At 43.6% G+C, this 72,089-nt stretch overlaps 5 protein-coding genes across 7 annotated transcripts in view; 1 reads left to right on the forward strand and 4 right to left on the reverse strand.

Moving 5' to 3' along the window:
• Positions 1–1,188, reverse strand: part of whrnb (whirlin b) — a gene marked incomplete at both ends in the record, with an annotated part of 30,670 nt that extends 29,482 nt beyond the window's left edge. The window contains one exon of the mRNA XM_083673268.1: positions 439–1,188. Coding sequence (XP_083529394.1) covers positions 439–1,188 — 750 coding nt within the window. The remainder of the gene's footprint in view (positions 1–438) is intronic.
• Positions 1,189–4,616: 3,428 nt separating this feature from the next.
• noxa1 (NADPH oxidase activator 1) lies at positions 4,617–11,663 on the reverse strand. Its single transcript, XM_083674206.1, has 16 exons — positions 11,526–11,663; positions 10,974–11,151; positions 10,741–10,823; positions 10,396–10,504; positions 9,201–9,335; positions 8,959–9,066; positions 8,637–8,696; positions 8,501–8,538; positions 8,178–8,316; positions 7,970–8,032; positions 7,466–7,553; positions 7,170–7,270; positions 6,095–6,255; positions 5,848–5,953; positions 5,586–5,709; positions 4,617–5,358 (listed from the first exon to the last, which is right to left on the reverse strand). Exons 2-16 carry the CDS (start codon positions 11,145–11,147, stop codon positions 5,267–5,269), a joined length of 1,581 nt encoding a protein of 526 aa, XP_083530332.1. The 5' UTR covers positions 11,148–11,151; positions 11,526–11,663; the 3' UTR covers positions 4,617–5,266.
• A 1,008-nt stretch (positions 11,664–12,671) lies between these two features.
• dpp7 (dipeptidyl-peptidase 7) lies at positions 12,672–19,392 on the forward strand. The gene is made up of 13 exons (XM_083673814.1): positions 12,672–12,967; positions 13,490–13,619; positions 13,730–13,869; positions 14,043–14,206; positions 14,538–14,673; positions 14,800–14,881; positions 15,137–15,303; positions 15,414–15,474; positions 15,684–15,802; positions 15,930–16,086; positions 16,265–16,329; positions 16,483–16,553; positions 17,057–19,392. The coding sequence occupies exons 1-13, from the start codon at positions 12,815–12,817 to the stop codon at positions 17,169–17,171; spliced, it is 1,560 nt and encodes a 519-aa protein (XP_083529940.1). The 5' UTR covers positions 12,672–12,814; the 3' UTR covers positions 17,172–19,392.
• Positions 17,631–26,099, reverse strand: man1b1b (mannosidase, alpha, class 1B, member 1b). 3 transcript variants are annotated; one of them, XM_083673812.1, is made up of 16 exons: positions 25,762–26,099; positions 25,539–25,635; positions 25,383–25,437; positions 24,833–24,976; positions 23,803–23,911; positions 23,583–23,713; positions 23,056–23,213; positions 22,822–22,919; positions 22,379–22,558; positions 22,123–22,271; positions 21,725–21,913; positions 21,391–21,581; positions 20,507–20,627; positions 20,124–20,318; positions 19,811–19,942; positions 17,631–19,640 (listed from the first exon to the last, which is right to left on the reverse strand). In XM_083673812.1, exons 4-16 carry the CDS (start codon positions 24,935–24,937, stop codon positions 19,434–19,436), a joined length of 1,965 nt encoding a protein of 654 aa, XP_083529938.1. In that variant the 5' UTR covers positions 24,938–24,976; positions 25,383–25,437; positions 25,539–25,635; positions 25,762–26,099; the 3' UTR covers positions 17,631–19,433. The 3 variants fall into 3 exon arrangements, with proteins under 3 accessions (XP_083529938.1, XP_083529939.1, XP_083529937.1); XM_083673813.1 differs by having other exon boundaries at positions 25,383–25,432; positions 25,539–26,099; XM_083673811.1 differs by having other exon boundaries at positions 25,539–26,099.
• A 44,843-nt stretch (positions 26,100–70,942) lies between these two features.
• The window catches only part of cacna1ba (calcium channel, voltage-dependent, N type, alpha 1B subunit, a), a gene marked incomplete at both ends in the record, with an annotated part of 76,822 nt that continues 75,675 nt past the window's right edge, over positions 70,943–72,089 (reverse strand). Inside the window, one exon of the mRNA XM_083673716.1 lies at positions 70,943–71,470. Within this exon, the coding sequence (XP_083529842.1) occupies positions 70,943–71,470 (528 nt within the window). The remainder of the gene's footprint in view (positions 71,471–72,089) is intronic.

A 72,089-nucleotide genomic window follows, 5' to 3' on the forward strand; every position in this document is an offset into this window, starting at 1 on the left:
GGTCACAGAGCCAGAGGCTTATTATACACAGAGGATTATTCATCTGTGATCCAGTGGTGCTGAATAAAACGTTGATTTTGATGTGATTAGCAAGTGCCTCAAACTGGACCTCAAGTCACTGATGCAGTACCCCGCATCAGATTTTCTGTCACTCTTTTTCAGCAGTATTATGCCACAGTGACATGTAGATCATCTTACACAGTGTTGCTTTAGACCTAATTAAGTCATTATTGTATTTTAATTGGGCATATTTTTATGCATATTTTCAAATGATTATCTCATGTCTTCTTGTGGATATGCACTAAAGATACACTAATAGAGCTTTCCACTTCATGAACACACACACACACACACACACACACACACACACACACACACACACACACATACACACACACACACACACACACACACACACACGTCACACACGCAGCCTACCTTGACTGCCTCTACATGTGTGACTCTGTCAAACACCATGTCGTTGACTGTCACTATCTGGTCCCCGACCCTCAGGCCTTCTTTTTCGGCAAAAGATCCAGGTTCCACCAAAGACACATAGATTCCCACACCGTGCTCGGACCCTCCGCGTATGCTGAACCCTAAACCCTCATGGCTTTTGCTGCGTCTCAGGGTCACTTGACGCATCTCTCCAAGAATCTCTTCCATGAAAGCGCACCCCAGCGGCGAGGCCAAAGGAGCTGTCCCATCAGCGGTGGTGCTGAAACTGTCCGGACACGCAGCTGACGATGCATGACAAGAAAGAGACTGGTCATGCGGATTCATAAAGTGTGTAGTGGGATTTGGGACATGATTAGCATTGCCTGTTTCTCCAAAGCTTTCTGAGTTGCCACTGTTCGCCAGTAGATCCGTCTTAAGATAGAGGCCCTCGGAGGTGTACTGGTCAAACAACAGCTGGTCGGAGCGTGGAATGACCAAACGCAACATGGGCAGTAGTTGACGTTTGTTTGGTGAGTTGAGGATGACTTTGAGAGTTTGAACCAAATCGAAGACGTTGCGCTTGGCGTGGTAAACATTGAGACAATGAATGAACTGCTCCCTCTCGTAGTCGTTGAGCAGCAGGTTGAGAGCGTTGTGCAGCTTCCTCACGTTGGTCGAAAGCGCGCGGCCACCCGATCCTGCCGAGTTCACCGTTGTATTGAGTGAAACGCGCTCTAAATCCGTGCTCATCCTACAACTTAGCCGAAAACACCGTAACACAGATAGGGATGGTCGGATCAGGCATTTTAAATGCTGTTGTAGAAGTCTCTCCTCTACGAAAACGCTGGACCGCAGCGTAATTCCAGGAGGAAGTCAGCTTCGAAAGTGGTCATCGTTGCGCTGTCTTTAGGAGAATCACAGCTGCTCAGCATTCTCGTTCTCATTCTCGTCGGCACCTGTCAGTCAAATTTGGAGGGCCTATGTTAGTGAGAAACAATGACTCGACTATCAAAAAGTTGGGAAAAAAAAACTGTTCGATATTTAAAAATCCATTAACAAATAGGACACATTATTGGATTTTTTTTTTTTTAATTATTCCTTGTGCGGCTGATTGAGTCTTGAGTTCACTTCACAACAGCTTCAAGTTTACACGCTTAAGATCCTGGATATATCCAAGAAGACGCACCTAATCTGACGCTTTTGCGCGTCAATCTCAAGCGTTCCAAAAAGTGTCATCTGAGCCGTTATTCCTGAAGGTTTCATTGGCAGCAAGATTATTCAGAGTAGGGCAATTAGTCCTCTATTTACCTACCTATAACCACTTATCATGGTTAGAAGAAATTCGAGTCGGTTGATCTGTTGCAAAGCAAAGTGTGAATGAACAAGGTATTTGTTTCCAGTTAGTGTACGTCTCAAATAGTTTGCCTCAATGAGGTAGTTGGATCCTCGTCTGACGGTGACGATTTCACGCTGCTCACTTGCAAGCTGCGCTGACTTGCTCGCTCAACCTGTCTCTGAATAGGAAATGACGCAGTTGTGTGTGTGTGTGTGTGTGTGTGTGTGTGTGTGTGTGTGTGTGTGTGTGTGTGTGCGTGTGTGTGTGTGCGTGTGTGTGTGTGTGTGTGTGTGTGTGTGTGTGTTGCTTAGAAACTGACAACAGCACTGCTACTGCTTCCATACATCTAGGCTTATTTCTACTACCAGTACTTTCATCAGCAAGTTCCAGTCCCTAAAATACTTGCATGAAGTATATCCAGAGAGAGCAAACTAATTTTTTCCATCTCTATACAGGTTTATGCATGGCAACATATAATTATCAAATATCTTCCTGTCAGAGTCGATGTTTACTATACTATACTATAGGTCAGAGGTTTGGCTCTTCTCCATTTCAATTAGTTGCTGGCTTTCTCTTTGTATGGAAGTACAGTACCAAGCATTAAGCGTCTGACAGCCCTTAAGCTCATAAAAGCTGCATAAGCAAACTCCCTCCTCGGTCAAGTCTACTCATCCCATCCCTTTAGCTCCACACCTTACCAGGAGCTATTTATAAACATTGCTATTTTTAGATAGTTGTCTTCACATTGACAGAAATAAGCTTCCACTTTTCTATCCGCATAATGAGTCTTCCAGATGTGCTCCTGGCTCTTAGATCTAGGGAGCCCAAAGAACCGGAATGTACTTGCCGGCAGGGACAGATTATTCAGACAAGTGAATCTAATTTGAGATTGGAGAAGCAGCCACACTGAAACCAATTAGACAACACAGTGGACATGATGCGATTACATCACATTGTTCTTCATCCCTACACAATATGCTACCTGTTGAGGAGCAAGATACATGTTCTGTCTCTCTCTCTCTCTCTCTCTCTCTCTCTCTCTCTCTCTCTCTCTCTCTCTCTCTCTCTCTCTCTCACACACACACACACACACACACACACACACACACACACACACACACACACCACACACACACACACACACACACACACACACACACACACACACACACACACACAATTTGTGTTACAGTATGTCATGTGTGATGTAATAGCATCCCAAAAACTTGAAACCAGAATATCCTGTTGAATCAGTATAACAGTGTACGCAAACAACTCCAATTAAAGATCTCATGAGATAATGTATTTCCTCCACTGAGCAGTGAAACAGGAAATAATCAATCAACTCCAGTTCGTCCAAATCCGCCATATAAATGGGTAATTAGTGAGAGAAGAAAATAGAAAAATGGATCATGGCATAACCTGGTTCCCCAGACTTCCCATCCATTGTGCAACCCTAAAGATGGCAATTGCTCGATCATATGAAAACAGCTTTACAAGACAATTGAACTTTTCTGTCTTAATAACATGGGCTTAGTGCGTGTCTGAACTAAGTTGAGTGGGTGAATTAAGCTTTATCTCCAGTGACTAGTTTAATCCTCACACTCCTCTCTTCAAAGCTAGGCAAGGATACTTCCCTTCTCCTCACCAGAGTATTAAATAACCACATCACGGCTTTGTTGTTGCTCCCACTGGTTCATTCCAAATGAAAGGCAGAGGGAGATGAGACAAAGCATTTGTGGTTATAAAACATTTCAATAAAGGGGAATGTGTCTATGTACTGGATGTGTGGGTGCACAGTATTGTTGTCAGGAATGTTGTCATGTCAATCTTTTTTTTGACCATTTCAATAAATCCCAAATGAAACGCATTGGATTGTGACAGTACATACTGGTCTTACAACATGAGCTTTATGTACATGGTCCTTCATCTCTTACGTGAGACAAAACCCTTTGAGAGGGAAGACCTGGTCACCAATGTAGAATAGACCTGGTGTTGATGAATGATAGTGCATTCAGTTGAAGAAAAATGAGTCATTCTTCGCCATGCCAACAAATCATTACAGTCATATACAGGATGAATGGACCTTTTTCAAACCGCTGACTAACTGATGCTGTTAAAACTTGGTCGGGTTAGTAAAATTGCTTTTTGAGGATCATGCCAAAATGATTAAAACGGTTTGACTGATTGTATTGGACGTAGTAATGTACAGTATGTTATCTTTGATGAGATATTGTATGATGGGTAATGCTGAGATAATCAGGTAATGCAGAACGACATAAAGGCAGATCAGGATCACACGTATTGTCGATCATACACATTTTGGAAGGCTCATCATAAAAATGATGTAATAGATTCACCACAGACAAATGAGCAACCACTTTGCTGTGTGCTATTCTGTGTCACAGGTTACATTTGTTGACTACATTATTCACTGTCAAACCATGCTCCCTGCCAGAGACAGAGGGAAGGTAGGCGTAAACTCACATAGGAAAAAGGCTGATCATTAAAGCCTTCTGTTTCGTAAGCTATCTGAATAGAGCTCTTAGCTGCTCCATTGCGTACCTCTCTTTATTTCTATCTACCATTCGTGACGACAGCAAAAAGTACCTGACATTTTCCCTCTCTGGTAATTAAAGCCCAGTCCACTGCACTTATACTGCGCAGAGAGAGAGCCAAGGTCCTCTAGCCAGCTACACTTAATTTACACCGACTTGGGCTCCTATTTGTATGCCAGTCCATAGTCCAAATGCAGTCCTGAAAAAAAAGGCCTTAAACACTATTACTTTTTGTTCAACTGGGCACTCAAGTGAAGAAGGCCTAATGGAATTAGGGAACGGTGTCATTGCATTAGTTTTATTTAATAATACAGAAGCACATTTTTTTACAAAAAGCCCTGCTTCATAGAGGTAGTGATCAGGCAGTTTATTATGTTGTACACTCACATGGATTAAAATTTGCTTACAGGATAAGTTGAAAAAAAGTGTTTACAACATGCTTGACCAGATGATAGGGAATGTGAGTGGCTGACAAACAGGTAGCAAATGCACTCAGCGTCAGATGAACACACAAACACGTAAAGCGTATACAGTATCACAATTCTTGACAGGATAAGTTGAAACAATGTTTACAACATACTTGACCAGATGCTAGCCTAGAATATGGCTAATTCCATTCTCTTTAATGATAGTTATAGGGAACGTCAGTGGCTTTGACAGGCAGGTAGCAAATACACTGTTGTATACAGACATTTCTTAACAATGATATTTGACAGATTTTGAAACACTGCACAAGACATAATCTCCATTAAAAACCAAATGGCAATGTCATTCTCTGTCAGAGACATGCAGCGGTGGTCACAAATGGTGCTATGATAACAGAATTTTCTCAGACATGAGACAATTCAGATATGAATAATTTCATTCCTCATGATGACATAGTTGAGCCTGGTTTCTCTGTCCTCTGCTAGGCTCTTATAATGTGGTGTGCTGATCAGTTTTGGGGCTCTCCGTCCTGTCCGGCGAAGCAGCTGGGGAAGATGCCGATGTTCCCAGCACAGTGTCCCTCTAGCCACTCCTCGTTAACTGGTGGTTTTTGAGAGAGAGAGAGAGAGAGAGAGAGAGAGAGAGAGAGAGAGAGAGAGAGAGAGAGAGAGAGGAAAAAAAAAGAAAGAAAGAAATAATGAAAGAGAGAGAAGTGAAGTGATGATTTATTCATTAACAAAGACAAATTAGCCAGACCAGTAGGCTATAGCAATATAATCAAGCCTGCACACTTAAAATGCACAACATTCCATAATTTCTGTTTCTACCTTCACCGAGAATGTCAATGGTGTCTCCCTCACTGAACTCCAAATCCTCGGGGCCCTCTGCTGCATAGTCATACATCGCCACCATCTGGTAGAGAATGGTCCTGTTGGCCAGGGGGTCCTCAGTCTGACACAGAGCACAGTGTTTTTTTGTGTGTGTTTTTTTACACAGTAACCCACATAACTCTCTCAAACAGACATCCAATAATAGATGAGCTCAATCTATCCATATAGTTTATGGTATAGGCGACTGTAGATTATTTACCTGACACCACAGTGTGGCTCTACCTGCCTCAGCCACCTCCGGCAGGTCCTGGAGCCCCACATCCACATCCAGAGGCCTCAGGACCTGGGAGCCATGCTGCCTGTGTCTGAGGGGGGAGGGGGGGGGGGAGGGGGAGGGGGAGGAGGGCACAACCACAGGGGGGAAGAGTGGGGATTTATTTTTAGTGGAGTAGCAGCACTTGTTAAAATCCAAGGTGACAGAAATGGGTTGTCAGGTCTGCAGTTACCTGAGGCGCAAGTGCGAGGCTGGCTGGCCCAATTTGTGTGCAATTCGTTCCTGTAGTTCATGGTATGGTGTGTCCAATGGGACACTCAGAGCCACGGTGTATCTGTAGTGTACCTTCACTATCACCGAGCCTGCTTCGTCTCCCTCTGCTGAACCAGGATCCTGGAAAAGAAACAAGGTTGGATGTGACACAGGAAACACTGTACAGTGTGTAGGTAGCACCCGAAACAGCTAGAAAAAGACATGGAAACAGTTGCTAATAGTTCTCTGATCTCAATGCAAAATGACAAGGAAACCCTCTGAAGAATGCACCCACTGTCAACTAAAATAGTAGTATTTCTGGATTGGCTGGACCTAAATGGAGAGAACTCTCCAGAATAGTCTCTCTGAAACCCTATTGCATACAGTAGTCAGTGACACAGGCGTGTCAGTAGAAAGTGGAGCAAACTTCAAGAGTCCATTAAATGTTGGCACCGGCATCAGAACAATTTACTGTAAGAACTTCTTCTTTTTTTTTTTCCCCTTACAAAAATAATTTAGGTCACTCTGACATGCTGAGCCATAAAGGCTAGTCTTAAATAGTCCAGTGCATATTTATATCTGACTAACTGACTACCACTTCCTCCCCTGGGCTTTGCAATGACTTAATCAGGCCAAATCAGCATTATTCCTTCACATGCAATACTGTGAACATGAGTCTTAATAACGCATTTTAGATTATACCCAACTCCATTATTGAACACTGACAAATGCTTCTGCTGAAACATTTGTTTACCTATCCTTGAATGAAATAAAAAAAAATAAAAAAAATAAAAATCTGCCTTAAATCTCTTTGAGTGTGGGCCAACTACATCATTTTGGAGTTCTATTACATTTCGGTCGACACACCTGTTCTAAGCCAAGGAGTTACACAAACATTCATAATACCCAATTCCATGTTGCAACTCAATGTACATACAACCAGCCAGATAAAGGAAGACAAATATATTTCATCAACATATTAAATGATTAATCTCACTGAAACTAATTTGTCATTGTCAGGAGCACCAACACACAGGCCAGGCCCTTAAAGGTACCTGTTCAGTGAGGCTCTCTGGCGTAAGTGAGTATTGGGGTGGCGTCATGGCTGGCTGGATGGCAGTGAAATAGGACGGTGGTCCCTCTGCAACTGGGAGTACTGCAGAGAAAATACAACAATAAACAGACTGAGTCACAAAGAAAATGTTTACATGACAATAAAAAAAAAAAACAGATGATATCCTGTTTCAAAGCATTTATTGGAATGACGATTTTATTAGGAGGACGCTCTGAATGTGTGCTGGCACCATCCCTTCCCTCCTCAGCCAGGGGGTTTTAGAGGAGGTGAGCCTACCTTGGGGAGGTGCTATACGGCTGGGATGGGTCTGTGGGCGAGTGGGCGGCCTCAGGCCCGGTGGGAGGGGGATCCCACTGGGGATACTCTGCGGAGGAACACAGCCATGGTAGTCAAGGAAACAAGCTATTCTCTGTACAATACATTTCATTACAGGAGTGAAGGATCCAAAGACACAAGAATAATCACGTCTATTCCCCTGGTGGTAACAATGTATCCTGTCATTTAATTCCAAGGGTATTGAACAACCTTGTCATTGTCCAGTTCATTCTAGAAGCTCTAAGCAGGTTGGAACTTGTTTCTCAGTTTTTTTCCATCTGCAACTTCTTCCCTGACACATCACTTTTATTATCCTAAGACCCAAGGGGCGCAATGCAAATAATGCACCGTTCAGCAAATCTAACCCTGATTAAAATGTGAAACTGCTCCTAAATATAGTCTGTTACCTTTATGAACGTAGGGTCAAGTATCATATGGGGGCAGATCATATAGAAACATAATTACATTCTTCATTTTGTTTTTGGTGACATCGACTGGTTCCAGCAGTGTCATCGGGACCAGACCTTTCTAAAGGAGGAAAGATACAGAAGAGAGACAGATGAGTGGCAAAGGGAGCGGTAAAAAATTTTTTTTTTAAATTAAAAAGAAGCAAATCAACTCAATACAAATCCAACAGGGGACATGAAGAGAAGAAGGAGAAGGTTCTTCTCACCTGTCCATCGTGTATGACCGTGGCCATACCATCTCGGTCCACATCACTGAAGATGAACACCCGTGCGTCACCTGGCACGGTCAGCTGACCAGGGCCCCGGGCCATATAGGGGCTTGTCACACGCATGTAGCGAGAGTCCCTGCCAAAGAGACCATGTCCCAAAAACTCACACTCACAAATAACATCCGAAAAGCACTACGCAATTGTGATGGATTCAGACATCAGGTCTGAGCGTTGTCAACCATGACGGAGTGAAAATGAGATTTTTTTCCCCGCTCCAAGATTCAATACAATTGAAAATCAGTGTAACTAACGCGACTTACTGGGCTTCGTTCACTTTTGGCTCATAGTATCCAGGTTTCTGTTAAAAGAGGACAGAGTCACAGTCAGGGGGAGATGGACAGGGTAATATTGTGTGTAATGTCAATGCTACAGTATCCAAACACCGATGAGCCTCACCTGCATCCGGAGAGGTTCAAAGCCACCAAAGTCATCATTGGGGATCAAAGAGGTAATAACCTGAAAGTACAGGAAAGAACTCTTCAGTTCATGTCCACCTGACAGTGTGTACACCAGGAGAGGCAGAAATCAGATGAAAGGCTTAATGTCATGCACGGAACGGAATTAGGAACGGTATCAAATACGTTCCTCATTCCACTCCATGCATTACAATGAGCACGTCCTCCAATTTCTACCTCCACCAGCCTCCCCTGGTGTGCACATACAGTATGCAGTCAGTCTGTCTACATTAGTGTGGTGCAGTGTTACTGCGCTGCTGTACCTTGGCTTTGCCCAGGAAGTCTCTCTCTTTGAGCTGCTCTATGTCCTGTTTCCTGGGGCGGAACACCTCTCCCTCAGGCACCAGAAGGGGGGCTAGAACCTCTCCCCTCTGGACAGGATGGAGGACAGAGAAACCAGCTCAGTCAGCAACACAGTCAACATGGAGGACAGGACACCAAGCGTTTACCAAAGTCATAATGTTGTTACAGAGAATCTAGTGATGATTTCTAGTGTTAAACTTACAGAGACACTGTCTAAGGCAACGTCCACGTGCCCCGCACGGCCCGCTCCCTTCTCCAGGGAGGCCGACACCAGAATGTCCCTGGCCTGGTCCCACTGGCCCATCCTACAGTGGACAGCTGCTGCATTATACAGGACCTGCCCAACAAGAGAGAAAGGGACACACCTCATCAAGTCTCTCCATATGCTCACACAGAGAAAAAAATACTCAGCAACTGCCAGCCTGAGTCATACTTTGATCGAAAACTCTTGACAAAACGTAATTCTAAACAGAAACACACACACAGGCCCCCAAACGTTGGGGGCTGTGATCCAAAAGTAATCCAGCTTTAAGAAATCAAGATGGCCAGCACTCACACAAAGTATAGTTATGTTCTAAAGTTTTCATCCATAACAAAAAGTCCCACAGGATGGGCTTCGGTCACAAAGCCTTCCTTTGTGATTAAAAGAATATACAACAATAGAAACAACCATGTGTGAGAGCTAATTATTTTGCTGTGTATTTTTTTTACAGACTAATTCACTTCTCTCCCCCTTTGAGATATTAAAAGAGAGACTTGAAGGGACTGTCTCTCTTTTCATCTGTTTTCTATCTCAAATATCTAGTTTATATTCTAACTGAATACATTTGTCTACAGCAAGCATTTCTTTGGTCAAAATTCATTCCTATGCATGTCCAGAGAGCATGCGGCACAACACAGGATTTCACAGGTGTTTGCCCTGGATGTGGCCCTGAGTCGATACTCAGGAGACAAACACAGGTGTAGAGAAGGTTACATATGCCAGGAATGTCTTATCTTCACAACAAGAGGTATTTCATGTTGCATAACCTCAGAAACCGTTTTTCTGAAAGAGGCTTTGTTAGAGGTACCTTCCCAAGAGTATCTGGCTTGTGAACTCCACTATGGGGGTGTTGACACAAATAGAGCTGGAGATAAACTCAGTCAGGGGAGGCTGGTGGAGGTACAAATCGGAGGACAGGCTCATTGTAATGCCTGGAACGGAATTAGGAATGGCTTTCCTCATTCTGTTCCATGCATTACAATCAGCCCATCCACTGATTTCTACCTCCACCAGCCTCCCCTGAACTCAGTAGTTCATCATCTCTAACACCATTGGATTTATTTGACATTTTGAATCTTGCTTTATTCAATTCTGGTGTATGGTGAGAGATATCAGACCATGGCTTCACTCTGACCTGCCAGCTGTAGAGTTTGAAGCGTAGGCCCAGCTGTCTGTAGTCAATGACCAGGTTTCCTCTCATGTGTTTCTGAGCCCAGATACAATCCGTCAGAGCCTCCTCCAGCCTGCAGCCGGGGAGAGAGAGAAAGTAGATGGGTGGAAGAGATAGCAGGGAGAGGAGGAAGGGGTTAGCTGTCTCATATCATCCAAACACATCAAGAATAGGTAGAACCACTTATCTTCCAAGGGTGAAACAGAATCCAGATGCACACAATTCCACCTGCCCAACCGCATTCAATGGAAGAGAAACGTAACATTGTTAGACAGAGAAGTAATTGTGTGGTCTCTTCTCATCTCTTACCTGTCGGCCAACATGTGCGCTCCGGCCCTCTGGAAAAAGCCAACGGCAAGTCTCTCATCCTTTGCTATGGTCCAGTCCAGAGCCTAGACACGACAAGGGGACACCACATATCGCTTAGGATATCTGTGACCCTCACACACACACGCATGCGCACACGCACACACACACACTCTGTTTTCTTTATTTCTTCCACTTTTTTTTATACTAACTACGCTTGGAGAGTGGAGATTTACCTTGATGGCGGGTTCCAGCTGGCCCAAGGTGAGGTGGGCAGCGGCAGTGATGAACAGTGTGCGTGAGGTGGGCTCTGTGATCTGGTCCAGTATAGAGAGAGCCCCCTGCCAGTCTCTGGCGTCCACTGCCTTCACCGCCTCATCCCACAACCGCAGTAACTCTGTGTACAACATGCTCCTGGGGTTGGATGACAGGTGAATTACATCCACAATGTCAATTTGACCTTACCTAACCTTACCTAACGTCAAGTCACAGTGCAATGAAGAATAGAACTTAATTACACTAAGAGTATACACAGAAAAGAAAAAAAGAGAAATTCACAGTGAAGAAGGGACATGGTTTATATTGTTATGAAAGAACAAGAACAACCTGTTTTTGCACACACAGAAAAGGCACTACAGGATTTAACATAACTTTACAGACACTTCACATGATAATCAACTATCAAACTGGAATGACTTCCTTAAGCACATCCAACACCTACCTTTAAATGATGTACACTTAAAATACACATGATTAGAAAAACTAAAAACACACTTGCACCCACACACCTGAAATAAGAGAATGAGAAGTTTGCTGTTTGATCGGAACACAGTAAGACTCCAGAATCAAAGGTCCCAGGTAGTCCTGCACACCTTCACAGCACCTCCAGCAGCTCCAACAGGGAAGTGAGGTGAGATGCTGGCTCAGGCTGCATGGGGTAAGGACAGAAGTAAGTCACCTCCCTGCTCGACAAGGAAGTCCTCCTCACATTCCCCAGGGAGGGGGAGAAGCAAACAGGGCAGGAAACTCCCCAAGAGACAGTGGACAATTGCACGTACGCCTACACAATAAATTTCAATGACAATGTTGTAATGCTGTAAGGCAGAGAGTAGAAGGTGGAGTAGCATACACACCCATTGACCGTCATGGCAAATGATGAGACATGACTAGGAAGTGTTCAAATAATTCCAGGCATTCATCCAGGTGATTTATTAACACCTAATATTACTACATTATATTAGGAGGAAGTAAAAAGGAAAATGATCTGAAAGATAGCCTGTGTTCCTCTTTGCCAAACAATTACACACGCCATCAGTACTTTTCTTAACATTTAGTTTTTGAGCTCTTTAGTGAGATGTGATTATTCGTCCAGATCTGACGCAATAAAATGTTATTGGGTTCCATGAAGTTATTGCAGGCGTAATCTTATTTGCAAACAAATCTGGCCCACACCATGTTTGGTATCTGCAAATAGCCAGCTGCTTTCTTTGAGGAGTCTTTCATCCTTGAATTGACGAGTGGGCCTATTGGCTTTCTAATGGATTTTTGTCACACCCAGTATCAACGATGTGTAAGATAAACTTACAACAAGGTTGATACCCGACAACGGTAACAAATTGGGCTATTGAAAAGGCAAACAAGTACGTAGGATTTACACACCGTATTGTAACCTAACGTATGTAGCATTACAATTAACTAGAGGTACAATGTTTGACGGCATCGTTGTCTTTTACGCGATATGAAACGAGATGGTTAAGTCAAAATTGGACATGCATTTGCATGGCATTCTAACTCATTTCAGAGCAAGTAATTTACCAAGGCGGCCAGAGAACCTCCCATACAAGTGGCGGCAGCAAAGTGCTTCTTTGCTGTAGAGACTGCCAGATAAAAGCGAGTCATGGGGAAGTTGCGCACTGCAAACGTTTCGCAGATTGTAATCAAGTTAGTTTCAAGTTAGTCAATCTATTTAGATCTGCGTTAAGTTATGCAGAGTGTTTAGTTATCAGTCTAAATAGACTCCATGAGGGTAACAACAAAGCCATACTAGTTTAACGATGTCATGTGATAAAAGGTTCATATGACACGCTATGGCCCTTTAAAATACAGTTTTGTATTGCTCAGGCTTTCATTTATTAACAGTTTCAAGATGACCAAACAGGGGATTGTTGTGATAACCTTTTTATTTCTACTCTACGTAGAGACACAGGGACTTCCAAGCAGGCATTTTCAGGTAACCTTTTCTCGCTCAGGGTTCACTATTTTTATATAATATTGTTGCCTTGTTGTTGATGAGTATTGTTGGTTTAGATGTAGGCTACAGTTCAGAGAAGCATTGCATTTGATTAATGCTAACAGTGTACTCTTTGAATGCATGTTTATCTATGCCAAGCATAACTCCTTTGTAGACATGCTTGTTGGGCTGGGGGATGCAGACGAGTCAGGGTTAGCATAGCAGTATAATTCCATTGTTTAGGACAGCAGACTGTTTACTAGATATTAATAATGATGCCTAGTAATAAAAAACACTTGCTCAGTAGTGGTGGTTACAAGGTCTTTGCTAATAATAGCCTCTGAGGCTCTTCTTTCTCTTATCATTTGCATTTTTATTTTGTGATCCCATTTTTTATGTTGTTATTATTTGGATGAAAAGAAACAATGTCACAATCAATAAGAAGACAGAGACGACAAAAACAAACCAAAGACAGAGACATAAACATACACACAAATATACTGTTATCATTGCATTTAATAGATCAAGCATCATGGAGACCACACTGATCCAAAGCCCCAGTTCACAGAGAAGTATTTCTCCCAAATACTGGACCACTTCAACTTCAACAGCATGGGGAATGGCACCTACAACCAGCGGTATCTAGTCACAGGTGAATATACATTACTGTTCACTTTTTACACTCTGTACTGTATGTCTTATTATGTCCGTATTAAATGAATGCCCTCATTTGACTGTCTTGATGGTCTGTGTCCTCCAAAGATCAGTACTGGAAGCAAGGCTATGGACCTATCTTCTTCTACACTGGCAATGAAGGGGACATCTGGGAGTTTGCCCTGAACTCTGGATTCATCACAGAGCTGGCCGCTCAGCAGAAAGCTCTCGTGATTTTTGCTGAACATGTAATATGACACGTCATGTGTGCCAACCTTGTGACCATGACAGAAGTTGTGAAGTTACTCAACAGTGTCACAGATGAATCAGGAAGTCACTAGAGTAGTGCTGATATCTGTAACATGATGAATACAGTTGCCTTGAATGTTTGTCTCATGTTACCTTACACTTTGGCCCACAGAGATACTATGGCAAATCCCTTCCCTTTGGTAAGGACTCCTTCAGCATCCCTGAGGTTGGGTTACTGACAGTGGAGCAGGCCCTTGCAGACTATGCTGTCATGATCACTGAGCTGAAACAACAGCTAGGGGCCTTAGCATGTCCTGTCATTGTCTTTGGAGGGAGGTAAGAGCTCCCAAATGTTATATCAAACTTATCTATGATTTCAGTATTTGTTTCAGTGGGTAGAAATATAAGGGAGATTTTATTCTTGGTAGCATAATAGAATAAAGTTTGACTTTTAATGAAAAACCTGTTTGAAAACGAATTCAATTCTTGAGCTGTGCTTTAGATAAAATCATAATTATTTGCTGGGGCAAATTAATTTTTTTACAAAGAAAGTATAATTACCATTTAATTCCCAATTTGAACCCTTCCAAATCATTATCGTAAGAGAGATAAGAGGCAAGGGTTCATACAACGGTTGTTCTCCCCTCCCCCCCCCCCTCTCTTTCAGTTATGGAGGAATGCTGTCAGTCTACATGAGGCTGAGATATCCCAACATCGTAGCAGGGGCTCTTGCCGCTAGTGCCCCTATCTTGTCCACTGCAGGGATGGGGGATTCTAGGCAGTTCTTCCAGGATGTGACGTCTGTACGTCCAGACAGGCTATGAACATTCTTACATTGACCGATTATACACAATGGCTGGAGTTAGTAAACACCTCGGCTGTTCCACTGTTCTATGTTGAAATGACCTTATGTATTTTGTGTTGTGCAGGATTTTGAGAACGATTCCCCAGAGTGTAGGGATGCTGTGAGAGGGGCCTTCCGGAAGCTGCAAGACTTGGCTCTAGAACAAGGTAACGTCTGCTCTGGTGCAATATAAGACTATCCTCACTATAAATAGGATCATCAATTCAAAGAATATTGTAAGCCATTTGAACAACTCTTAATACCTTAGAAAATGTAAAGCATGTGTGTTGGTAACCTATGAATATCATCACGATACATATAGATAATTTGTAGGGCTATAGTACCGATGCATGGTGTGGTCCTTCTTCATTACAGTAACAATGCATGGTGGTGGCCCTTGTATGTTTGTCCTCCTCCCTCAGACTATGGCCGTATCAAGTCAGAGTTTTCCCTGTGCAAGACTCCATCTTCTCAAAAGGACATCCACCAGCTGAATGGGCTCCTGCGTAATGCCTTCACCCTCATGGCCATGTTGGATTACCCCTACAGCACCCACTTCATGGGCAGCATGCCTGCCAACCCAGTCAAGGTAGGCCTACCTGCTGTTCACTAATACGAACACCTGTCCTGATGTTGGGTTGTTTTGTCATTCATCATGTTCTTCATTGTTGAACTAAGAACGTAACTCTATGCGTGTAGGTGGCCTGTGACACTATGCTAAGTGGAGCTGACTTGCTACAAGCCCTCAAAGACACTGCAGGTAAGATGGAAAGAGGTATCCATTGAGCTCTCTTTGACTACTTCAAGGATCCTAGAGTTCTACCACAAGGCGACTGTGTCCTGGTTATTCATGTCAATTGCCCACCAGAGGGCGCTCTTCTATATACTTTAGTATTTCCATATGAAATAGAAGAGTCAGTCTACCAGTACCTATAATGGTCTATCTTGTTTTTGCTGAATCACCCACAGGAATAGTGTACAACTCTACAGGGGTACTGACCTGCTTTGACCTCTACTCCCTGTATGTGGAGTGTGCTGACCCAACTGGCTGTGGACTGGGCTCTGACAGTCTGGCCTGGGACTACCAGGTACTGTGTGCATAACCAAACCATTACCATCTGCTCTACGTTCATCAAGTTGGGAAACCATCCAGTAGAGCTGGATAATGTAAAATGGATGGAATGTATATTCACTTATTGATGTCTTCTCTTCCAGGCCTGCACAGAGATTGAAATGTGCTACGAGAGCAACAATAAGACTGATATGTTCCCCCACATGCCTTTCACTGAGAAGCATAGGGAGCATTACTGCTCCAAGCGCTGGGGGGTGATCCCCCGTCCTGGCTGGCTCAAGACTCAGTTCTGGGGCGACGGTTAGCACCATCTCATTTTCAACATTTACTTTGCATTTAAAGTGTGCTTTGCCAATTCAAGCTCCATTTCCTTTTTTTTTGTATCCCTTTAGTTCCACACTGGTCTATTTAATTTTTCCATTGATGAAGAGTTCTAAATGATAATTTGTTCTTCTTGTCACCGTGTTCCCCTCTTCAGCTCTCTCCACAGCCAGCAACATCATTTTCTCCAATGGAGATCTGGATCCATGGGCCAATGGAGGGGTAAGCAAAAAAAAAAAGGGGTAATGCAAAAAATGTGTTTGAACTTGATTTGGACTATTGTTATATCACAGTATTGTTCATTTATCGCTGTCACTTTTAGTATCTATGTAGTTCGCTTTTTTGCTGCTTAGTTGTAAACTTTCTGTTTCGTAGATGAGAAAGTCCTTGAGCTCATCGCTGATTGCCATCAATATATCTGAGGGGGCTCACCATTTGGATTTGAGGTAAGAGGACTGTTGCTGGCACTTACCCCCAAACTACATTGTGCCCGTCATGTAAGTGGAACAATTGTGTCCCGTCGGGGTTGTGCTGGGGATGCTGCACCATGCCCTGAAGAGAATCATGCCCTCAGTCAAGCGGCAGACCAGAGAGGCTTTGGGCAGACTCGACTGGATAATTCTGTATGTGCCGCGTGGGGTAAGAATAGATTTGAATCCTAAACTTGCACTGCAAGCCACACGTGAGGCTGCACTGCTCACGTTGCCCGTGTAGCATAGACCACTGTGGGAGCAATCAGCCGTGGCTGACGGACGCTTCCATAACTGACATGCCAACATGCCCAATGTAGCATGGGGGTTTACATTTCATCCCCTCCACCTTGGAAACATTCTGCATGACATTATTTTCACTGTAATATTTCCTTTAGTTTGGCTTGATATGATGGATGCTCTCATTGCAACACACAGAGGGGTGGACGCCAATCTTACTGTGACATTTTCTTTCTCAGAGCGTCCAATGATGCAGATCCAGTATCAGTGATAAACGCCAGGAAGCTGGAGTCAGAGACCATCGCTCAGTGGGTGAAGATGGAGAGGGGAAGATCACAGTGGAAATCACTTTAAGATGGGTTTCAATGATGATTGACACAGTTGTAAAATGTAGTTCAATAAATTCTTTTTTTAATTTTCACATTTGTACAAAATTAAAGCAAATCTGTTTACAAAGTGTGTTTTATTGTAAACCAAGTGACAGTAACTACAGTTTGTATGTATATGATTTAGAATTTGTAGACCCAGAACCAGACATTGGTCCCTTTAGCCCCAGCCCTTGATTTAGCATGTTAGCTTGTCCATGACCAGACAGAGGTGTCCCTACTGTAGCTAGAAGGACAGAAATCAGTAAAGAGATATGGGTGTGCTACTGTAGGTCCTCCAGTCCCATTTCCAGATGAGGCTCTGAACACACAGGCTACCCCATATACCACCTACGCATTGCAATAGACACAGGCTCATAGTTTCACTGAAATGGCTCTGAACAACCAATATCATAAGTAAAATAAAAAACCACTCCGTATCTTTCCAGTTTGGTTTCACAGGGGGGGGGGGGTGATACATCTTACTGTATAGTATATATTATTCTACTCCATAGTGTGACAGGATTTGGATACTATTATAAACCATGTTAGTATCACAATGTTGACCTTGGAAGACTGTGAACTCAAAACCGTCTTCAATGTGGTATCAAAAGCTCCAATAATTTTTCATTTGATATTTTATAAAAATTGGCTTCAGGAAATGGCTTATTTCAACATTCATAACAAAACCAAAAGTCAATGTTTATGTTTTGATAATAATAAATCAGCATATCTTTGGTTTAGAAGTCATGCTGAGCAACATCTGAGCTTCAATAAAACAAATCGGAGATGACCAGCAATATTCTAACTGGTGAGAGTGGTGAGGGAGCCCTTGTTGTTGTGATTTGTATGCACACTCGGCATCATGTAAAGTATACCCAATGAACACCGAGGGACTAATGAAAAGCATCAACCCACCACTAATATGTAAAAATACACCTCTTTGCACAATTATTCACATCAACAATCCACATTTCAATAACAAAACCGTAATGCTTGAATGACATGTCAAAAATAGGCTTGACGGATAAAGAAGTGAGAGACAATAACATTTCATAATGTTGTCCAGGGCAACGTTGAAGGCACAAGTGATACAACAACAAAGGAGGGGAGAGCTGAACATTCAGAGATAAACAGATCACATGATGCACTTAGGATGGTGAGTTTGGTCTCAGTACAAACTCTTAAATTAAATACAATCACAAATATATTCATAAAATCAGGACATTCAGTTATTTACAGGAATGACAGTGAAGTCAGAGCTGCAGAACAGTTCTGCAGAATCCACATAATGAATAATTCAGTTCATCATATGCTACTGTGTACCAAGACACACTACAAATTCAGTAAAATGATATGAACTAAAATTAAACTTAATCTCTCAGGTCTAATTTGTCCAATTTAACATCACAAATATCAACTCAACCCTGCACTTGTTTGACACCACAACAACATTTTAAGGAAAAGAAAAGAAAAATAATACAGTAGCAGCTGATGTGAAATACAAAATCAAACGCAAGGAAAATTAAACAGTGCTTGCAGTCCCCATACGCAAAAGCTTCACAGTATGCAAGTTACTCAGACTATCCCATGGCAGATATAATGGAAAACCCTTTCAACCTCCATCTAAATCAATTCTGAAGAGTGACATACAGAGGCTTGAAAGTGAAACTGTCCAGGGAGCGACACTGGACGTTTCAGCATCATTTCCTGAACTCATGAGTGCCCAGGACGGGAGTGGGCATCCAGAGTTTTGGTTCTGCCAACACTAGCACCTCCACCTCCTCTCCGGCTGCTGTCTCTGATTAAGACACAGCTTGGATGTAAGTCACATTAATCTCATTCTTTAGTATGGTGGAATACATAGCTAAGTTAAGCCAAGGACACAGCTTGGCTGGGACACATGCTTTCCATTCTTTCTTCAGAGTAAACATGTTGCTTTTATCTGAGGAGAGGCTGCTCCATTACCAGCAAGGTAGAACAGACAAATCCAATAAATAGTGAAGCATCTCACCCTACCACTGCTATTTCTCCATGGCTGTTACAATCACTTGTTATCAAATTCTGGCTTTTAAAATAGGCATTTATCCAGAGTTGTCAGGATGGGAGAGGGTAACTAACCCCCGTCACTGAGATGTAGAAATGGAATAAAGAGACATCTTGGTGTTATCCAAGCCCTGAGGGGTGTGTGTGTGTGTGTGTGTGTGTGTGTGTGTGTGTGTGTGTGTGTGTGTGTGTGTGTGTGTGTGTGTCACTCGGCAGTGGGCCAGATGGGCAGGGGGTGGGCCTCTGTGTTGAACACATACTGGTCAAGGCTGATCAGTTCCGGGTCATCTGAGAAGAGCAGGTAGAAGTACTTGAGCGTCTCCCCGAGGAAGAAGCTCTCCATCTTGTCCCGGGGACTGGGGTTCTCTGGGTCACGGACGTTGTTGATGGAGGTGTAACCACCAGTGGAAACCTGAGCAGAGAGATAGAGACCACACATGGTATGGATCTGCACCCTCAGTGGAACACTCATTAAACTACCACACTCTTTCTCATACTGTATTCCTCCACTATTATGTTCCTCTTCCTCAAGCCACATATCTCAGTATTGAGAGTGGACTAGAGCTGGCTATGCCCCCTCACCTTGGTGTACTTGTTGAAGTTCTGCAGTATCTCCCAGCCCCAGTCTCTGTATTTCTGGTCCTTGGTGAACCTGTACAAGTAGAATAGGCTCTCTACTGTCTCAGGGCGAAGGAGGTTGTGTCTGTCGGCAGGCTGAGGGACAGAGACAGACAGACTTAAGAAATGATTCTTAATAAAAATGAATATCAAATAAAAATCCCTTTCCTCAGTGGTGTGAAAAATAAAACAAATAAAGACATTGCACGTGTATTGTGTAGTGTGTTACTTATGACCATGTCTTGCTGCAGTGAGGAGTGTGCACACCCCTACCCACCTTCACGTCCACGTCCCGGGTGCTGCCTTGGTGCATGTTGAAGTGGACTATCTCTGGGCTCAGGCCTGTCTCCATCTGGGCATACATCTGGTAGCAGGTCTCCATCAGCTGCTTGGCCAGGTCCATGTGATCAGCAGGCAGGCCGTGATGGGCCCCCAGGGCCAGGGTCCCAGGCAGGAAACACACCAGGTGATCCTGAAAACATACAACCAGAGAAACAGCATGTCACAGAATGGGAATGGATCTGCAAGCAGAAGACAGGGAGCCAATTATAGTAATAGATCCATATAGATAGATCTGCTATATCAAGAATATTTAGATGAAGTTCCTTTGATCTCGATAAGACAGTAGTGGGTTCACATGCGTCTGGTGTGTATACTGACCATTTTGGGGCTGAATTGGCCATGAGACAGCTCTCCTACGAAGGTAAGGTTTTTAGGAGTGGACTTCTTCAACAGGTTCTTCTTCACCCCCTCCAGGGCCTGCATGTAATCCTCAAGCAACCTGATGTGTACAAACTCAGTCAATGCCTTTTGAACAATACATCCATCTCAATGAAACAAGATACTGGGTTGTCTGAAGGGAAAGCTAAGTAAATGAAGAAAATGCACAATATCGAGAAGGAAGCTGAATCAAGCTAGCATAGTTCTCTAGTATTTGTATGAGTGTCACATAGAATCCAGTGTCATTGCTGGGTCAGGCTTGAACCGAGGCAACATGAAAAAAAATGTTAAAACAGAAATTTTTTAAAAATTAAAAAAAATTAAAAAAGAAAGAAAAGAAAAGAAAGTCCTCAAGCTGTGCATGGATCTAAGAGAGCTGCTGGAGCTAAAGATAAATGTTTCATAAAGCGGCTCTGAAGACCTAGTTGTGCATGTAGTTAAGCAAATATCACCAGAAGGAGTCATGAATATTTCAGGCTTCCACCCAGTCTGATACTCTGTGGGCTGCTACTACACAGGGGCTTGTCCAGCATAGCAGGTACCAGAGGCTCTGTGCAGTCTAAGCTGTGTGGGGTATGTCAGGGGAGGAATAGCTATGAGCAGATCAAGCACTGGGACTGTCAAATGTGACAGCCTGCTACAGAGTCCTGACGGCTCTGCTGCCTGCATTGCACTGGTACAGTACTTAGTGGAGAACCTGACAGACAACTCAAGCTCCAGTGGCTAGTCCTGACTGGGAGAATTAGTGTCAGTGCAGTCATACATGACAGCTCAAAGAAGACCAGGCAGGGAAATTGCCAAGATATGAGAGAAACCAGACTGACTCTGTCTCCTTCTTGCCGCCCTGGATCCACTGTTTGAGCAGATATTCGTAGTAGCTGTCTGCCCGTGCGCCCATTGTGTACACTCCCAGATGGGTGAACTGCCCGCTGTTGGTGTTGATGAACATGGGCACTAGGCCGTCCTGCTTGCCGTCCAGCTTGTGCACCTGCTTCATGACCTGACCAACAGCATCCTGTGTGAACCAGAGGGAGTGGTGATGGGGGAATTGAGGCAAGTTACATGCTGTCAGAAGTGTTGGAGTGCTTTCACGTTCACAAGGACATTACTTTCAAGTGTTAGTATGAATTATTGATTGAGTCTGTCTAAGGGGGTCACCTGATAGCGAGGGTCCTGAGTGAGGCGACTCAGCTCCCGAAACTCCAGCTGGATGCTGGTGACCTCAGCCACCGTGCTATCTAACGTCCAGCGAGGAGGGTGGGCTGAACCCTTCCCAATGTTCACGTCAGAGTAGGGGATCTTGGACGGGGTGTTGAAGGCTGGCATTAACCTCAAACCTATATCTTTCTGCAAGGCAATGAAAATAACCAAAACAATTGTCCATCAGAAGTGTATTTCCTCACTAAACCCCAGAAGAGAAACAACTGATTTGATGAATGAACCCATATGACCAGTAAACAGCGCATGAAAGAGGCTTTGAGAGCCATAAGGAGTGGAGGAGGAGGAAGTGCCAGAGGCCCTGCAGCAACAGCCAGCTCTCTGTCTGTCTGACTCACAGCCTTGTCCAGGAACAGAGTGTCTCCAGTCAGATGGTAAGTGCTCAGCAAGCCGCCCAGGATACGGATGGTGCTCTCAAACAGGTTCACGTCCACATTCTTATTGAAGGAGAGCTCTGTGGCCACCCAGATTTTAGCCTCCTCAAACTCTGTCCAAAAAGAGTCCCAAAGTCTACTTTAAGGATCTAGTTCCATGCAAAACTTCTGATGCAGAAGGTATCATTTCAATGTTGCATAAGAACGTGAATGTGATTACCTTCTTTCAGGTTGAGGATCCACATGGTGTCCAGAGCATCGATCAGGGTCAAGCCTAGCCCAAACCACTCTCCATTGGATTTGGAGATGGGCCTCAGCTCATCATGGCCCCAGGCAAAGTCCTTATAGCCCTTCCATGCATGTCTGAAAGCATCCCTTACTGCCTGAAGCCTGTCAACGTCTGAAACACACATACATGCCAAGATTATAAACTGCCATCCAAGTCCATTGCAGACTGATCCAGAATGAATGAACTGATCCAGAATTAATTGTTCTATTTCAGGCCATAAACTCTTCAACTCAAAGCTAAAATTTGCCCTGTTCTGAAATTTAAAATATTTTATAAGATGCTCGTTATGTGATTTATACAGAACTGTTTGTTTATGGCCATGGGGGTGGGGGGTATATGAACAGAGGAACTTATGAAGGAGAAGAGGCACAGACCTAGCTCCTTCTGCTCCACCAGGGAGATATCCTTGTTCTCTCTTTCCTTGGCAGTGTCGTCAGTGGCTTGATCAGCCTCAATCACGGCCCCACGCCAGCTGAACAGACACACAGGAAAATTAGGAGGAAGTACAGATGACAAGTCATTTGGGGGGGGGGGGGGGGGGTATCATCAACCATAAAATTCCACTAATATTTCCAAACCTATACAATACAGACTAATGCAAGTCTTACCTAACAGGTGATTTCAGACTGGCTCCCTTTTCATCAATGGCTTTCTTCATTTCTGGTCCCTGATTCTCCTCAACCTGGGTATTTGACTCATTTCCTTTCTTTTGCAGTCGATTCTGCAGGCCAGGGGGTCCACGCTTGTGGGATGCCTTCTTCTGCTTCTGATGGAGACAGTAAAATGACAGCGGTGCATTAAAGACAGTCACATAACATATTTTCACAGCCATAGGCTCTCTTTAGGAGCAGAGTGGGGGAGAGGAATAGGGTTGCAAATGGGCAGAAAGTTTCCTGTTCATTTTTGGAAAGTTTCCGGTAATTTCCTCCTTTTACAAAAGCACATCGGGGCACATAATGTTGTGTTATCAATTGGTGGAAATGACATGAAATCGATTGTTTGAAGAATCACAGGTCGTTATAGCAAGTTTTAGGGGAAACACTGCCATCTCCAACTCTAAGCCTGCATTCAAACCATAGGTGAGCAAGGGAGGGAGAGAAAAAAAATGTGCATCCCTAGAGATGAATTTCCGAACCTGTGTGGGTGGCTGTGGCATTACTGGCTTGTCCTGCTTGTCCTGCTTGTTCAGTTCAGTGAGTGTCTCTGTTTCAAGGCTATGGCTCCTTGCTTTGTGTTTCTCCTCCTTCACAACCCCCTCAGTAAGGCCTGGACATGCAAAGGGATGAATGTTCAGTCTCTGGTGCTTTAGGATGACCATTGGTCATCACCATGATGACATTTTGTTTACTTCTTACCTCCAAAGTGTTCTGTGACACTCGGGTACATAGACATTCCACAGACTAACACGAGAGCCAAAGTGAAGAGGATAAGACTGCGCTGCAATCTGGATAACTGCTTCCATTTCTGAGGAGGTTATAGAAAAGGGAATACATGGGAAAGAGGCATTTCCTAAATGAGAGTTAAACACTGTAAGGAAATTTGATCAATGATAATCAAACAGGTCTGTCTAGTTACCATATAGGAACAATCAATAAGGGGCCTAAGCGACACCTCTTACACTGCTATGTGCCACTTGAATAGTGGACAGGAAGGCTATTTTTAACCACTCCCACTTTCAGGTCACCACACCTTTGGGGTCTCTTGTATAACGTGTGTCTCTCAAACATGTAGTGGTATTTGAGCTGTCTTTCATTACCTGGTATACTCTGTACCATACAATACTATTTTGCTTGGACAATAAACTTGTTACTTGATTAAATGCTTTTGGAACTACAAGACATCTTATTTCATAAGGGTGAAATTCCTACAACACAAACATCCAGTGAATTGACAGCCATTGTATGTCTCTCAGGATAGCCCTTTTCACAGAAACAGAAAATACAGATGAAACACTGCAAACCCTACAGTCTCCTGAGATACTCTAGTATCTCTCCTCATTAACAACATGTAATGCCACATCTTACAGCCTAAGACTGCAGAGACTGAAAATGCTAAGTGTTAATACTATTTGTATTTAATACATTAACAACATCATTATGTAATGCCACATCCTACAATGTAACAGTGTAATTTGTCAAATCCATCTGAAGTGAAAAACTAAGCTGTCACATTTCTACAAATTGACAGTGTCTGTGCTTGTCACCTGTCTATGATATGACAACTGTGAAAGGTCTGGAAGTATATTTTTTCGAGGTTGGCACATCATTAAAATATAACGTTATTGCAATACATTAAACATTCAGTGAAAGAGTGCAGCCGAACTCGTCAAACCTGTTTGTGATCACATTAAATAAAACTGACTGCCCTCATTCAACACTCACTCACCCTCCAGCAGGATTGCCTTCGCCACTGTTTGCTGTTGTTATAACTGCCGCTTTCATGTCCAGTCAGGGTTAAGGATATGAAGTCCTTTCTTGATGGTGGTTGCATGTCTCCAGCTCACCCCACAGGGAAGTCATAGACACGATGCTGGAGGAGCAGAGCGTGTTGCATGAGAAATAGCAGACGTAGCACTGATGAGGCTACTTCACTTACAAATGGCAGAGATGTGCTTCATCTCATCCAACCAAAAGCTTGAGGTCGAGATCCAACCAAAAGCTTTAGGTGAGGTTGTGAGGACCACGATATAGCCTAAACGTGACGGTGTGGTAAATGATGGATGCTATAGCATGTTTAATGAATTATAATACGGTCACTGACACTCCAAAAAGGCTGAATTCGCAGTCTCGACTTGTTTGGAGGGAGAAATTAAGTCCTCCACCCAAATTTAAATGCATGTCCCATCTTGAACAACCTGTTCGTAATGATTGCCTATTGCTATCTATCCTACATCCTATTCGATAGCCTAACAATGAGCTATAATGGCTATAATTACTTTATTTTATTCCACCAGCAGGCTTTGATCTTCAGAGGACAGCGCAACAGCTGATCTGGAAAACACAGATATCTGATATCACAGAAATGTAAAGAATGCAATTCTTTGCATATAGGTCTAAAACCTAATACGTAGATACAAGTCACTGTACTTTACCTTATAGCATACGATGTACCGTTTCTCGCACGTCGGACTTCACGATTCCCAAAACCGTCCTTGGGCTTGAGCGAGGCTTCACCGATTCATAGAACGACTATAGACCGAGGCATTACATGGGGCCTACTTTCTCACGAGTCATAATCGTTTAACAATTAACGAAAAATATGCCTAAAGGGCAATATTCAGATGTTGATTTCAAAGTAGGCTACTGCATGCGTACCTTTCGTGGGGAAGACTTCTCGCGTGTAGCAATGTGACAGCCGCCCGCGTTCACCAGAAAAGTAAGTACAAAGCACAAGCGTAGGGATATCAACAATGTAACATTTGTTGATCGATACACCGTAAGGAACCCTCAACTAACGGAAACATTTGTTATGATAAGGCTACGATGTTTAGGAAACCTTACCTTTTATAAAAAATAAATTAAAAAAAATGTTTTAAATCAAACCAATCTCATCCTTAACACGCCAAATGAGTATTTCATGTTAGGTTTTAAATGTAGGTTTTCAGTGAAAAACAATCGCTTCCAGTTCTCCAGTCTTAGCGTTGGGTGCTGCTGGCTGGTGCCCTATATTTAGTGCAAGAGGACAACAAATGGTGTGAAAGACGGAGCCTGCTGTAGGAAATTGCGATACAGATAGTCAATGAGACGCAATGCGAAGTGGTTGGTAGTGGAAAAGGTTGCAAGATGTTTCGATAGATAGATTTGCTGGGTAGTTGAAAGAAAGTGAGATAGGTTGGTTGATTGGATTGATGAATGATGAGAGAGATGAGAGAGGATGGATAGATGAGAGAGGGGAGATATAGAAATATCAAAACATTTAAGAGGTTAATCAGTATAGGTTATACCGAGTGAAGCAGTAGTGACTGGTGAAAGGATGATGGCCAAGTAGTTGAAATGTTAGATAGAAAAAGTTATCAACATCAAAAGTCATAGCAACGCGAGTTAGACCTCTCAGCACAAGTTGGATTAATGTGAATAGCTTACAAGTTGTAGGAGGAGTAGCAGGTGGAAGAATTTGAATAATAATAATAATAATAATAATAATAATAATAATAATAATAATAATAATAATAATAATAATAACAACAATAACAATATGAATATGTATGTCGAAGAACAATAGTTGGACTTGCTGATGCAAGCCCACCTAATAATAATTATGTCGAAGAACAATAGTTGGACTTGCTGAAGCAAGCCCACCTAATACTAAGAAGAAGTATGAGCAATAACAATAGTTGGACTTGCTGAAGCAAGCCCACTAATAAATACTTCTGTGTTCATTCTACAGGTACATTTTCTATGCATTTTAGTGTCTGGTAGCCTGGAAAGTTGCCTTATAGTTCAATAATTATATGACTACAAAATCTGTCTTATTTAAAGACTAGCCTGTGGCTCAAATCTTCTAGGGCAACCATTTGTGACATGAATAAATACATTTCAGATGATGTTATTTTGTCCCTTCATTTATTCAATAATTTCTGTTCAGCAACCAGAAATGATATCTTGGTCAGATTACAAAACACATAAGAGATAATGAATGATTGGTTCTAGGAATAAAACATGTGACTTCAAAAGCGCTTCATCAGGACAATGGCCAGCATATAAATTAAGAAAATTGCAACAACATTCCCAGCACTGCAGTACCATGTTCAAAGCCTGCTGCATGCAATCCAGTATCAATTCAAAGAAAACAATCTGCAGCAACCACCACATAAAATGTTCAATCCTCAAGTATTTACAGTGGAGTGTACAGAGGGAGTAATCATTCATCTTAACCTTGGCAAATCTTACAGAAATGCAATCAATACAGAAAAAAGGCTTCTCAATCTGAGGTGCTTAGGCCCTGAGAAAAGCCTAATCTAGCTCAGGATGTAAATGATATGTCGCCACACTGAATATTGTATATGATCATCACAGAGGAATACAAAGATGCCCCTGGCATGGATATCATACATGGTGCAATGAGGTAAAATTACAAGACGGAAAGACACAGAACCCACAGCACACTTCCCTCCTCATGTTTGTTCCTCTGTGATCAGCTATCTGTATAGTGTACATCACCTATGACAAATATTTTACAGTACTACATTGTTCCTCTGTATCAAAGACTGTTAAGTGATCTAACGCGTAGCTCGTTCAATTAAGCTTTAGTTGAAGCTAGAACCATTGACTGATATAGATATATCAACAGATACTGATAAAAAATATCAATATTTCACAAATACTAAGATGGTTATAATCTAACAAGTGTCACATGAATGTACAGTATATACAATATCATCACCAGAGATACTAGAAGAATGTATGTATTGTCATGGTCCTTTATTATATTGTTCTTCATGGTATTTGACTTAGATAATAAGATAGATAAATATTGATATGTTTGTTGCTGGGGATGTGTAGCACCCTGAGCAAGGATATGCAAAGGCAATGAAGTGGAGTAAGCACATACTGCAGAATAGACATTAGCTATGTCTCCAATTTGGGACACATTGTTAAGTAAATGAGTGAAGGTTGCAATAAAACACATGGTGCTCTTGGTCAAGAGCATGGTGTACCTGAATAAAAATGTGAATGTCTGTATGAAACCTGTGTCATTTTAAACCAAACACATAAATACGTACCTGTTTATATCATAGGGATCAGTGTAAACAAAACACAAAGATACTTAAACTCAAGAATTTCAGGCTCAAAATACCCCTGGTCTCTGGAAACGGACAGACTAAATAGTTTATGTTTCTGACTGGAGAGAGAACACACTCTTTATCCTGTTGGTGCTTCTGCTTTGTCTTGGCAATAAACAAGTACATCATGTGAGGAGAGCTGCCTTTCTCTGTCTCTCTCCAGCGTCTCTGAGTCATGTTCCTATTGGCTGGTGTGTCTCTGCTCTGGGCAGTCCTGAGAGAGAGAGAGAGAGAGCTTGTCTCTCCTCCTAGCTGAAGCACACAGGCCCAACAGTGAATCCAAACTCCTGTGTGAGGTCACTGCTGCCGAACACTGCCAGATCTCTGAGGGGAAGCATATCTAGGTCCTCACTCTCAAACTGGAACACAGTCTCTCTGATTCCTGAATCCAGCTCCTCAGAGGGCTGTGAAGAATAAAACAAAACAAAAGAATATAGTGAGCATGGCTGACTCTTGGCTCATCATTTATCATCATCATCATCATCATTATCATCATCATCGGCATCATTATAGATTCAGTATAACTTGGTCCAGTGTGTCAGTTGTCTGTATGTTGGTTGTCCATGTATGATGTGTCACTGTAGCCCTCAGCTAATTGCCCTAAGGGACTACATACAATTGTATCGTATCATATAGGAACATACCACACAGTCTTGTAACGTCCCCAGGTAACTCTGTCTCCGTGTGTCTGCCAGGAATTTCACCTCTCTCTCCCTCTGCCCCTGTCTGCTCCCTGGTTTGCAAGAGAAGGTGATGTTCTGGGTGGTGAACCTGCTGTTCAACCTCAGGAACCTCATCTGCACCACATCCCTTCCTGGATACTCAAACTGGGAGTGGCAATCAAAAGTTGGTATAACACACTGTGAGATGCAAGTATGGACATGTATGTATGTTGTTTGTTGTCTGTTGTACCTTACTAACATTTGAAACTGTAATATATATATATATATATATATATATGTGTGTACAACAATCAGGGACATGACAGCAGTACAGTTTGGATCTGACGCTCACCTGAAAGCCCTTTTCCATTGTACTCAACCAATAAAATGAGTTATTTGTCCCAGAGTCCTTGAGCCAAGCTTTCACCGGCACCTGCAGTTTGTTATTCACGTGTTATTACATACATATACAGTAACATATGTTATTACAACATGATGTCTATAGTTCAGAGTGGTTTCTTGATGTCTGCATGGAAGTACCTGAGGCTGGAGTGGAGACAGACAGGTCTTTGGACCAGCAGTGAAGTCACAGTAGACCACAAACGCATCAGCTGGGCTGCCCTGATTAGGGTCTATGTAATACACCCCTGGAACACAACAAACTTTGTGAAGTGGGTTACTTACACAACAAAGGGAGCTAGGTTATTTATATCAGCTTGTTGTTCTGTACAGTACAATAAGGAAAGCTAGTCAAGTTGACGTTCATCTCTAATGGCACTGCAAAGGGTATAATGAGTCCAATGTAATGACAAGGATCCTCTGTGGCTCAGGTGGTACAGCATGGCCCTAACAACGCTTAGGTTGTGGGTTCGATTCCCGCTGGGACCATATATACTGAAAAATGTATGCACTCACTGCAATGTAAGTCGCATTTGGGTAAAAGCATCAGCTAAATGACATATATTATATTACGATACTGTAGCTTCACACTCTGGGCTCAATTTAATGAAACAAATTCAACCCCTGTGGACTGAGCTCAGTCTGACCCTTAGTGAAGTTAGGATGGGAAAGCCAGAGCTCCAGGCAGGTGGTGGCTGGATGCTCTTTGGTGCCATCTGGTGGATCTATGACCAAGCGCAGGTCCTGGTGTAAGGAGTCCAACAGAGACTGGATCAGGAGGTAATTGGGCCTGTCTGACATATACATGAGGTCCTGACCAGACAAGTGGAAAACAAGGAGAAGGTATACAGTATGAGAAATATGCATAGCCGAATGGGTCAATGTAGGCTACATGACAGTTGCAGAACTAAAATGAGGCGTTTGAATTGGCTTTGATAGATTACCAACAACTTGCCTTCAGTTGGGTCAGAGTGAGGTTCAGAGGAGTCCCAGGGGGACCCGGAGGTCCAGGGAGGCCCTAGAAAACATAATAAAAACAAACACAATATGAATGTTCTGTCAAACATCATCATCTCAGGTAGGAACCCTTTCAAAATCATTAGAAAGGGTTCAAATCGATATAAAACAGCTGGTATTGTAATATTACAATTCTGTTAATGTTACAATTCTGTTACAATTACTGTGTGGAGGACCATATACTCACAGGGAAGCCTCTCACACCAACAGCACCTGGTTGTCCATCATATCCTTTCAAGCCCTGGTGATTAGGTAGATATTTAGACAATGTCTTCTGAGCGAATTCATTATCCTTCATATCATGCACTCATTATAAGCGCATGTATTGAAGATGTCAATGTGTAACTCTACAATATTTGCAAGGGAAGAGTTAACTCAGCAGATGTATGTATGTGTGTTGAGACAGTTGTCCCATACAGACTGTACCTTTTCTCCAAACAGCCCCTACAGAAAAACAAAAAGACATTGACTGCTTCAGAATGACACTTATTTGAATTCTCCTCATTGATTTTAGCCAAGCTATACCTCAGAATGTAAAGACAGGGATCACTTACAGGCAGTCCTGGTAGACCTGGAGTCCCCCATCTACCAATAGGACCAATATCCCCCTGGGAAGACACAACCAATGTCATTTAATTTTGCATTCTCATTGCAATCAATGGAACATCAATAGAATTTCACCTGCTCTCCCTTCAGGCCTCCTCTTCCTGGCTCCCCCAAAGGACCTTGTGTCCCCTGAAACAGACACACACAACTGACTCAACACATTACAGCTTCATGGAACTGTGTCCTTCATACAGGAAATCAAGAGGGATATAAAGATGTGATGACTGAGGGAAGATCAGGGGGTAGGTCAATGACTTCAATGTCTACAGTAATCTGTAAATCTGTTCACATTGACTGTGAATTAAATCATTTAGGAGGATGTTAATGTTTCAGTGTTTTGACTGTACCTTCGACCCCTGACTGCCAGGTGGTCCTGGTGGTCCTATCTTCCCTTCCTCCCCCTGCAAGTTAAGGGGAGAGAGATGAATCTCACAGACATCTCTGTCACAATAGCTTTCACGGATAAGAAGGAATTCAGTGTAGGTCTTACCTCCACACCTCTCTCGCCCATTTCACCTTGCTCTCCTTGTAGGCCAGGTGCCCCCTTAGAGAAAGAGAGAGAGAGAGAGAGAGAGAGAGAGAGAGAGAGAGAGAGACAAACAGTGACACAAAGGAAGGTGAGGACACAGTGATTGAGTTGTACTCTTAATCCTCCTGTCACTGTAAGAGTACACAGCATTTCAAACCAGATAATATGGTTGCTAAAAATAACTCACATAAGGCCCTTGTCTCCCTGGTGGCCCAATTGAACCGAAATCTCCCCTCTTTCCCTGAAGGCCAAAGGAAGGTTGATTAAATGTGATACCCTGTTGAACTTTCACAAACTCCCACCACTGCAAAACATTAGTATGGTATTAAAGGTCAAACTACAGTGTTTGTAATGGCTTTGGATGGTGTATAATTGTGCCAGATATGTTTTCATGGTTAGTTGTCATTACTGACCGTTTCTCCTTTTTTCCCTCTTAAGGCTCTCATTCCAGCTGTTCCTCTTTTCCCCTGGCGTGGACATAAAAACAGTTATCAAATAAAGCACCTTGATTGGTTGAAATGAGAACTATGTAGGAGACAAATCGAATAGACTGGGGTGTAACTCTTACCCTCTTTCCAATGTGCCCAGTCTTCCCCGGATTCCCCTTTCGACCATTGTTCCCCTGAAACAGAAGCCAGCGAGATCCACCATCACCTACCATGTCAGTAGACACATGTACTGTATGATGTCAGAATGGAATAGAATAAACAAATGAATGAGGTTTGAATGGATGAGGTTTGACCTCACCGTTTGACCTTTCGGTCCTTGTCTCCCCTCTGGGCCTGGTGTACCTGTTGGTCCCTACAAAGCAAATAGGTAATGTTGACTTTGTGAAAGAACATTTACTGAGACGTGTTCTGTCCATGGAAATAGTTGTCTGTATCTATTGTGATGATCTGATTATCTGATGAAAAAACTATGTAAAACTGACCAATGGTCCTGGAGTGCCAACAGTCCCCTGAGACCCCGCCTCACCCGGAATTCCCTGCAAGTAGGGATGACAAAAGACATGTCACTCGTGCCTTGTTTACAAAGAGGCCACAACAAGTGTAAACTTCCCATTAATCAATATGGTCCAGAGTTTTTGTTGTGAAGTAGAGTATTATGTTTTATTAATTAGTATTATATTTTTCCTCTACTACAGTACAGTAAGTGCTCTCATTACGTTGGTGGTCAGAGTTACCTCAGATCCAGGTGATGCTTGGGGCCCTCTGATCCCTGGCAGACCCTCTGGCCCCTGGACACAAGGTCAAGCTGTGAGCTTCAATCACTCAGTAACATTAAAACAGACAGAGACGTTTTACTCATGTATAGAACATTGAATAGCTGTTTTTCTGGATGCTAAGCTGTTGTGATCAACCTCACCTGCTCTCCTGGCTCTCCCATCTCTCCTGGCTCTCCTCTGGGTCCCTCAGGTCCAGCGGCAGGCTTTGGACCAATCTCTCCTTGTCTCCCCACACCTCCGGCCAAGCCCTGGAAGATACAAACAAGCATGATCATCTTCATTATAAGAAATGTACATGAAAAGGAATACGTTGTTAAAAATACTGCACCTACAGTATGGATGCAGTACTGCACAGAGATGGAGAATGATTGACAGCGATGTTGCTGTGTCACACACACTGACCTGTGGTCCAGGCTTCCCCATGTCACCTTTCATTCCCCTGCTCCCTGTCACACCCTGTCAGTAGAAGACATAAGCTCAGTAAAAAAGCGAGCCTGTGAGGGATAAATTAGTATAACTGTGTCTTAACTATACATGAACATGAACATGATTATGGTCTCAGTAACTGTGCTGTACCTTAGGGCCTGGGGTTCCAGAGTTTCCAGATGGACCATCAAGGCCTTTCTCCCCCTAGAGAGATGACAACTCCATTTTACTGTACGGCAAAGGCATCATCACCATGAATGCTGAAGAAGGCGGATACCGAAACGCGTTCGTAACTGCTGTGGCAATGCATTCAATGACTCAAAGTAGAGTTCTAGTGAGTGCAGGTTTTATTTTCTTTGTATTATATCATATTATCATGATCACATTATTAACAGAGGTGCTAAGATCCCATTACAGAGTATGAGAGATACCTTCTGCCCTTGAGGTCCATTAGCCCCAGGTGATCCAAAGGGACCTGGAACACCCTGCAAAAAGAACAATTGCTACTGTAGATACAGACATTTCCAGTAATTAGCAATAACACCTAACTATAATGGGTTTTGCTTTGAGTTCAATCCAGTCCACTTCAAACTCACCTCCAGTCCAGACAAGCCTGATGGTCCAGTTTTTCCCATCAATCCCACTTGGCCCTAATGAAAAGACACAGGATCACTGCTACAGTAAAAAGTCAAGCTATCACATACAGTACAGTAAATAATCTACCTAATCACCTCTATCAACAAATGATCAAGCATCAGGATAGAATGAATTGCATCAGCCACTCACTAGTAGTCCTACGTAGCCCTTCTCTCCTTTCACTCCTCTCTTCCCGTTGTCCCCAAGACCCCCCGGTGGCCCCTCTGACCCAGAGAATCCACGCGGTCCCACACTCCCCTATAGAGTAGAAACAAAACAATATACAACATACTGAATGTGATTTGTCTGGTAGAACAGCGAGGATACATTTTTTCAGGATTTCGAATATCAGACAATGTAGGCCACCAGATAACGTACTTTACTGTTACACAGTCAGTTCATCTAATTACCTTTTGTCCTTTGGGACCTGGATCCCCAATATCACCAAATTCCCCAATTTCTCCCTGAAACAGACAATCACAGAACACCATGAAAGCACATGACAAACAGAGCATGGCAGCCTCTGTCTGGAGAACAGCTTGGTAGGTAGGGGAGTACAGCTGACCTCTTTGCCCCTGGACCCAGGCTCACCCTGCAGCCCCTGGGAACCCTGTGGACCTGGCTCTCCTGGGAGGCCCTTATGGCCCGCTTTTCCATAGGGACCTGGAGCTCCCTGTTGTACAGTGAAGGAGATGGAGTCAGAGAGGAGGAGGAGAGAGGGAACAGGGAGATGGACAAACTGATGGAAAAAAAATAGGAAATCCTATAGTGATGATGTCACTGACCTGTCCGCCCTTTGCCCCAGGTGACCCCTCCTCACCAGATGGGCCCGGGAGACCCTAGGATACAGGATACACACAGCAGGGTCATCAATGTCTGCCGTTATATTGATAACCCAATTTATTTTGCTACAGTATAATATACTATGATGTTCATTACACCATGAAAACCTGCTAACCTGCTGACCGTCCAGTCCAGAAGGACCAATGTCACCAGCAGGCCCTGGTATCCCCTACACAAACACAGGTGAACATCAGTGAGGGCAATGTTTCCTGGTAACAAGCAAGTCTATCCTTCACAGACATTACACTCAGCCGTGTGTGTGTTAGCTTACAGTGGGTCCCTCTCACCTGCTCTCCTTTTCCTCCAGCCTGCCCCATCAATCCGTCCATCCCATGAGTACCCTGACACAATAGACAAAGTATATTACCAAAGTTAAAAATAAAACAGTTATAAGTTGACAGTGTATGGAGTTCAAACATTTCAATGTGCATATTCAAGAGGTGCAGAGTCCATACAACATGCAATTTGATTTAGATTTGAGATGAAGCAAGGAGAAAGATGAAAAGTACCCACTCACTGGAAACCCGATGGGCCCGTCTGGCCCCTTTGGCCCCTGAGGCCCCTGGCTCCCTGGGGGACCTGGCTTCCCTGTCCTGCCCTCTGGCCCCTGCAAGCCTGGAGGTCCCTAAAACCATGTACATCTCTTAATTAAAGCACAAGGGAACCAAACCAAGAATACCATATACCACACTAAAAGCCATGGACACAATCAAGAAACCTGATACTCACTGTCAATCCCTGTACACCATTAGGTCCAGTCTCTCCTTGGCGGCCCTGAGGTGGCCAAACAACAGAAAACCCATTATTGAGTCAGGTGTAGCCCCAGGGGTCAGTGAATGTAGTACTTTTAAAACCACTATCTTCCTATGTATTCATAACAAGTCTCAATGGTGAGCTTTGCTCGACTCTTGTTTGCTCACCTGAGGTCCAGAAGGCCCTCTCTCCCCATGATGTCCCTTCAATCCCTGTTGGACACATCAAAATCAGGCTATAAATACTGTATGAATGGGAATTATCCCTCAATATAAGGTTTTTGGTTATTCTCAATCCCAATAAATACTCACTTGAGGTCCACTTTTTCCAGGGAGACCAGCAAAGCCTCTCACACCAAGCTCCCCCTTGGAGCAGGCAGACAGGCAGCATTAATGCAAAAGCAATAACTTTTCAATACCAATATACTGTAGACATTAGGATACTGTAGTATAACACTCCATCTCTCTCAAAGATAACTCACCCTTTTTCCTATGTGACCTGGTCTCCCAGTTAAACCCAATGCTCCTGGATATCCCTGTGCAAACAATGTGTTTACAACGGTTACAACTGATCCTATCAATTAACCCCAAATAAAATGTCCAGAAAGTGCACTCTCCCAGTAACGGTATACTCCACTCTCACGCTGTAAGGTTCGGACAGGCAGGTACAGTAACACTTACATACATGCCCACCGGCCCCTGGGGACCCTCTACTCCAGCTTTCCCTGTGAAGCCCTGGATAAGAGAGGGAGAGACAGAGGTTGTACATACACCCTAACACAGACACCTCAAATCATGCATTGATACTGAGAAGTGTGATGTGTTTCTTCAGTTTGAGACACAGGGTATTAGCTGACTCACCTTCTCACCAGGTGGTCCAGGACTGCCATCTTGTCCTGGCTTTCCTGGGAGGCCCTGTTGGAATCACAATGAGATGACATAAATAGATAGAAAACTATGAGGAGGGGAATGACAGAATGTTGTCTGTGTTACAGATGAAGTTGGACGTACCAGAGCACCCGGGGGACCTATACGCCCTGGCTCACCCCCAAGACCTGGAAATCCCTAGATTTCAGACAGAGACAAAGCAAGTTAAGCAGTAAGCACACATAAAGTATACACATAAACAACAGTCAACGGCTTGACAGATGCAGAACCCTAGCTATATCACATCAAAACACCCATTTCCACGTATACACTGTATACACAGAGTCAGTGATGAGGACTTCAGCTCATTTCTGGGTGTCATGCTGAATGTGACACTGACTGACCCCTGGTGATGCTGAGGGTCTTGTAAACCTTAATAGTCTTGTACTGCGACAGTCTGACATTTACGTGCTTGTATAAAGCAAGAAGTATGACATCACTGCCCACCACAGCCCACTGGCAGACAGTTACATCTTTATCTGAGGACATTTGATATGTTTTCTGACCAGCCACTTCCATTTCCTTGTTTTTTGACTCTAAGAGTAAGGGGAATGATAAAGGGGACATTTTGTTCTGTGGTACAGAGCTTTGATATTTTGTACTGTTGGCCTCTACTTGTTTTGAGCTAAAGTATTTTGCTGTAAGAACCTGACTCACTCTGTCTCCTTTAGTCCCAGAGATGCCAGCTGAGCCAGGAGCCCCCTGTCAGGAACATACATACACCACACATTACACTTATGTTTTTACCACATCAATTCATTGATAAATATTCAGAATTCTGAAATGTAACATTTATTTTTGTGTTAGCACGTTTGAAATAGCTGGATTAGAACCTGAAGTTTGAGATCATTTGTCAGTAGATAATAACGTGGTCAGTAGAAAATTAAGAGTCATGATATGAAAAGTTATAAAATGGGAACCTGTGTACCAGGCTTTCCTTCTGCTCCCTCAGTCCCAGTGTGTCCTCTAAAACCCTACAAGAAAACACAGACATAGACACAAACATGTCTAGCACATAATACAACCTTCAACTAGGACAGCTGATTGTTGGCCACAGTAGAGTATCTTTGGAAGTGTCCTAACCATATGCCATCTAATATTCATATCAGTATGATCAAAGTTCTTACCGGGAGTCCAGGTATACCAAAAAGCCCAGGCTGTCCCATACGACCCTGGGGAAAGAGGCATCAGAGGGATGTCAAAGAGAGAACATCAACTGAATATCCTGGAGGAGGCATATAGCAATGTACTGTATCTAAAATAATACAAAATCCAGGAGAAAGTTACCCGAGGTCCTTTGGGTCCTGACTTCCCGTTGCGTCCTGGAGCTCCCCTTATGCCCTTGGGTGTAAACAAAGAGTGGCAGTCAACAGCAGGATCTTGAAAAGCGATTATAAGGCATAATATGACATGACAGCTTTTTGAACCACCAAAATGTCAATATTGTATTGTATTCATTTCCAATACTTCTTGCATACTTCTTGCATATACGGTATCAGCTCATGGGATACATGATTGTAGACGACAACAGAACATGAGAACTGATGCACAGGAGAGCACTCTAGTTTATTGTAATCATTTTACCAGACTGCAATAAACTCCACTGACCTTTGGCCCCTCCTTTCCAACCACTCCTTCGAAGCCAACCACTCCATCTTCACCCTGAGTGAGAAAACATACATCAGCACCCCCATGCAATTTAGACTGAAATAGGCCAGGAGTGACCATAAATTCCCGGAATCCTCCATCATTCCATTCTTTAACCGTTTTATTTCACAAAAGAACAAAATGAACAGTGTAGTTGTCTGAGCCATCTCTGATCCAGACCCTAACTCAGATGAGGTACAGTAAGATAGGGATAAGTATTGCATGTTTGCTCGAGGCTGTGAATTGTCATCACATTGTGTGATTATGATCTTCACCTGGCTGCCTTGGGGACCAGCTTGACCTCTTAACCCAGGGAGGCCTGATAGGCCAGTCTGACCCCTCTCTCCCTGACGGCCTTGGATTCCTGTAGCACCAAAGAGTCCCTGAGGAAAGAATACCAGTGTATCACAACACATGGTACATGCAGTCTTACATTCATCCAGGGGAGGCTGGTGGAGGTAGAAATCAGGACATGTTCATCGTAATGCATGGAATGGAATAAGGAATGGTATACCGTTCCAAGCATTACAATGAGAAATCTTCTGATTTCTCCCTCCACCATCCTTCACTCCATTCATCAATATAGCATGCCTCAGGTGTCCTTACCCTGTCTCCTTTGGGTCCAGCATCTCCTTTGTCTCCGTCCAGTCCTCTAAAGCCCTACAGGGAAAGTCTAGATCAGACAAGAATGATGACACGACACAGCACTCCTCTCTAATAGTGCCACATGGACTCAACGAAAATGAGAATAATTCTAGACATCTTACTGTGCCACCTGGAACCCCCTTCAGACCTGACATTCCAGAAATCCCCTAATAAAAGAAAGAAAGACAGTCAGACAGACAGACAGACAGACAGACAGACAGACAGACACAGAGAGCAAGGAGGGTGGGGTGGGGGGGGGACAACAGAGAGAGATACTGAATGTGGAGATGTTCATATTGTCACAAAGATATTTTCCACCTCCTGTTGCAGATTTGATGACAGACCCATATTTCTTACCGTTTGCTGAGGTAAGATGAGGACACTTGTACAGTGTTTAGACTACACATAGGCATGACCTCACTCCAATAGGGAACACCCTATAAAACTGATTGCCATTTCCAAAAGATGTTTTCCATTTCTATTGTTAAGGGGCCTGACCAAAACCAGGGGGCGTTCAAACATATGAGTGAAACACCAGCTGGCAGAGTAGTAAAAATAGTTTTCGGTATCATATGTTTCGGTATCAAAGGAAGTGGCCAACTCAGATGCAAGCCACATGGAGATTTGTGCTTCTCAAGATTCAGTCTTTGTTGCTGCAGTGTGGCCATAAGTCAAACAACAAAGCTGTCAAATGAACCTTTAGAAAATGAGTGAGCTTTTCCATGGCATCAAATCCTCTAGGTGTATGACTGTGGTAGTGATAAATACCTGAGACTGCCTGCCAAGCTCACATGAACAAAGTTCAAATGCATGGTGGACATTAACAAAGGACTCACCATGGCCCCTTCAATGCCAGGCAATCCCTTCATGCTCATTGGCCCAACTTCACCCTAAAGAACAAACATAAATATTAGTATAGTATTACATTCACCCCACATTGGGTCAATTTAGGACATAGATTAAGCAGACTCCCTATAAGGGGCCATCAAGAAGTGTCTTGGGGGAGGGGCTAGGAGTTTATTTTAGACTGGGTTTACTGTACATGTTTTTGATAATAATTCGAAAACTCCTTAAGGAGATAAAATGAACTTACCATGTCACCTTTGAGACCGGGAGGTCCCTCCATCCCTGGATGTCCCTGAGGACAAAATATATTACAACCTTAAATACCCTCTCAGAAACAGTTTCTGAATATTAAATATGTTGAATGCAGGTGTGTCGACAGAAAGTGCCTGATTTTTAAAAACCCTTTAAAAAACGAGGAGCTTACACTGGTGCTTACACTTATTCACTATTGGATGGTTACCCGGACACTGATTGGAGATTTTCTTGAAAGTGATTTAGTCCAGGACCACGCTTAATCTGTGTCCGGGAAACCGGCCCTGAGATTGCAGTAATGAGCACCATGATCATGTCCCAGGAGCTGTATCACATGGTTATGGCTGTCCATGCAGCCATCTGGACATGGCCAATGTTTTATTAGACAGAGACTAGGAGATGGATATTTAAAGAGTAGATTTTCCCATCCTCCTCTCTTATAAGGCCTCAGGGACCGCCTTATTGTCTGCTCTGCAGGCTAGAAGCCCAGCAGTGTGCATTAACAGTCACTAAGACTCATACCGACACGCCCTGACAACTGGACACTTTCACAGACGATCTGAAGAAAATTACAGTAAATAACCTACGACATATTCTGTAGCTGGTGGGAAAATCTAACACTTCCTCCAACGTATTTATGGTCTCCAATTGACAAAGACTACCAATTATCATATACAGTGCTTTCGGAAAGTATTCAGACCCCTTCACTTTTTCCACATTTTGTTGTGTTATAGACTCAATTTAAAATGGATTAAATTAAAAGAATTTGCCATCAATCCACACACAATACTCCAGAATGACAAAGCGAAAACGCGTTTTTTGAAATTTCTGTAAATGTATTAAAATTGAAATACAGAAATACCTCATGTACATAACTATTCAGACCCTTGTGGAAAAAGTGAAGGGGTCTGAATACTTCCCGAAGGCACTGTAATTTCATCACACTTATAAAGACATTTTCCTGACAAATATCAAAACTCTTGAAGATCAAACTCATATCACAGCCGCCCAGCCTGTGTAAAGAGGATTCTTACCTGTGGTCCTCTAAGTCCAGGAGGGCCTCTCTCTCCTACTAATCCTGGAGGACCCTATGGGAGAAACAATATCAGGAGGGATGATGACCATGCCTGGTGGATTGGGGTATCACACTGAGGACTTTATGAAGCCAATGAAACATACCAGAGGACCTTTACGGCCTGGTTGACCAGCTGGTCCTGGATCACCCTGTGAGCAACACAGCAGAGAGAGATAGTCAAAGTCTTACTTAAAACAATTTAATACACCAAACATTATATAACAAGATGAAATGTGACATTTGTGTCATGCGTTCATCACTTGATCTTTCAAGAGAGCACACAAGGATCCTTATCAAAAACCTATATACTGAAGCTATATACTCCAGGGGAGGCTGGTGGAGGTAAAATCGGTGGACAGGCTCACACATGTTTGATACCATTCCTTATTCCTTTCCATGCATTACAATGAGCCTGTCCTCCGATTTCTACCTCCACCAGCCTCCACTGATATACTAACCTCTGAGCCGTTCACCCCCTGTACTCCGATCATGCCTGTCACACCTGGAGCTCCCTGAATGGGCAGATTTGGCACACACATACAGACATGCGAACAGGAGTCACGAACCATCAGGGCCAGGAGTGAGTATCTCATGATCTTTTTCACTACACGTGGCATGCATATACAGACATTTCAGCACATGTACGGTAGGTGCAAGGATATGATTGATGGTGAAGGTGAACCAGACACTCTTGTACTCACCACTCCCCCTGGTGGACCCTGAGCTCCATCATAACCAGAATCACCCTAAAAGAACATGTAGAGTGAGATCAAAAGAGCCGCGATCAGATTTGATTGTAAAAATCTGGTTTGTGTTGAAAATATCTTACCTCAAGCCCAGGGGTTCCTGGAAAACCTCGAGCCCCTCTTTTACCAAGTGGGCCCTGCAATAAAAATACAAGAAACATTGAACTCAACATGTCTCATTATTACCATTCGTCATTCCATTCCATGCATTACAATGAGCCCGTCTTCCGATTTCTACCTCCACCAGACTTCCATTGACTACAAACGGTAGTTAAACATGTCGAACAGCGGTCTGACTTTGGAAAGTGGGGTTTTATATGAGCCGCTGTAAAATCAGTAGGATCTGAAGATAGTGTGCACTGTCATACTCACATGTTGGCCAACAGAACCACGGTCTCCCAGCTCCCCTTTAGAGCCCTGAAAAACATCAAGTCATATTAATAAGCCTGAGGAAAACAACCAAGCCTGGTAACATATGGCCATACATACTGACTCACTATAATCAACCTGATTGTTTACTATCGCGGTTACAAGAGGGAGCAAAATAGCCTTGGATGAGTTGCGCTGAGCCATAAGGTGGTCAGCAAAGCACACACTGTTTCCATCCACTAGAGGGCAACGCAATCAAACTGTATGTATATATATATAGAGTACAACACAAGTAGGCTCAGTTCAATTTTGAGGTTTGTAGCAGTATCAATTTGGATATCCGAAAAGCTGTATTGACCTTCTCTCCAGTCCTTCCTCTGTCTCCACATGGACCTGTCTCACCAGTGAAACCCTATAGTTCAATGCAAAGAGAGTCATTAAAGACATGCCAGAGATGATACACAGTTGCTTTAGGTGCTTGGTTAGGGACCAGCTTGTTTTGATTAATTAGTGTGTGTATCACACACAAACACACACGCACACGCACACACACACACACACACACGCACACGCACACGCACACACACACACACACACACACACACACACACACACGCACACACACTTTAATACAACACACAAAATACTATGGAGTGAAATACTAGCACCACCAGCTGGTGGCTAGTAGTATGTTTTCAACCTGGTAGCTAAGCACACAGGTGTGTCTTTGGTGATCCTATCAGATGAGCATGCTAGTACTGTGTCTGGCATTCTCACCTCATCTCCTCTCTCTGCTGGAGGGGCTGACTCCCCCTTATAGCCCCAAGGACCCTGAAATAGAAACCACCACAGTTGTGTCACATATAGTACAGTATAGATTCTTCGCTGTCCTGACTAATGTAGCGAGTAATTACTTGTTCATTTAATTTTTTTACTCAAACTATTGAATAACAATAAGACATGATCTGCTGTGTTTGAAATTTGGTCTCACCTGAAGCCCAGGAATTCCTAATGGACCAGGTTGTCCATCCAGGCCATGGCCGCCGTCCCTTCCCCTGGTTCCTTCCCGCCCTGGCACGCCCTTTGGCCCAGGGTGACCCTGGTAGACATGACATTAACAAAACCTCAGAGAAGACCAAGATAGGCTTCTTACACATACTAGAGAAGACTGAGTCCTGCCGGTATTCATACCTTCATCACTAAGGGTGGAATCCTAACTTTAAGATCCACATGCGTAACTCGTGCAGATCACGAGTTAGGATTCCACCCTTAAAAAAAAAAAAAGAGTAAAACACTGCACCACACGTTCACGTCAATTACCATGTCTCCCCTGTGTCCTGGTATTCCACTATGTCCAGGGTCTCCAGGAATCCCCTGCATAAAAAGAGGATCTATCAGACATCGACACAACATGAAATGCTCTGTAATATCAAGTGGACTGTAATATAAGTCTTCTTCACAACTGCTGATGCTTGGAGTATAGTTCCTTTGTGTAGATGTCCACACTCACTGGTAGGCCTGGCTTCCCCATTTCTCCAATCGGTCCAGTATCCCCCTGTTCTGTCTGCATATGAAACAAAACAAGACCAGGTCAGACAGCAACACACTCAAACACAGCGTCTGTTACCCACTGTAGTGCACACCCGTAAAGGTCTGCTGGTTGGCAGAAATCAGAGGACGGGCTCATTGTAATTGCATGAAATGAAGTGATGGCATTACAATGATACCATTACTAATTCCATTCCATGCACTACAGTGAGCACATCCTCCGATTTCTACCTCCACCAGCCTCCCCTGCAGGGCACACAACCCCCCCCCTTGTTGTGATACTCACCGGCCAGCCTGCCCGCAGCAAATGAAAGAAGGTTGATCTCTGGAAATCAAGCAGAGGTCATTACAGTAGCTGTACGATAGAGAAGGTATTCCATCAGAATAATAGAACAAATAAACCAACGACATAGAAATATCAACCCTAACTTTTAAAGCTACACTGCGGGGCACTCGAGGCAAAGGAAAGCATACGCATGTAGTGTTGTGAGAAGAGGAAACACGGCACATGTAAAAGTTGCATGTATGTTTGAGATCACACAAGCTCTACAACTCCAGTATTATACGGAATGAGAGCCAGCTACTTCGCCGATACTGCTCAGAGGAAACGCATAGGCTGTTTGCTCAAGGTCAAATCTCACACATCATTTAATGTAACACTTATGGCCTTGCATTGAGATGCAGCCAAAGGCAATATGTCATGGACCTAGTGTTGAGAGCCCCATGCGGAGGCTCTCCCCTCTACTCTGATGGTTAGATAAGGGATGTGGCACAGAGCATGCTGTCACTGCACACTGAGGTCTGTGGAAGTGAAAGCACTGAATCACACAGAAACACACAGTGGACTGCTGGGGTATTAAAGCGCCCTGGCTGCCTCTGCTCAAGGTAATATTTGTCTTGGCCCGAGGCGCAGGTTCTGTCCCCGATGGCAAGAGAGGCTGGAGACTCGCAGGCCCAGTTAAGGTGAAGCTGAGACAGGATGAGAGGCTTGGACCTCCCCTAACCCTGGGTTTTCACAGGCCCAGCTAACCTGGAGGGTGAGTGGGGGTTAATAGGCTGTCAGAGCCCCCAGTGTGCTTCAAGCTGCCAGCAACACTGTGGCCATTCACAGCCAGCACTTGGGGGATTCACTGGAGAGGGGTGCAACCAAAGCACAGGACTGACTGTGGCATCAGCCTGAAGGTTTCAGTTTCAATGCTCCACAGACAAATCAACTCTCATTACTGTACATCAGAGTACTCCAATCTGAGACCTGCTCCAGGTCCCATTCGGCGGTGTCCATCTAAAAGACTCTATACACACTGGGAGAGGATTACACAATCCAGCCTGAAATAGAAGCACAGCTTCACCCAAAAGGTCACAGAGGGCCTCAGAGTCTATAAAAACCTGGAGGGGTTTACATTTTCATTACACATGGTGAAACAGACGATTGGTTCATCTAATGGAATCGAGACGTATTTCTGTCACTTTGAGGTTAGGGAAACACATTCCAACATAAAGATGTTTTCCCGAAAAAGATGTTTAAACACAACTCTCAAATGTAGGGTTTAAATAAACAGCATCCATTTGAAAATTTGATACAGACTGTACTTGTGTATAAAATCCATAGCCTTGTGTATGATCATAAGATAAGACATTGTTGTGTCACAAATTCATTTTCCTGTCGGTGCCTAAAATATACAGTACGGTACTTCCAGTAACTTCTCTGCCATGTTGAAGTACTTATAAAATTGCAGCAATCAACTTTAATCAAGAGAAAGGGCATTCTATTCTTGTATATAAATAATCCAATCAAATTCAGCCCCTAAGGCTAGGAATTGTATAAAAAACTGAAAACATGGGCGATAAAGTTGTCTGGCAAAAAAAAAAGCATAGCCCAAACACGTTATCGCCCACGACAGGATTCCACTGTAAAGCCCACAATATGCACACTCTGCACACACCACAAGAAAAAAGATTTTGTTTTATTTAAATGAAAAGCTAATACATGCTGAGCAATATAACAGTGCCACTTGTATTCACAGAGAGTGAATCATACTCATTTAGGTACAGTATCATCACTTGGGTATAATCTTTACAACTGCTTTCAATTACAGCAACCTACGTAGCTGGAGCTGAGGACTGTGGTATTAAGGCAAGCTAAAATTTCCAGTCAGAAATAGCCTGACAGGGAGTCTGGTGAGAGCACAGCCACGGCCGGGTCACTCTCAGGGCCAGAGCAGTGGGCGGTGGCCACTCATGTGATGCATATCCAACAGCATGGAGAACAAGCTATTATTTGACAGCGCAGCACATGGTTCCAACGTTGTGGCTACATTAGGTTTCATACCACTCCCAGACAAGGTTCTGTGAGAGAGGTGTTGGGGTAGTTAGCAGCTTACCCTGAAGGCAGTCCAGTCCTCCTCTGAGTTCCTCCACAGGTAGAGTGTGGGGAGTCCCGGAGGCCCTGGGAGGCCTGTCTCACCTTTCCTGCCCTCCTTCCCCTTTATACCCTGAGATCCCTGAGGAGGAAGACCAGACAAGATGAGAGAGAGAGAGAGAGAGAGAGAGAGAGAGAGAGAGAGAGAGAGAGAGGAGTCTGTGACAATGAGTGATGTTCAACAAAGTACAGGTCACAACAGGTTTACAGAGCCAACAGGCACTGAAGAAACAAACAATATTACACACTATAAACAGCATACAATTACATCAAGAAATAATTAATTACTCTAATTGCCTTAAATGCATCTTTCAAATGTGCATAAGAGCAACTTTTTTTACCTTGTCACCTTTGAACCCAAGATAGCCTTCTCTGCCAGCGCATCCCTGTAGAGAAAACCATCATATTCTTGAAGTTGTACGATTTTTTATGATAAATGTAACGTTTCTGAATGAAATGTTCATTTTGTCACCAGACTTTCATAATATATTGGCATAACCTGGAGAGACTGCTGTTTGCCAGTTCACCTATGACCCAGCCAGCATGCGGTGATCAGGGTGGCTCATTAGCCTATATCGAATGCCGAGACCCATTACCCACGCTTCCGCCATTTGAGCTAAATATAAAGCGGAAAGTTTGTGACATGGAAAGAGAAGACAGTGGCAGAGGAGCGGTAAGACGGTGGTAGGGGAGCAGAAAGACGGCGGCAGGGGAGTGGAAAGAGGGAGACATGGGAGCGGTAACGGGACGAGGGTGGAAAAGGAGCGGAGTGGATGGCTTGCCAACAGCCAGAGCAGTGTTCCACCAGTGGACTGACTCAGGACCGGTTGCGGGTGTTGGCTTGCCTATGGCGGTCCTATCTTTGGCCGATATGAATACTCGTCGATGGCAGCGTGACAATGGACCGCTGTTTGTAGGGTCGGCTCGCCGCTGTTGCGCTATGGTAAAGTCTGTAATTCTGTCATGACAACAGCTTCTGCCGCCAACGGGCCGCTTACGAGCCACCACAAGCTTGCTAGCTGGGGATGATCTAATAGAGAAGAAGGCATTTTGGTCTCTGAAGTACCGTATTAATGCCACCGTGTTTTGAAATGTTTATTTTCTGTCCTGTAATTTGGTAGAGTGCGTATAAATGAGTCTACGTCCATGTCATGCTGAGTAGATTCGACCACAATGTTTGTACAATATTTGCCTAACCCACACACCAAAATACAGAAAGATTAAAGAGAATGAAGCATAGCGTTAGTCCAGGCGGGGCACTCAACAGTGTGACATGTTTGTTCTGGCTAGGAGAGTATGTTTGGTGTGGTGAACCCAACCACCGTCCCCAAGCCTCCGCCCGTTCGGTCACTCTGTATGTAGCCTACCTACCGGGGCGGGGGGGAGGGGGTTAAAATGTTATGGGCTCCCTGCACTATTGTATACTTGTATGTTTTGGTGGTTTTAACTCCAGTCAAGGAGCTATACAGAGCGGAGCCATCCAAATGTGCCAAGCATGCATTACCGATTTCATGCAATAAATGGTTAAACTGACGTGAGTGTCCTGACTGAAGTTGGTTTATGGTGTTACGTGAGTTGCAGTGAGAACGATTTTGAATCTAAATTGGAGACGGTTATGGACCACTGATGTTTTGATCAGCCAGCAGTGACCAAGATCACTGAATCAGTGAATTTTCCCTGGAGGTTCTTACTTTTTTTCCTGCTGGTCCGATTGGCCCTGCAGAACCAGTCATGAGCCTGTACCTCCTGTTGTCAGATCCAACGACTACGACATCACCCTCACTGGGTGCCACTGCCACTGTGCCTGTGTGGCTAGTGGGTCTCACTCCCTCACTTGTCCCCTGTATGAGAGAGCTGCTGCTTGTCCTTCCCTGCTCCACGGAGACAGTCTCCACTGCTGAGCCAACAGGAGATAACAGGTCCTCCTCTATTAAAACATTGGAGTCAGGGTAAAGAGGATGGGGTGAGTTGTTCAGATCAGAGGTCTGGCTCGAGAAACTGGGAGAGGGGGAGTTCAGGTCGATGATTCCATCCGAGGGTTTCCCAGGAAATGTCTCGATTGGGTTAGCTTCATCAACAACCACGAACCCATTCCCTTGTTGAAGAGAGTCGGCACTCTGGGAGATAAGAGAATTCCTCTCCGGAAGTAAGTGATCCTGTTAAAAAAAAAGAAAGAGAGAGAAACTGTCTCAATTACAGCCACATAAAGGGTTATCTCTTAAAAGGCATATCTGTCAATGAGTTCCACATTACAGCAAATTTGATTAAGAAAGTATCACATTTCCTTAAATCCTCTACCCATGTTATGCCTCAGCAGGTGGGGTGCATAACACAGAAACAGCACAAGATGCCTTGACAGAGGAAGATACCCTGTCTGCATCACTTACATTAATACTCTAAAAGTGAGTTAATAAGTCTCGGGGTTATGACAATAAACTTCAAAGAGACCCTGGAATCACATTAAAGAGATAAATGTGCCCAGGTGAGTGGCAGGGAGATGAAGAGGCGTGCAGATCAGTGAGAGGCCAGTGTGAGCACTCCTCACCCTGGCCTCTCCAACAACACACAATGGGCCTTTATCTCGACTGGGGACAAGCTACTGTAGCATAGCTGCACTCTCCCTCTCTCTCCCTCTCCCTCTCTCTCTCTCTCTCTCTCTCTCCCTCTCCCTCCCTCTCTCTCTCTCTCCCTCTCCCTCTCTCTCTCTCTCTCTCCCTCTCTCTCTCTCTCTCTCTCTCTCTCTCTCTCAGACATCTGATCTCCCTAATCTTGTCAACCTCCCCTATAGCTTATATAACCCTTGTACGCCACTAATCCTGAGGTTGAGCTCCAGAGTGGGACCGTAAAGGTGGAGGAGAAATGAGGAGCAACAGAACTAGGATGCAAAATGGATATCTGGAATTACTGTAAAACAGCAAGCATCTTTTACAGAGGCGCCAAGCTTGTCTCCCTGCCAGTGATTGGAGCAGAACAAAGTGCTATGGAAACAATGGGTCTGAACAAGCGCTCTGCTCAACAGTGTGAACTAGAGATGAGCATGTGGCCAGGGAATACAGTACTGTAGCTTTGATCTCTGCAGTGGGGGGGCGGGGGGGAGGGGGGGGCGCAATAATGGATCCCTCCTATTCACATCAGCAACATCATATAGGCCTGGCACTGGAATTCTGGCTTGGCTCTTAAAGCCTTCTCCACATTTAAAAAATGAAAAGGTCATTAATCGTACATCAAAAATGTCTTGAAAGATAGGCGGAAAGTAGCGTACTTTTCCAAGAATGAAAACAAAACCCCCTGATGAAAGATTCTCTGTCTATATATGACTGTTTATATACTCTCTGATGATGAGATGAACATGATGAGATGAACATGCCATGTATGCTTATACTGTACCATGTACAGTAGCATGAGGTCTGAAAGGAGACTAGTGCCAGAAAATAGTTTCATGAAGGTAAAACTAGAAGCGGACATGGTCATCCTCCACAGGTCAGACAGAAAGATATATGTAAACAAAGCCATGTCAGTCAACCACTCTGGTATGACAAAGTACCATGTGGATGTCCTGAGAGGCCGGGCCCAGGCAGGATGTAACCTGCATCCACTGTGCTGACTTAACTGGGAATAATGATGAGGTCCATAAATCAGGGCTTGGACACAGCTATGAGGAGGATCTCCACTGAATCATGTGTCTGAAAATGCAGCTGGGCAAACACACTTTATCACCATCATCATAGCTGTATATAATCACCAGAGCTATTACTAAGGAAGCACTCTGTCCACAATTATTAGAGGAGGAAATGATATATTTGGAGTGAAGAGTGATGAGCATGTGGTGTAATACAATAATATATCCCAAGTGTTGTGTTTGAGACGCTCGCTCTTTACGATCAACCGACGAACATCTGATGTTCTACAAGACAAAAAAAAAAACACTTTTAGACAATGTACCCGTACAGTGTGGGCTTTCTTCACATGGATCTATTTAGTGAGGCCTCTATGACTAACGGATGCTACTTGCTAAAGCCTAATGCTCCGTGACGAACTAAACAACAGCAAAGTGGATCTTGACGAGGCGAGAACAAGTGTGTCAATGCCAATGATATCGAGGATCTGTAGCAGAGGCAAGCCATACGCCAACCAGGACGCACATTAACGCTACATCAACACAATCCCTACTCCGATTCTAAGCAGTTCTGTATGAATCCCCAATATACAGTAGGCCTGCATTGCTATTCATAAGCATTTCTATTTGACACAGACCAGCCAACAATGTGTTCACGGTTTGAGTCCACCAGTGAGCTTATCGTCATATAAACCACAATTACAGAATTCGATTAGATATAATAATCTAATCATTGATATAATGATATAATAATTTTATTTGAATGATATAATAATCGATATGGGATAGTGGGGTCGCCCTACCGTGTGAGTGGCTCCCCATTGACCCTCCACACACAGTCCCAGCAGGAGAGGATCCAGCCAAAGACAGCCCAGCATCCAGGTGAAAAACCACATGACTACAAGGAGGTGAACGCTCGCTGCTATCTCCTAGCTCCAGAAGTGTCCTCCAATGCAGAGTGCATGCTCTGTCGTCCCCCGCTGCTCTCCCCGTGAGAAGGAACACACAGACACACCCTGGGCTAGGCTGCGCTCCCACTCCCACCCACAGCTGGCCTGGCACACCCCACCCCACCCAGACCCAAACAGCCAAGCCCAAGGGAGGATAGATGACAATCACTTCGTCACTTCATCACTTCTGCCTCCTGCACACAGATGGATCTAATTCTCCAAACCCCCAGCACTAGCTGATACATGATGTAAAATGTGTGTAATGTGTATCGAGTCTACAGTCATTTTCAATAAACCTTGTGGTGGATTGGATAACTGGAAACCCAGCTGGGGTTTGCGATTCACAAGACGGGACCTTTCTCAGAGAGAATAATTACCCTGGTTAAGGGAACTTCAGAGCATTTTGTAATGGCACAGCGAGGCCACGGAGATTACTGTAATATGAGACTTCCAAGTAGAAGACCACAGCAATGATCCGCTAATGATCTTAATGGGGCTCATTTGATTTAAACTAAATGATTACACTGGAGACAGGAGTCTAAATCAAAGCAGTGAAAACAGTGGTGGCCACGCGGTCATTCTCACAGGAGGGATCAGTGGTATTAGCGAGAAACCATGGCGAGGGCATCAACCAGAGGGCTTGTCTCTGCTGCTTTACTTGACAGTGGGAAAATGTCTCTTGAGGTTTTTCCCCAGTAACACTCAGCTGGGCTCTTAAAGAGGAAAAATCATGTAGCAAATAAACCTCCATCAGTCCCATCACCGATCTACACAGACTAACTGCTTCCAGAGTCTCTCAACACTTCCTACATCCAAGTCGCATGACATGTGGTTCCCATTAAAATGTGGTTTTAGGACACAAGGTGTTGCCACGGGGGAGATTAGCGAGGATGTGGATGTACACAATTGGCTCCTAATAAAGCATCCCGTTCCTCAATACCTCCCTCTCCTTCTCATTTACTTTTTATCGAGTTGAAGCGAGTTGAACTAAATTATAGCCCTGAGAATATGATTATAAGTTCAAGTGGTCTGAGGTCAAAGTCACAGATGACAGACAAGGCTTGCCAACGGACAAGAGACAAGAACACAGGGAGCTGGGATACGATACAAAGGCAGAGCAGAACTCCCACAAGCCGACTCCCTGGTCCGAAATGACTCTGCTAACCGCTGAGGTACAGAACATAGCCTTGCCTGTCTATCATGCCTCCTTCATACTCATCCTCATATAACAGGTCCTGTAGCACAAGGGAGGGAACACATGTGGATAAATGACCCCATTCTACACAATGATCATACCAGCACAACAGATTATGACCAGTCTCCGGCAGAGCAGTCAACAATAAATGCATCATAAAAAAAGAATATGAGCGAAACACTACCAAGCTGTGAGGTCGGAGGTTGGGAGGTGAAATAGTTGCATGTTATAAACTGCTGCATCCCAGAGGGCTGATGTCTAACGTAGATTTGTCTTGACTTGAATGGTGAATGACCTCTGGCCCTACAGGCCCACCTAGTATGATATTGCCCCTTGTAAAGTCATCTCTGGTTCATCAGCATGAAATATGTGTCTGTGTAGATAACAGATCACCACTCATGGGATCTCCGTGGTCCATGTCTCTCATCTCAACAGGAGAGAGTGAATACATATCATTTGGATAGATCATGATTAGGGATACTGGCCCAAATAATAATAACTCCTATTCTCTCTTACCATAATCTGATTCCTCGTTTTAGACACCGACCAATTGGTGTCTGTAAACAATCTTGCATTGGGACCCACCTGAGTTATTACACAGACAAATGTTAGTGAGGAGTTATCCGTTTTGGAGACATCACTTTATTTCAAATCACATCATATTTTTTATTTGAACAGAGACAGAGCCTTTGGTTAGCACCAAATCAGTATCAGATGCTGATATAACCCTTGATGGCAAATTGTCTACATGTCTGATAGGGTGGAAAGAGTTTGCAGTGTTGCTGTCTTTGTAGTATCTGTATTGAATTCCACTTCTGTACTCAAGCAATTTGAATGCGTTGTGTTAACTATATGTCGAGGAAATGCCATTAGTTTGACGGTGATAAGGGTCTATCGACTGGATAGAATGAATAAGAAAGCTAAATCAAGTTACTATCTAAACACTCTCTCTGATTCTGGCCCAACTACATTTTGGAAAGCAGTTAAATCACTGAAATACAATACTGTAGTTCCTCTCCCTCTCTACCTTAACACGTTTTATCCGATTCTAACATTATTCTGTATCTCCTGCAGCTCTCTGCCCCTTTAACAGCTGAACCTCTGACTCATATTTTTAACATGACAATTCTCTCTGGTACCATTCCCAAGTGTGGAAAGCGGCCAATATATTCCCACTTCATAAGGCGGGTGATCCCAGCTATTTGAATAAATCAGCCTTTAGTTTCTGTCCCCCCCAAGTACTTGGAATGGCCTTCAAAACGTACTCAAATTAAATGCTCTTATGTCTATTAGTTCATTTAAGACCTCGATAAAGAATCTGTCATCCGAGTAATATACATGTTTTAATCAATTATATTACGTAAATTGTTGTTGTTGTTAAAATGTTAAATGTACTTTTGATTGTTCAATGTTGTAAGCAGGGTTCCCCTAAAAAAGAGACCTTGGTCTCAGTGTATAATAATAATAATAATAATAATAATAATAATAATAATAATAATATTGAGGGCCAGCAAAGAGAGCTGTCACACTCCATTTGACCTTTCAGCAGGTAAGTGGAGCCCACAAGATCTTCAACATGAGCCGACACGTTGTGTTTCAGATACTTATGACCACTAAGAAAAGGAACCCCCCCACACACCCCCACCCCCCCGACCCAATCAGAGGACTGGAGAAACTAGCATCATTGTACCAAAGACCTATGTTACGGTCATTTAAGGACTCTCTGCCAAGGTCTAGTCAAGTAAATAGTGAAAGCATGTCCTTCTCAAACATCCTATGCATGTAGGCCAGACCAGCATTGGCAGTAAATCTTTTTAATGTATAGTACAGCCGGAGCCTGTAGAAACAGAATGTAACAGCCACCACTAGTTTGCATTAAATCAAAGCAAGATAATTGCTTGAAATTCTCAAGATAATCATGAAAATTCATGATACACAATAAAAAACATTTGAATAAAGTTTCATGCAGTAGATAGATGAAGCTATGTATGTTCTATATGTACTGGGTGTTCAAAGCCTTAGTGTTGAGAGCTGGGTAATGACTTTTCAACCCAGCTGGTAACTGAACTACGGATGTAACTGGGGAGCTGCAGTGTGTGAAACCCAGGGCAATCCCATATGCCTCCCCAATGAGGCATTTGTCAAGGCCAGCGCTGTTTTCAGCGCGTGCACACAGACACACACACAGACACACACACACACACACACACACACACAGACACACACACACACACACACACACACACACAGACACACACACACACACACACACACACACACACACACACACACACACACACACACACACACACACACACACACACACACACACACACACACACACACACACACACACACACACACACACACACACACACACACACACACACACACACACACTCCTCTGATGTGGCCGGTGCCTGTTCCCATGGCTCTAATGAATCACAGCCTTCCCTATTAGGAAAATAACATAAGGGCTTTATGGGGACAAATGAGAAGTCAATGGAATCCCTACCCTTGCATCAATACAGTTTCCAGATTTTTCTTCTTCTTTTTTATCTACTGTTCGCTCCCTCTGTCACTTCTCTGCCAACATTGGGTTGCATGCTTGGGTCACATACTGTAAACAGCTTTATATACCGTTAACCACTAATATACTTTTAGCCTGTATTTGCACGTGTGTGTGAGAGTGCACACCTACTCCCTAGACAAATGAGTGTCTTTAGTCGAAGTTGGGTTTAAATCAACAACAATGACTCTCGTGGCTTTAGGTGAACTCCATGACAAAGGAACGCTTTATTCTTGTCATACTCACCAGGGAAGCACCCTCTCTGTCTGTGGAGCTGTCTGAACTGTTTGTAAAATCTACTAGGTCACCGGAGGGAACATCAAGGGTCTGTAATGTAAAGCGAGAAAAATATGAGGCGTCATTTATAGTATGTTTCACTTGGAACACGCGAACCATTCTGGAGGCAATGATGAGCCTGTAGCGTGTACGGGAACTAGAGACAACAGTAATATCCATCTTTAATCCCAGTCCAAATGAAATGTCTTACATATTATTACATGTTATATTCATCATTCAAAGCATGAAGCATGTTTTACAGTAAAACAAATCACAGAAAGGGTATTCAAGGGTATTCTAGTTCATACCCCCTGTTGGTGGGGAGTCTTGAGGGACCGTGGGGGTTTGGGGGCTGCTCCGTCACACGCAGGGGGATGAAGGGTACAGTGGTCTCTGGCAGCGTCAGGGTCACCCATCACAAAGGTCATCTGCCTCAGCGCACCCTGAGGACGCAAGCAGCAGAAACCTGAGACTTTCTGCCGAAAGGTGCAAAGATCCCCAAGGAACACAGGAGGCTTCACCCTTCCACCTTCCCTCATTACTTACTGTATCGTCCGACTCACTGTCTAATGCAGCTCATACATTAACTCTTGCACGTCAGAGGTTACCGTAGGACGGGGGCCATTAAGAGTCCGTCGTGGAGATGTAAATCATGTAGATCCTTCCCTGACCATGACGTTTCCATTCAACCAGCTGTTCTGACCCTTGACCCTGTGCCTTACAGTAATGGCTGAACTCATCTATAATAGATTATGTGTGCAGTACCCTGATATACAGTAACAACTGTATTTTCTGATATACAGAGTAGCTATATACAATATAAGAACTTCATAGAGCCAGACAGACATGGCATCCAGACTCCTGAATCCATGAGGAATTGGCACAGAGAGTATTGGCTCTGGACTGAATTAAGTTGAAGAGGATCTGGTTCAGTGAGAGCCAGTGAACCCTCTCAGGGATGATTTACGAGCAGCCAGTGAAGATGACCAGATTCCTCAAGACTATTTTCGTTTCATTGCTCAAGCTTTGACTGAATTCTAGATACACCCTCTGAATGTATAACATACAATATTACAACCCTAGAACCCCCCCCCCCACACACACACACACACACACACACACACACACTGTGAAATCGTTATCACGGTGCAAGTGAAGGGACAGCTGTAGTCATTTGTTAAGACATAGGTACAGGATATTAACTTCTCTCTACTGCCATCGAGTGGTAGGCAGGCACTCCTATCTGAACATAACCAGTGCAGGAAATGACAATGACAGAAAACAATTACCACTCTTATTTCATCAAGAACATTGACCGCGAACACATTCTCTTCTCCATAAACAACACAGGGAGGATTTGTAGAACAGACAAAATTGGGGTTGAATGAGAGAATAAGAGGTTTGGGTTGGTTGGTTGGTTATCAAACCCTTACTTCAAACGGACTCTCAAACCCCTCCAGGATGCCTCCCACCATCAGTAGACCATCGGTGGTAATGTCCTGTTCTGGGTAGGTCCAGTTCACCCTCTCCACCAGCACACAGTCCACATACACAGCCAGCCAGTGGGAGGACACCCCCACAGAGACCTGGTGCCAGCGGCCATCTGACAGTATCCCCACCGGGAACCTACAGGCAGAAGAACGGTTTTGCCAGACTCAAGATAGGCCAAACAATGAATTAAAAAATGAGGAGGTTATGTGAAGGTTACTACACACACGTATTCTGTTATTACTAATATCAAATAACATTGCATATGTCAACTTGGCCTAGAGGTTAGAGAGCTGGTGACTGGAAGGTTGCTGGCACCATATCTAAGGTGCCTACCTACCGCTGCCGTTGTGCCCTTGAGCAAGGCATTTAACCCCTAACTGCTCCAGGGGCGCCGAATATGGCTGACCCTGTGCCCAGAGCCCAGAGCTCTGTTCTCCCTTGGGGGTATGCACATGTGTTGTCTCGGAGGGGGAGTGTGCAGTGCGTGTGTGTTGTCTTAAGGGGGGGGGGGGGGGAATTACCACATTCCAACAATTGATGAGAATTGAAAAATAAGCAGTCTTTCTTTTTACTTTCTACTTTCACTTCTAAATAAAGAGCAGATATCAATGTCTGAGGGTAGAGAGTAAAGAGGGTATCAGAGCAGCCGTACTCGTAGTGTCTGTGTTGAGTGGAGACGTAGGTGAGTGTGTGAGGCCTGAGGCGGAGCTGGAGCAGGATGTGACTGTAGGGGTTTAGTAAGGTCACCAGGCTGCTCTCCTCCTGCTGGGAGCTACACAGCTCCATCAGCACGCTGAAGTCATCTGCAAACCTGTGTGAGCACACACAGACATGCACACACACGCACACGCACACGCACACGCACGCACGCACACACACACACACACACACACACACACACACACACACACACACACACACACACACACACACACACACACACACACGCACACATGGAGGCCGGCACGTAGGCACACACACAGACACACGGTATACAATATTACAACTATAATAATTGTATTTGTTTTGTTAATTCCTATTAGACAGATGATTGTGCATATGATACATCCAACTATACCTTGATCCAAATGCCTGCTGTGTGGGCATTGTAAGTGTGGCATAGGGTCCAATGTGAAGTGTTGGACATCTCTGGGTCTCCACAGATAAGGACACGTTCGTGGTGTTCGCTGCCACTCGGGACAGGTGCTCCAACAAGTCGACATTCTCTGTTGGATAGAACAGGAGAGGACAGCCATCACTGTAAGGTACTTCTACACGACACAGTACTCCCCTGGCCTACAGGACTGATTTAGCTAACAGTCTTTGGATTCAGTCTCATTCTCATCTCTACACCCTTGAGACCTTACCTAACTCTGGGCACTTCTGCTCATAGTAGTCCCGGTAGAAGTCAATGTAACTAGCAGGGTATTTTCCCTTTGGAACACACACACATTGGGTGAGAAATGACGCTATTCTCATGCTAATCTCGGTTATCCTCCAGGGACACTCAGTTTGAACCCTGCAGTCTTGGCGTCATGTGTGTACCATCTCAGGCAGAGGTTGTCGCGGTATGTCTCATCTAGTGTGTCGTCTTGACCGCCCTGCCGGACCCAGCCCTGCCCCAGGCCAGCACAGCACAGCACAGCACAGCACAGCACAGCACAGCACAGCACAGCACAGCACAGCCCGGCCCTGGGCCCTGCCAGCAACTCCCACAGGGGATCTAATGGATGATCCTGAGGTGAGCCATGGAAATACACTAAGCAGAATAAATTGCTCCTGCTTAATGCCCGCGGGAGAGTCGGGGTGTGGAGAATTAGTCCCTGATTAACTTTCCATGCCTATTCCTACTATTAATTGTGATGACTCTTCTGGTCCTGACATGTTCCTTTTTGGCACGGCTGAATATAAAGGAACTTTCAGCGTCATTCTGAACTCGCTATAGGCTTATTCGACCCATTTCTTCAGAGCATTCGTGTCGAGCCCTGATAATGGCTCTAGCTGTGGTTAATGAGCTCTGTAGAGTGTACATAAAGACCCCAATGCCCTGCAGCGGGGTCTCCTCCATCAACGCCAAATGTCCCTATAGGATTCATTACTAGGAGCTCCCCCTGCTTAGCGGGCTACTTACTGAAGGGGCTTTTTTTTTTCTGCATGTGTGTGGCGAAAAACACTCCCATTTTACCTGCAAGATCACGTTCATCTTTCAGTGTCCTATCTCTCACACTGCCGGCAGTCTCACTGCAGGACTAGTGGACTCCAGTCACACATGACTACGGTCTGATAACATGATGAAAAGCCTGCCGTGAGCCGTAGTCAACATTCCACAACTCAGCGAGGCATGTATGCTCTACCGTACAGCACGGTACAGAGCAGAGCAAGGTGCTGAAAACCGCTTATGGTTTTACATTCCTGCATGCAAGTATTACGACTAATCCATTGATTACTGTATGTACCGTCATGCTCTATGACTGTTATTGTACCGGTATTATTATTATTATTTTTTTTTTATAAAACTGAACTGAATGTAAATCCTGAATCTGAGATTTACAAGTTAAAACCCAATTCACCACTTATTGAACATAAGCAACAATTGCAACCATGTCCCTTCCACTAGAAAAAGGTCAAAAATGTAACTGTTCTCTATTTGAACCCAATGTTCAGACAGAAGCAGGTAACATGGATCTATCTTGCTGGCCAAGCCAGCCAGCGCAACGAGGGGGAGGAGGCTCTTTTAAACAGCTCAATATGACATGGGTAACACTGGGGAAAACTGCCAGTCAGACAAGTCAGATAAGAGAGAGAGAGATGGGCATTTCAAAGCAGACAGAATGACTTGCATCCAGGTGGGAGCAGAAAAACCCTGACAAGCATCTTGAGCCCATGTGCTGAAAGACGAGAGGAGAGAAGAAGAGAAGGTTGAGGAGAAAAGAGGAGAGAGGAGGAGAGGGGTAAAGAGGGGAGGATACCACCATTGAGGGAAGGCAGGGGAGAAGAGGCAGCTTCTAGCACACAGCTGAATCACTACTGATCACACAGGGCTGTAAAACAGTGTTAATCACATAGCAGATCAAAGGACCGTGACAATATACAGTTAGCTCTACAGTACATTTATAGAGTATAACCTCATGATGACTGTCCAATCAAACCAACTGACAAGCCAAGGAGCACAGCAGGGTGAATTATGCTTTTGGAAAAAGTCTACCAGTTTGGGGAATTGAGAGATAAACTATTCAATTAAAAATGTCACCATATAAAAGGTACCTTCCAGCAAAAAGCAAGACAGAGAAAGCCTATCTGGTCTCATACGCTTTTCATTTTCACTTTGTTTAATAATACTGGCACAGAGTCTCTGCTGGCTAGATTCCAAAGAGTAGTGAGCAGACAGATGTCCAACGGCAGGCCCCAGAGCACGGTGTGGCTGGAGAGGGCAGGAGGACAGCTGCATTATCAGTGGAGGAAGAGGACAACATCTATGACTCAAACAGCTTGTTTAACCACAATCCTCTTGTGTAGACACTCAGACTGAGATTGAAGATGGTGGAGGGGGGGGGGGTATTGTGTATACTGACCCTATAGGACAGAACATACTTCAGTTGTCACGTCTGTCAGGCAGTGAAGTGTAGCCAGCGATGTATATTCTGGCTGCTGCTCCTAGAATCACTTGCAAACTGTTGCGCATACTTAGACAGGAAATTAATGTTCAGTGCCAAATAGTAATCTCTGTCCATTGAGCTCAGAGGGTTTAGTAAGCCTTTGGGTCTAATGTCTGGCTGCTGTTCCCATTTAATGGACAATTAGCTCACCCCGTGCTGGTTTGTGTTTCATTTACACGGACGGTTAACTGAAGTTCAATCTTGGGTGAGCAATTATGAAGGTCTGGGGAATAAGACGGAATAAAAGTCAGTTTCCTCCATTGTTTTTCCTCCCCTTAATTATGTTCTTAAAGGTAATCAAAGATGGATCGAGTGCAGGAGATTTCCTTATGGGATTGCCGGTGGGGTCAACAATGGCAATCGTGTACTCAAACACAGCCCATAAGACTCATGCCACATTGTAAGTTAGAACCAATTTTCATGTCTTCACAAATGATTTGCAACTCATCAGTGCTATAGGAAGACTTACCCACAATGCAGTGAGTATAATGCAGAGGCCATATGATATCTCCTGGATTCCCAACAGGGATAAACTGAGTCTCGTCACTCTTGACCCCCCTCCAGATGATCAGATTGACAGAGGGCCTTCTAGCGACTGAGGGCTGAGATGATGATTGTGCGTGCTTGGCTATGAATGGTATGAGCCACATCTTAGGCAAGCATTGAACTTGCGGTTTGCTATGCACCATTACCCAGAATAAGATAATGTTCATCTTGCCTGCTCAGGCATCTGCTTGACTTTTATGAGCCTGTGCCCTCTGAACTCTCTCAAATGTGACTAGAACTTTGCACTCACAGAACAGCATTTTGTTCCACAACAACATTCTCTTTCTTTAAAAGGTACTCCCCTCAAATATTTTCTCATTTCCCTTTTTCCGGGAGAATAATATTTTAAAACGAATAGGGTGACCCACAGTAGCAACAGACACCCAACACCTCTGGTCATAAATGACCATGCCTGGAAATGACGGCAACAAAAGTCATTACTAGTGAATCATCATTAGTGAATCGATATAGTCATTCTTAAATGCCGGCATTAAAGCACAAGTCAGTGGTAAATGGAGATTGAGGAAGAGCCACTAAGCAGGCCACGGAGCTTTGCCCTGATAGCACCTGAACCCTGTCCTGTTTAGTCCATCAGTGAAGGGCGTCCCGGGGTTTAGAGCTCCTAGGCTGTGTTCATGCTGGGTTACAGAATGTCTCTGCAGCCCATCTATCAGCTGTCTGCTCTGGACTCTGGCACACTAGCTTGCTCTGAACTCTGGCACTCCTCGCACTGACCAGCCTGTCGTACAGCGTAGACGCAGACAGAGACACAGCCCAGGGGAATAATCTGGAGTAGGTTTGAATTTGGCATCCTTTCTATAGTTAAGTCGATCGTGAAAAATACTCCTCATTCCTATGATGTACTGACATGTACCGTCACTTAACATGGACAGTAGAGTACAGTACCCCTGCTTGATCATTATTCTCATCATGTCAGCCAGAGAAAATCCCCCGCTGGATCCATGTCAGAGCGAAGACAGCGATGAAGAGCTGGAAGAGCTCTGAGAGTAATCGAAACAAACTGACAACGTATTTTCACAGGTGTCGCCACACTTGGGGACAGGACTTCGAAAGCCGTATTTCACCCGCCTCTCAGTGCCGTCTGACTGCTGAGACGTAGCAGGATCACCGGAGGCCTCTCCCTGGGCCTGCTGTGGAGCAGATGAGAGCAACAGGAGAGTGAACATCAGCTCCACATGGTGTAAACCATTATCAACATACGGTCTTTTTTTATTGCTGGCCGAATGCTGATCTCTGCTGAGACAGTAGTTGAGGATTCCCTCAGATCCAGTATCCACAAATGTTAACTTCTTACTAATTTCTTAACAGCCGTCATTCCTTACAATATTCCTTCAATCAACTGTTTTAGAGCTATTTCCATGAGATGCTGTACACCGTATAAGGGATATACAGTGCCAAAGGGAAGAAAGTCTGCAAAAACTTTGTTCCGCTGAAGTCAAACGGGAGACCGGGGGATGTTACTGATATTTCAGTGTCTAGCAAGTGGAACAGAACCCTCAGGGGTGAGGGCCATGGAAGGAAAAACAACCCGGGCTGACACTTCTTCGACACATTTCAGAAAAATCTCAAACAACAGAGGAATGGATATAAAAATATTATGAGTTTCGTTCCCAGACTCCCTGGAGAAAATGTGATTCATGTCGAACACACACATGGCGAAGGAGAATTCAAGATGTAAAGGAAAAAAGACTAACGGGCTAGGCAGAAGAAAATGTACATCCACAACAAATTTTCACAATCCGGTAGTCGTCCCTCTGTCAGAGTAATTAGGGATGCATTTCCCAAGGTTTTACCATACCAACTTGGTTCCCGAGATGAGGCAGGCCTGCTCAGCAACACAATTAATTTGAGTTGAAGTATTGTATTTCTTTTGTAGAAGAAGGCCCTTTTCTCAACTATAGCATAGGTTTTACTATACTGTAACTATTAAGAAGCTTAGCAGAACATACAACCTGGTTAAGAAGTCTAAGGACAACAGGTTCTATATCCTAGACAAGCAGCCCTCCAGTGGCGACGACTTAGGGTCAGGGTCATTCTAGGCAAGCTCTTTGTTGAGAGATGGGATCAGAGGTAACTTACGGTAGGAAGGTGCACATTCCTCCCCTTAATGAATACAGGGTGCTGAACACACATGCAGACTGGGCTTTGACATCGCCCTGTCAAAAGCATGTTGGACACTTGCCAAACATCGACCCAGAGACACGGTATGTTGTTGGAACGAGTTCAAATATCCATATCTCACATCAACATTCAGGATGAGATAATGTCAAGGTCAATGAATTACTATCCATTACACAAAGCATTCATCTGGTTAATGGAACTATAAGGGCCATATAGGTGGTGATATGCAGGTACCCTACAGTAGAATCTTGATCATAGGCACTGGAAGGGGGGGAGGGGGGGGGGGGAGTGCTTTACTCAAAAATCATTTACTGCCTCATAGACATCCAAATGACAAACATATATTTACTTCCTAAAGACAAACTTATATTTAGGCTGTAATGCCCAAAATAGTGATATTTGGGAACCATACTATTAGTGGACTGATGAGAAATATTTATCAAAATGTGTTTTTTTAGTAAAGTACTCCTTTAATCTCACCCTTCAAAGAATGTATGAAAATAATATACTGCATCTAAAAATAACAACACAACAATTACATACCCTGGCCCCCCCACTTCATAACTGATTCCGGAGCCTTTGATCTTGACAAACACATTCCTAAAACACATTACTCAAATGAGTAATCATAGAAAATGCCATGGGTAAAAACACGGGCATCCCACCTACAGAGCTGGCAGAGAGCCTGTGTTGTAGATTGTTATAGGACGTGACCTCTCATGTTGACACACATCATTTCCGTGCTAACACCCAGCAGGCCTTGTGTATTGTGTTTGCTCCTCCTCGGGGGCAGGCGGCCATGTTTTACAGGTCTGGCAGCAAGGGGCAGACTGCTCCAGCATTACAGCATGTCTGCAGCCATGCCAGGGCCCCCTGATGGCTAGAACCCGCCCTGGCCCAGCCAGACAGCCAGAACCCGCCCTGGCCCAGCCAGTGCCAGACATGGCACTGTCCATCAGTCTTAGTAGACTAAGGTCAGAGGCAGTTAGACAACCAGACAGCCACAGAACTGCTGAGCCTACTCCACCGGGTACATTGAAGTTTTACAAGAGTGAAACATCTGTATCATTACACTACAGGTTTAACTGTACCTACAATAAACAAGTCTCATCCCAGCTTACATCAGATTATTATTCTTTTTTTATCATAAAAGGTTATATAACATGTTATAAATAGGTCATAAAAGGTTACATCAGAAACTGAGAGAATCTTTTTCAAAAGACATTCGAGCCTGTGAGAGATTACAGTAAATAATGACTCCAACCAATCCAGCCCATATCATGACCACCTCCCACCCACTAAGTTACTGTAGCCTACGACAGTGATTCAGACAATCCCCAGCCCTGTGTGTTCTCAAAGCAAGGCCGTACAGTGTCCTGAATGCCTGTACTGTTACAGCCAAATCCATCGAATGTTTTTGCAAAGTAAAGCAATACTCTGTATTTGGCATCAATAAAGGGAATCCAGGGAGGGGGTATGTGTCAACATTTCATATGTTTGGGGCTAGTGTCATTTTCAGTTGGCTCTATGTCATGATTTCATTGAGATCACAAAGTGGCCTACAGGGAAACCAGGGGTGGTCAGAATGAAATTATGTCATATGGTATATATTCAGTGCTATGAGGCAGCCAGAGTACAATATGTGTCACTGCTGTCTGCCGAAAGCCATCTATGATAAATTACTGTATCTGATTTCAAGGTTGCAGCACATGGAATTCTGTCAGGGAGCAGTCAGGGAGCGTTATTAACCACAACAGATCTGCCTTAATCTCAAACAGGCTAGCCCCTGTCTGCTGTCTGCCAGGCTAAATCCATTCAGCACCTCGGCTCAGCCCAGTGTTGTTCTTGGATATCCTGGGCTCTAACTGTGGTCCATAATTGAAAAGACACTGCAGCTTTATAAGAGCTTTTCACAACTCAAACTCATGTTTGGAGAGCCAAGTCACTGACGTCAGGAATCGAGACCCTAAGACCAGGAGATAGCACTAGAACTCAGGTGAAGGAGGGTTTAAGTTAACAAACCCAGAGAAACCAGTGGTCCGTTGGGAGGAGATCAACAACAGTATGAAAGTCAACTGAAAGCAAAGTAGGGAGGATTTAATCAACTGTAAATAGCTGAATGAATACATATCAATATTTATGGCCTTTCCACAAAAGCAAGGCTAATTAATCTAAACATTGCCTTGGATTCCAAACAAATTATTGCAATTTAAATGGATGGCTCAGAACCATTTACTCATTCTAAGCCATGCTAAACTCCTTACAGGAAGCAGCTATACGCAACCAAGTAACAACACAAAAGCAACACAATTCAACACAGTACTGTTAGTACAGTATGTATAAACAGCATTACAATACATCTCAGTATAGTTTCACCATCTTCTGCTGGGTTCGAAATTCTAACAATAGAATTGCTTCGTTCACCACGTCTAACACAGAAAACCCTTTCCAAACTTCCATTCTTCTATTAGTCAGACCCCCTCTGACAATCCCTCAGAGTATTGAGCTTGTTCTTGTTCTTCTTGACCACTGAACATTTCATTAGTTTTAAATGGAGCAGACATAAGGTTCCTACAGTAATCTCAGCTATTACAGTTCGGCCAGGTGCTGTCCAGAGTCAGACACACAATCAACAGGCAGACAGTATTCTCCTCTGGACACATAGTTATGGTTATCAAGCCAGGATAACATTAATTACTGTATGTCTGGTATTCAGGCCTCATGTCTGGCTTTGGAGAGGTGCCCCCTAGACCCAGACGGCGTGAGACAAGCCCTTTGATCTGCACTCAATGACACGATATGGGAACAGAGTGCAAACAGATCATGTTCCTGTTCAGACTCCATGCTTATTACATCACATACTGTTCAGAGATTATCATTATACTGGTGTCACAGATCAAAGCTTCAATGATATTTTCCATAAGACAGGAAAGACTTTGGTCCCAAAGGTATGAAATATGAAAAAGTAATGTTATTCTTTCTCTCTTGTAAAAGTGCTTCCCTCAGAGATTGATATGTCCCCTGACAGCCTTATCATTCTATCCCAGAATATTGAGAGCAATATATACAGAACCAGTCAAAAGTTTGGACACACCTTGCCAAGAGTGTGCAAAGCTGTCATCAAAGCAAAAGGTGGCTACTTTGAAGAATCTAAAATCTAAAACATATTCTGGTTTGTTTAACACTTTTTTGTTTACTACATAATTCCATATGTGTTCCTTCGTAGTTTTGATGTCTTCAATATTAATCTACAATGTAGAAAATAATAAAAAATAAAGAAAAACCATTGAATGAGAAGGCGTGTCCAAACTTTTGACTGGTACTGTATTCTGGGATAGAATTATAAGGCTAGCATTAGTGTAAGCTTCAGTCTACTCAGAGAAAACCCTTCTCAAGCAACACTTGAGTTGTGCCTTGCTACAATCCAAACACATCCAAATCCTCTCTGGCTTCAATGCACCAACACAGGAGCGAAGAGCCAGGAACAATGGTCCTAAAACAGAAAAGTGGGAGGACTTCAACAAAGTTCAGAACAGAAAGAGACAGGCCAACCGCCTCTGCCGACAGCTGACCGGCATCAGTAAGTGTGATGATGAGTCATCATGGATGTGAGGGCCAGCCAGCCAGCCTGGACATGTACTGTAACACATTGTTCCCTCCTCCCTGCTCATTCTCACAGTCACATCTGTAACAAGCCATTTTAATGGTTCTGACAGGCCAGCTTGGGGTCAGTTCTGATCCCATGATTCTGGACAGTGCTTCAGTCCAACTGGCAGTGGGCCTGTTGTTCCTTCAGAGACCTCTACTGGGAGCAGCAGGGAGAAATGTGGAGCTCATGAGAGCTAACACAAGTACAATTACAAATTATGTTCAGAATACTTTCCTTTCACATATGGACAGCATTGTAAAAGAGCCCATATTATGTCATTTGAGAATAGGGTGTGGGTAACATAGTACGGGAAACAACACTCTAAATTCTGTGCATAACTGTGGGGCTGAAAGAAACACAATTATTTATGAGCACATAATAACTGGCATCAGGTACAGCAGGTGATAAGTCAACAACATAGCCTGCCTGAGTCTTTCCTTAACTATGAAGTGGTTAAAAGGGCTCACACTGTAGGAAAGGGAGAGACAAAATGTCAGAATCAAGATACATATTTTATCATCATCTACAGAAAAATGGCCTGTCTGACACACCTTTAACAATATGTATGAATTTCACTATATTAACTAAGCATTGATTTACACGTGTAATAGCTACTGTAGAGGGGGGAAATAAAGCCCATCTTGAGTCTATAAAAGTCTGTCTTGTTATAAATGATGTTCCTTGTGAAACTGAGCAACAGCCACTCCAAGTGTTTGGGTAAGGCATTACAACACAGCATAGTGTTTCAGTTGATAAAATGACATAATATTACCTGTAAGAAGGTCAAATATGATAAGCATTTATCAAACCGACTGACACCGTATGTAGCTTTTAAAGCTTAAGCAGCTGATAATATGACTGACACCAGAATACGTTCAGCTGTTTCAAGTAAGGTATCATCCAAAGAGAGGTCCACATTGGCTAATATCACTTATAACCTGTTACATGTCAGATTCTCATTGTATGGTTTTAAACGTGCACAGTCTAAAACATGTTCATAAAAATGATGTTGTTATGTTCTATGTAAACATATTTCAAAGGGGAGCATAACAGTCCTTCAACATGTAGACACCTGTTGAGAAAACACATGTTTTGTAAGGAGTTGATGTTTGAAAGTTTGACACTGCACATTTGATGACTCTGGGACCAATAGAAAAGGTAGCACAGAATACAAGCATTAAGTATGAAATGCTTCAAACAATAATGTAAGACACATTGTTGCTCTTACCTGGAATGCCTGAGCCTGAATCCGTTGAATCCTTATGAAACACCTCAACAGTGGCTCCAAGAGTGTAAATCGCCACCAGAAGTAACAACAATTCTTTCAGAGACAACATAGCTCACGTTCCGTTCAGACGCACAACAGCAATGACAACAGAAATAACACAACATTATCATTGGTTCGGAAAGTTTTGTCGAGAAAGTCCTCCATTGACAGGTTATCAAATAAAGTTGTAAAAAAGTTTTACTGGAGGTTTACTAGAATGCATGTGTTAAAAACATTCCTCTTTGTTCGTAACACCTGATGGTTCAGGTGAGGGGAGACAGAAGGACGGAGGATGCTCCGACTGTTTTCACGCGACATGTTCCACCTTGAGGACGTTGGGGGGCGGGGGGAGGGGGGTAGGCTCCGCCCACTTTATGAATCAAGACCAATCACACTGCGCTATGTGCAGTGGAAACACCCCCCCTTCTGAAAATCAACCACCCTTCAGTCAATAGATGCACTTTCTTTTGGATCCAAGGTCACTTGACTCTCATCATAAAAAAGAAAAAAAAATACAAATAAATCACGTTTTATACACATTCAGGCAAGTTTTGTTTCATTTCATTTTTTTTTTTTAATTCAAGGAACTTCGCTTCATACAAAATGTAAATGTAGAAACAACTGCAGAATTCAAAGTCTGGCCAATAAACATAAATCAGGCAACATACAACTCAACTCAATCCCAAGACCCAAATAAGGAATGTTCCAGCTCTTTTGCATGGGTGGAACGATCAACATTGTTCAATACTGTTTTTATAGAAAGCCGATTTTCTTTTCGTCTTCAACAAACCCCACAGTTTATATCAAATGTCATTAAAAATTAACAACAAATGAATACATGGTATCAAAAAGTACTAAGATTTGTACATGCACATACATCATTAGAACATGCAGACATTATTTTCTCAAGAAAACAGCCACATTTACACTGCAGTTGGTATGCAGAAAGAGATTGGAACAGTTCAATGATTGGCAACCAACTGACTTGGGAGTGGATATGTTTCTTTTGACATAATACAGAGACCGCAAAAATGAAGGAATAGACAGATATTTCGTATATGTACGGTTTTGACCCACTGTGGCAACATGTCAAGGGGAAAATAATGAATGTATTATAGAGGAATGTGAAGAATTTTCTCCTGTCTTTAAAGAAAATAAAGTCATCACTTGAAGAAGTGTATTCAAAGATTCATGAACAGGCTCTGGACAAAGAACCTTTTTTAGCTGACCTTACAGGCTATAGGTAAAAATCATCATATTGTTTACTTCCTTTTTAAGACACGTTTTCCTTTTGACATTGTCAAAGTGGGTAAATGTTATGCATGCAAATATATAAAGTTGCTGTATTTCTAAATATTCTATTCAATTCCGCTTTAGTCATTGTGCCTTTATGCATTTAAAAAAAACATTTTTATACCTTTATGAGCCTTTTTCTTACAAAAGATTTGGTCACAATCATGCTGAAGCTTGAATCTGGAGAGACCAGCATGTAAAGCTACAGAATGGATGAAGTATGTTCTCAAAGTGTCATCTTGTTGCATAGCCCTACTTTCTCAGTAACCAAAACCCTGCTTCTGGAAAATGTACAGACCCCTGACACGTGAGCAACCCAGGAGACACCTAACCCCAACCAATCATCTTGAACATCAGAATTGAGCATCACTTTTCCCAGGGGTCCAGCCTCTTTTCACATGACAGATCTCACCACATTCCACTACCAGAAGAACTAGAGATAGAAAAGAGTCCTACCAAGGCCTAACAACAAGATAGGAGCTGAAGTAACGATGCATCAAGTACTGCGGTGGCATAGAAGAACAGGATAACGCCATACCATGAGGCAATGACACAAATCACTGATGACACTGATGCCTTCGGATATCATATCTAGGGCAACTTTATTATTCATTGTCTTTTATCAATATTTTTAGCCACCCTACTGCCTTTTCTGTTATCATATGGAGAATGAACAGGCAGGTGCTGCACAGCTCTGAGCATTGTTAAAACCATCACTACTAAGTGTTATTATGGCTGAAAATGATCTTGAACGTTACAGGTGTGATAGAATGTGTGGGCCATATTTCTATTAATCTGACAGCTGGGGAATTCTTTCCTCCAAAATGGAAGCAGAGATCAGGAGCAGATCTTGGTCCCGGGCCAATGGGGAGACTTTATCCCTAACACAGAGGGGTCCAATGTGCTGGTGCCAGGGGCTGGCCTTAACACACACATACACAGACACAGACACAGACACAGACACACACACACACACACACACACACACACACACACACACACACACACACACACACACACACACACACACACACACACACACACTCTCATCAGGGATCTGTATCTCTTCTTCTCTAGGACATCCATCAAAAAGTGCACACTGTTCTTCAGATTCCTTCAGCCCAGCACTCACATTCTGCAGTTATAACATTGACATAGAAGGCAAGGAAAATAATTATACACTACTGCGTCATCATAGCTGATGTCGGCCAGGTTAACGATTTAAACATGCAGTTGTGTTACTCTGATTAATGTTATCCTAACTGGATTGATATGCTACTAATGCAGTTTTCATTTGTTATATGTTTATAATATGCTTTTGCACTAGGTTTAGTTCTCCCCACTTAAAATGTATGAAATATGAACAATAACAAAAGTATACACGATAAAATATCAGCAATCATAAGATAAATTCCATTGAAAAACATTAGTTTTCTCAAACTGTAGGTATCGTTTCTCTTCTTGCAGATAAGGCTTTCTGCAGCTACATCTTGTTCTCTTGTAGAGCTATCCAATTGACCAAACAACTACTTTAAGTGTTGATGCATTAAAAAACGGTTGACTTTGCATCGTAACTACAGTATATCTAAAAGGATAGGCACTTTGTATTAAACATCTGAAGCAGTCTGTAAGAAACATTAGACCCTGAAATGATGGCAAACTTTAAGCAATTTACATAAAACACACTAGTTTTTTTTTACATCATACAAAAATGCACACAATGAAAAGAGAACATCTACAATAGTCTTATAGAAAACAAATCCCATTTCTCTTCCTCTCCTTTCCCTAAAGTACAGTGGTAGTGAAGTTAGCGAGAAACGGTAAACAGCAGCAAATCAACAATCATCGTCTGTCATGACAACACATATCCCTCTGGTCCATCTGGCCCTCTGACAGAACAGGAATGTCGTATCAAGGATTATGCTACATCAATTTGACATGGAATGGTAGAGTCCGGAATAAAACATACAAATAAAAGCTGTTGTGCAGTTTAGGATACTTCAAGGGTTGTGTGTGTTTCTAAGGAGTAGTTCCTAATCATGTGTTGTTTGTACACATACGAAACAATGTCTAGTGGTTATGATGGGACTATAAGTGGTGAGTCTATCTCTCAACATTAGAGACAGCAAAAATGGCTGACTGAAAAACAAGCTGTTGGCTTTTTAAACCTTGTTTTTCTCAAAGTATTCCGAAAAGAAGCCACGCAAAAGTGTGCACAATGAAGAATGTCATTGCCTTCAGTGCATTCGGCGAAGACACCTTACAGTTGCTCAGCTTCTAATGTCATTATCACACAGGTCCTAAAAATGCTGCTGCTTTGTTCACATTCAGATTAATTCCTCCCCGTCCTCCCCTAATTCCCCCCTGTTATCTTTAAAACACATACAGCCTATACACACATACAGCAACAGTGTAAACTAAAGCCTTCAAAAAAGATGATAAAACTCATCACAATTCCTCAAAAATGCATTAAAAACATCGGTTGAAAGCCATGCTAGCACCATTCGTCCTCCTCTGCCTCGTGGTAGTATCTGGATGCCCTCTCTGTGCCAGAGCCCGGGCTGGCATGACCACCGAAAGTGAAGTGGTATCCATTAGGCACCGCCCGAGGCATCCGGGTCCCTACCTGAGGCAGCGCAGTCCGAGGGGAGCGTCCAGTGTGAGGGCTGGGCTCGTCCTGGAATACGGCCAGCTCGTCCCGGAGGCTGCAGTAAGGGCTGCCATAAACGTGGCCGTGGCCCAGAAAGGGCTCGGAGCTGATGCGCGTGACGGGGGAGGGGACGTGGGAGCCGCTGTGCAGGAGGGCGTTGTGCTCTGACAGCCCGCGGCTCAGCCTGCCAGGGCTTAGGGTGGACAGGCTGGCCTGGCCAGACACAAAGTGCACAGGGGAGGAGTTGGCAGTCTTGTAGGCCACCCCGGGGCGGGGGGTCAAGGGGGTCTGGGGCAGCTGCCTGCGTCCACGGCTGGGCGTGCTAGCCCCTGAGGTCAACATCACGGGGCTGCCTTTAACCGAACCACTACCCTAGATGAAAATTGGACAAAGCAATTTGAAACAATAAGAACGATGATGAAAACACAGCGGAGGAGAAGGAGGGAGGGAGGGACAGGTGTCAGAAGGAAGGGAAGAGACACCAAAATACCACAGAGAGGAGAGGGAGAGGACAGCGGGAAAGGACAGAGGACACCAACAGGGAGGACATAAAGGAGGAACAGGACAGGACAGTCGTCGATGGGAGGACAAAGAAAGGAGGAGACAGACAAAATGGACCGAAAAATGGTGAAGAAGAAAGAGAAAGAGTGGAAAGAGAAAGTGAAAGGCCATGAGTGGTTGCACTAAAGGCAGAAAGAAGAAAGAAAGTTGAGTTTCAGCTGAGACAGTAAGAGCAGGCAGACAGATCATCAGCACCAGTTTCACACAATATAGTATACAGAAACACCCTGCTATGGCACTTATTAATATAGAAAGTCTTACTTGCGCTAATTATGATGTATAGCTATTTCACTTCCTTTCGATGAATGTACTTATGGTTCGTCGCTCTGGATAAGAGAGTCTGCAGAATGACCTTCAAATATAAAATGTGCTGTACTGAATCTGACAGAACACATCTACATTCTGATCTACCACAAGTTCTCATTCAGTT

This window comes from Argentina silus (genome assembly GCF_951799395.1).
Source record: "Argentina silus genome assembly, chromosome: 7".
Taxonomy (NCBI): Eukaryota; Metazoa; Chordata; class Actinopteri; order Argentiniformes; family Argentinidae; genus Argentina; species Argentina silus.

Excerpts from the sequence above, each read along its gene's own strand:
- dpp7 (XM_083673814.1), top strand. The coding sequence starts at position 12,815 with ATGACACGCTATGGCCCTTTAAAATACAGTTTTGTATTGCTCAGGCTT. Across the intron at positions 16,330-16,482 it reads ATCCATGGGCCAATGGAGGG|ATGAGAAAGTCCTTGAGCTC; the intron begins GTAAGCAAAAAA and ends TCTGTTTCGTAG. Across the intron at positions 16,554-17,056 it reads GCTCACCATTTGGATTTGAG|AGCGTCCAATGATGCAGATC; the intron begins GTAAGAGGACTG and ends TTTCTTTCTCAG.
- noxa1 (XM_083674206.1), bottom strand. The coding sequence starts at position 11,147 with ATGTTGTACACAGAGTTACTGCGGTTGTGGGATGAGGCGGTGAAGGCA. Across the intron at positions 10,824-10,973 it reads AGCTGGAACCCGCCATCAAG|GCTCTGGACTGGACCATAGC; the intron begins GTAAATCTCCAC and ends TGTCGTGTCTAG. Across the intron at positions 10,505-10,740 it reads GCGCACATGTTGGCCGACAG|GCTGGAGGAGGCTCTGACGG; the intron begins GTAAGAGATGAG and ends CCCCGGCTGCAG.
- man1b1b (XM_083673812.1), bottom strand. The coding sequence starts at position 24,937 with ATGCAACCACCATCAAGAAAGGACTTCATATCCTTAACCCTGACTGGA. Across the intron at positions 22,272-22,378 it reads GATCCTCAACCTGAAAGAAG|AGTTTGAGGAGGCTAAAATC; the intron begins GTAATCACATTC and ends CTTTTTGGACAG. Across the intron at positions 21,914-22,122 it reads CTCTGTTCCTGGACAAGGCT|AAAGATATAGGTTTGAGGTT; the intron begins GTGAGTCAGACA and ends ATTGCCTTGCAG.